The 60,948-nt window shown below is 41.1% G+C and overlaps 6 protein-coding genes across 12 annotated transcripts; 4 read left to right on the forward strand and 2 right to left on the reverse strand.

Moving 5' to 3' along the window:
* The first annotated feature begins 19,775 nt into the window (after positions 1 to 19,775).
* On the forward strand, positions 19,776 to 26,369 carry syf2 (SYF2 pre-mRNA-splicing factor). The gene is made up of 7 exons (XM_030392415.1): positions 19,776 to 19,868; positions 20,183 to 20,281; positions 20,556 to 20,681; positions 22,929 to 23,046; positions 23,838 to 23,928; positions 24,488 to 24,586; positions 25,882 to 26,369. The coding sequence occupies exons 1-7, from the start codon at positions 19,851 to 19,853 to the stop codon at positions 26,045 to 26,047; spliced, it is 717 nt and encodes a 238-aa protein (XP_030248275.1). The 5' UTR covers positions 19,776 to 19,850; the 3' UTR covers positions 26,048 to 26,369.
* A 2,879-nt stretch (positions 26,370 to 29,248) lies between these two features.
* rsrp1 (arginine/serine-rich protein 1) lies at positions 29,249 to 32,717 on the reverse strand. 4 transcript variants are annotated; one of them, XR_003980925.1, is made up of 5 exons: positions 32,465 to 32,717; positions 31,414 to 31,966; positions 30,559 to 31,275; positions 29,713 to 30,292; positions 29,249 to 29,600 (listed from the first exon to the last, which is right to left on the reverse strand). XR_003980925.1 is itself a non-coding variant. In XM_030391552.1 (5 exons), the coding sequence occupies exons 2-5, from the start codon at positions 31,943 to 31,945 to the stop codon at positions 29,451 to 29,453; spliced, it is 936 nt and encodes a 311-aa protein (XP_030247412.1). In that variant the 5' UTR covers positions 31,946 to 31,966; positions 32,465 to 32,716; the 3' UTR covers positions 29,249 to 29,450. The 4 variants fall into 4 exon arrangements, 1 of the variants encoding a protein (XP_030247412.1); XR_003980924.1 differs by having other exon boundaries at positions 29,713 to 30,295; XR_003980923.1 differs by having other exon boundaries at positions 29,713 to 30,319.
* Positions 32,718 to 33,936: 1,219 nt separating this feature from the next.
* mgst3b (microsomal glutathione S-transferase 3b) lies at positions 33,937 to 35,926 on the forward strand. Its single transcript, XM_030391687.1, has 4 exons — positions 33,937 to 34,196; positions 34,343 to 34,465; positions 34,750 to 34,822; positions 35,594 to 35,926. The coding sequence occupies exons 1-4, from the start codon at positions 34,071 to 34,073 to the stop codon at positions 35,692 to 35,694; spliced, it is 423 nt and encodes a 140-aa protein (XP_030247547.1). The 5' UTR covers positions 33,937 to 34,070; the 3' UTR covers positions 35,695 to 35,926.
* Positions 35,927 to 37,427: 1,501 nt separating this feature from the next.
* On the forward strand, positions 37,428 to 41,852 carry tmem50a (transmembrane protein 50A). Its single transcript, XM_030391686.1, has 7 exons — positions 37,428 to 37,579; positions 38,135 to 38,240; positions 38,588 to 38,700; positions 39,928 to 39,995; positions 40,260 to 40,352; positions 40,919 to 40,979; positions 41,090 to 41,852. The coding sequence occupies exons 2-7, from the start codon at positions 38,139 to 38,141 to the stop codon at positions 41,133 to 41,135; spliced, it is 483 nt and encodes a 160-aa protein (XP_030247546.1). The 5' UTR covers positions 37,428 to 37,579; positions 38,135 to 38,138; the 3' UTR covers positions 41,136 to 41,852.
* Positions 41,529 to 45,939, reverse strand: rhd (Rh blood group, D antigen). 3 transcript variants are annotated; one of them, XM_030391680.1, is made up of 10 exons: positions 45,658 to 45,939; positions 45,098 to 45,284; positions 44,371 to 44,521; positions 43,523 to 43,667; positions 43,240 to 43,412; positions 42,949 to 43,086; positions 42,740 to 42,867; positions 42,583 to 42,662; positions 42,246 to 42,319; positions 41,529 to 42,063 (listed from the first exon to the last, which is right to left on the reverse strand). In XM_030391680.1, the coding sequence occupies exons 1-10, from the start codon at positions 45,809 to 45,811 to the stop codon at positions 42,037 to 42,039; spliced, it is 1,257 nt and encodes a 418-aa protein (XP_030247540.1). In that variant the 5' UTR covers positions 45,812 to 45,939; the 3' UTR covers positions 41,529 to 42,036. The 3 variants fall into 3 exon arrangements, with proteins under 3 accessions (XP_030247540.1, XP_030247539.1, XP_030247541.1); XM_030391679.1 differs by lacking the exon at positions 41,529 to 42,063 and having other exon boundaries at positions 42,071 to 42,319; XM_030391681.1 differs by lacking the exon at positions 41,529 to 42,063 and having other exon boundaries at positions 42,071 to 42,319; positions 45,098 to 45,388; positions 45,658 to 45,857.
* A 1,112-nt stretch (positions 45,940 to 47,051) lies between these two features.
* maco1b (macoilin 1b) lies at positions 47,052 to 59,250 on the forward strand. Of its 2 annotated transcripts, none has more exons than XM_030391678.1 (11): positions 47,052 to 47,472; positions 48,773 to 48,914; positions 50,123 to 50,249; positions 51,142 to 51,265; positions 52,010 to 52,188; positions 52,971 to 53,526; positions 54,284 to 54,442; positions 54,865 to 55,047; positions 55,184 to 55,304; positions 56,707 to 56,881; positions 57,002 to 57,454. In XM_030391678.1, the coding sequence occupies exons 1-11, from the start codon at positions 47,393 to 47,395 to the stop codon at positions 57,202 to 57,204; spliced, it is 2,049 nt and encodes a 682-aa protein (XP_030247538.1). In that variant the 5' UTR covers positions 47,052 to 47,392; the 3' UTR covers positions 57,205 to 57,454. The 2 variants fall into 2 exon arrangements, with proteins under 2 accessions (XP_030247538.1, XP_030247537.1); XM_030391677.1 differs by having other exon boundaries at positions 47,053 to 47,472; positions 52,968 to 53,526; positions 57,002 to 59,250.
* The last annotated feature ends 1,698 nt before the right edge of the window (positions 59,251 to 60,948 follow it).

Genomic DNA, 60,948 nt, shown 5'->3' on the forward strand with positions numbered 1-60,948 from the left:
TGGAACATTCAAGCATGTAAACCTATTCTGATAGTAACCCAAAATAAAAATTCTGAACCTGAAAATGAGTAAATATGTCGTCTTTAACATACTTTGTCAAGGGATTGTTGGTAAAGAAAAAAAAGTGTTTTCCTTTCCCTTTTTTTTTTACCCACAAATTGGAGGTTATGAAACCATAAATCTCTCCACGCCCTCGAATATTGTTGAGTGTAGATAGACGGAGCATCATTACATCGTCACGCTGCATGATAAGGCCTTGTTTACTATTGAATATCAAACAGCTTGATTCATCCACATGCCTTCGTATGTGGAAGGACTCCCAGGCCTGCAATCATACCTCTGGTTAACCATTATCTAACATCAGGTTTAGCATGCTAGGCCGCAACCCAGATCAGGCCTGAAATGGGCGGTTGATGAAGAGTGTGTGGGGGGGCGCGAGCGTTAGCGGCGTTAGCTGCAGCGGCAGCAGCAATAGTCCTGCTTGGGGTATTTTTAACTGTCGGCACTAAAAGCCTCATTCAGCCCCGCCATACCCCCCCACCCACCTCGTAACCTCAGCCAGAATACCTTCACTTCTGTTTACACAGCACCACAGGCAGGCTTGCCAGCTGTTTACACATGTGCACACACACTCAGACGCACACACACACATACACACTTGCACGTACTTTAAAAAAAACGCAAATATGCCGCATGCTTTCTCTGCTACACACACTCAGGCACAGAACACATCTATATAAACTCAGCCTCCATGAAAACATATTCATATTTGTAGACACACAAATAGACTCGTCCCCTCATGCTGTACGCACACACACCATGTGATTTGGCCTGGGCCTGTCCCGTCTGTTGGTGTGTTAGAGGAATGGAATGTGTAAGAAACGGTGCCCACACATCGAGCTGCCGCCCAACGCTCGAGTTGGCATCGCACACACAGCGGAGAAGTGTACTGAGTGAACAGCAGGAGAGGAATGCAGACAAATAACTTGTCATTACTGGACAATACTGGTGCAATTAAACATGCTCTTTCTCACCTTCTGTCTCACTCTCTCTATAATAATGTCGGGAGATAATGGGTGGCACTATGTGACGAGACGATGGTTATCTCTGAGATCCAGCCCGAGGGCAATCAATCATTTTGGTTAGACAGCTTTATGACTTCTAATGAATTTCTCCCACGCCACCACCAACGCTAGATATTCAGCCGCAGCCAGAAGAAGTTTTTGACTCCAGGCTGAAATCTGAAGGCATTTATCTGAAGTTGCGTTCTTCTGGCAAAGGAGTCTGAGCATCTTCTTGGATGTGAATGAGATCTGAAGTTGTCTGGCGGTAGACAGACATTGTGTTTTCCACACCTACTGTTCGGGATGTTTCAAAGTTGCATCACCCCGTGTGCACAGTGGTCTCCTGGGCCCCTGCCTTTCTTTCCCTCTGTTAGCTCCTAAGTCTGGTCAGTGCTAATGAATGAATGAGCGGAGCTGTGGCTAAGACTCTCTGTATTTTAAGGGCTGTGAGCCTGCGGTCTATGCGGCCTGTCCCATTCAGAGGAGCCATGGGGGGATATTTTTGGCCACGGGCTGAGTTGAGTCCAGGCCCACACAGAATCGCTGACAGACGCAGGCAAGGAGGAAAGAGGGATGTTTTCCTATTGGGAGGAAACCAGACCTGATTATGGAGGGGAGAGAGAAACCAAGAGAAAAGGCAGATGACTGTGTTTGACTGTGCGTGTGTGCGTGTGTGCATGTGTGCGCGCGCGCGTGTGTGTGTGTGTTTCGGTGTTTTTTGTGGAGCAGAGATGAGAAGAGATTAAAGATAATTTTTCTGATTTTCACACCCATCCTCTTTGACATTTAGGTTTAGCGAAGAAAACATTATTAGTTTCACACACACACACACACACACACAAAGGTCAAAGCAACCGTACAGCATGCTCACATGCAAATTAAAACAAAATAATGATAATTACAGTTATTGTTCCCCAGTTTTATATTGTTTTATCCGTCCACAGTTGGTTTAGTTGATATTAATGCTATTAAAGATACCCATAGTCTTATTTATACAGCTCTCCAGATGCTATTTCAGTTGGCTCACTGATTGGAGCGATTTGCATGCTCCATGTAATGTGGATACAGCTCTCAGGCTATGATTCCCCATATTAATATTTAATTGCCATCAAAGTGTGTTTTCAAAGTATAGGGTGACGCTCCGGTCTCTCAGCCCAGTCACGACAGAGCTGATTCCGGAGCGGGGTGAGGAGCGTAGTGCGGTTCCAAAGAGACGGGTTTTCGGTCATCTTATCCCTCCCTTCTAATGCGCTGGCACCTGTAGCGCCTCTCCAGCAACAGTAAATCACATGACCATTTCCTCGCAAAGAAATCCTAGTCCTCGTGCCAGATCCGTTCAGCTGCCTCGGCCCAAGACATGTTGAAACCCGAGGCGACGGCATTAAGAATTAAAAACGCTAGAAAGTGGTCCCCGTGCGCGCCTTGTTTTGTCATCAATGTTCCATTAGTGTCACTTTATTCCGCGACTCCCCTCCTTCTTTCCTCGGCGTGTTTGAGTCAATATCGGGAAAGCAGGCCCCTTTCTGCCCAAATGGTTACAATACACCTTCTTCGCGCCTTACGAGCTGACAAAGGTTATTAGGCTGATCCGCTCTCTGAGCAGCAAACAAAGCCAAGCGGGTGAATCAGAGATGCTAAAGATATGTAATCTCGAGCCCTGGGAATTCGCTTGGAGAGAGAAAGTGTGAGGGGGACATGAGCTTGATGAAGTCCATTAATTATTGCGAGGCAGCAAATTGAAACCATCATAAACTCTAGAATAAGAGACACATTTCTCAGTCGTTCCTTTCCCCCGTAGCTAACCTTTAATGTCTTGGTTTCAGAGCGGGGTACCGGACTTCCTGGACAGTGGCCTTGGTGTTTAGAGGGCTGTCCTCCTGCAGGAAGCCTCATGGATATAATACCTATGTGTGGCTCCAGCCAGTGGCCAGTGTGGTGATGTTGAAACAGAAGCAGACCCGACACACAGCTGTTGTTTATGATGTGGCTAGCCCAGGTGGATGGGCCACAGCCACAAGCGAGCCTAACCTCGAATCCACAGATCTATAGTCCCAAGCACAGCTGTTTTAGTCTTTGGGGGGAAAGACAGTTTGATCCGTCCAAGCAGGCCTGAGGTGCAATTCTGACAGCTTTTTAGCAAGTACAGGCCAAGTCTGATCACAAACAAGTTACAAATCAGGCTTTAGTGGATTTCAGCATTTCCTCTTTAAATCTCTTTATTTGCTTGAAAACAAGTCCCCAAAATGTGTATATGTTCTACCAATGTATAAAAAGAAAGAAGTAGTGTTCAAACTGAACTTGCTCAATCAATAAAGTTGCTTGTTCAAGCGAAATTCTATCAATCCAGAAAATTGTGTGTGACTATCAAGACATGTTAGGCCGAATTCCACTTTCCATTTTCTAATTTAATTTCAAGAAAGGAGCATCTTTGTAGCTAGTAATTTAGTGAGACGTTTCCTGAAACCATTATTATATATTTATTATATTTAAAAAAATAAGAAGTGCTTGAAGCACAGTCAGTGAAGGCCGCCCAGTTAGCTTTCTACAAAAAAAGTCCAGTAATTATATAGTATTACATAAAAATGGAAAAAGTCAGTTTGATCATAAGAAACTATTCATGTCTAAAAATAATTTCCTGGAAATAACTGTCCAGAAACTGGGTTCATTGGAAAAAATGAGGCAGAGATCCATTGGGTAAGTGAATGAAGTTTATTTAAATGTTGTAGCACCTTCCTTGAAGGAGCCTCACAGGTCATTAATTAAATAAATAAGCAAATTACCATTTTTAGACACAAAAACATCCGTGAGGGGCCAGTCTGTGCAAGTGAGGGTTTTCAGAGGCTGTTCTAAAAACAGACCAGGCTGCTGTACAAAGTCTATAGAAAGGCTGTTCCAGCAAATGGAAGCCACAATGGGAAAAGCTTTGTCACCCTCACCGTTGAATTGACCACGCAACTGGTCCAAAGTCATCTACTGTCTGTCTGTCTGTCTGTCTGTCCTTAAAGGAGTCTGGATGAATGGTGAGACATGTCAGGTCAGCTTTTGGTTTCTATTCTGCAGTGAGAACTGGAGGTGCAAGTGGCCTAAATTTATATATAGTCTAAGTTTTTCGTCTGCTTTCCAAAATAGAGCGCTGCAAGGACGATTCATTTTTTTGTAGGCTAACCCAGAAAACAGCATCGCCCTGGTACCCTCTACAAAAAGCCTGTGGGGTTTTTGAATTTGGGATTACTGGCAAAAAAGCTCTGTGGCAAAAAACCAGTTTATGATAAGATGTTTAGACTGGCAAGATCATCTTCACAGAGGAACACCAATTGTTTGGCTTTTGAAGAAAATTGAATAAAGACTGTTAGGCTATAAATGAACTAAATTGCATTTGCATGATTTATACGTCACCAGTATTAAGCATCCTAATATACGTACTATACACAGTTACCTATTATCTAATTGATCAATCTACATTTGTAAAGTTAGAGTTAGAATAGTTTAGACACTTGAATGCTCAATAATTTAAACGTGGGGTATTTACCGGTGGATCTTATGTGGTGTCTTTGAATATTTTTTTTTATATGTCTTAAGCTTTTGTCAACCACAGACCTTATTCAGATATTTACTGAAAACCCATGAAAAAAAAACAGGACTTCGAGACAGGGGACCTGGAAGTGCAAAAATGCCAACTAATTTCAGTGTTTTAGGACTCATTCCTGTTGCCTGTATGATTGCATGGGAATGACATTAGAAATCACAGTCTCTCATAAAATCTCCTAATCAAACTGCTTACAATTTCTGTGTAACTGTGTTCTTTTTTGCTCTATCGATGGTGATATGTTGTGGTTTCTTTCTTGTGACAAATCTACTTATTGTAGGTCTCTTTGGACAAAAGCGTCTGCTAAATGCCCTAAATGTACCTGAAACCAATGTTTGATTTCCTGTTTTCTAGAAACTCCATGCTGTATTGACCAAATGTGCCTGCTGTGATTCTTCTGTTCACTTGTAAATGGCGCATTATTACAGGAAATATTCACAAGGCACCACCATGTGCAAATAAAGTTCTTTCTGTGCTGTTATTAGGAAACAAAAGGAACTCAAAGAAAATGCTAATCTATTCTTTAGGGACAGACAAGGATATTTCACTCTGAGATGCTTTCAGTGTTTATCTGATAAGGAAAATACATGCTTTATAGGATTTTTTTATCTCATGATATATAAAATTGGTTAACCCATAAGTGGCAAACATCCCTAAACATTGTTAAAGCCCAGAGGCTTTGTGCGCTGCTTGCGTTGAGTAGTACTGATATGCATCTACACACACAAACACAAAGGCAGTAACAAAACTCTCTGCTCCCTGTCCTCCGAGTCATCTCACTACATCAATAAATACAGCAAAATAGCATTAGCAATAACTTCAACTATATGACCAGGCTCTAATATGATAGAATTAGTATCAGTGTTTTAAGGTTTGGCCATTTAGGTGAAATCCTAAGCCGGGCAGGGAGTAATTTGGACACAGGGAAAATTGATTTTGACCATCAGCACTTTCTCATTTTCAAACAGCGCCTGCGGCTAAATGGGTTAGCCTGTTAAGCACATTACACAGGTAGCTTCTCCTTTCCTCCCCAATGATTATGTGTCCGCCTTGAGCAATTGATATTTCTTGCAAATAAGAAAATTATCATATTCCATGACTGGAAAGAGAAATTAGGGCCTGCTGTTATGGTGTGGAGTCTCAGGACTAAAAGAGAAGGAGGCCGAGGAATATTTTTCTTTTCTTTTTTTGTTTTGAAGGGTGGGTCGTGTATCAAATGTCCCAAGCTATATTGGAATTGGGGCGCTGTCAGGCCTCATCAATAAAAATACACAATGATAGACTGTAAGTGGTGGAGGGGGGACAAGGAGACTAAAGGACGGGCTTTTATTCTGTGCTGAGGCGGAAAGAGCTGGGAACATACTGTAGGGTGTGTCATAAGAAAGCTGTAATTTCATCACCAAATTGTGCATTGGTCTCATAAATCATAACTCTAACAAAATTTCTCCTCTGAATTTTGTTTTGCTGCTGCGCCTTACTAAAGTTAAAGATACATTTCAGCCAAATTATCCGTAGGTTTTATTATTTCATTGATATATTAATCTAAAAAAAAAAAAAAAAACAACAACCAGATTCCCTCTCTTTGACCTATCTTATCCCACCAAGTAAGCAAAGACACCCTGTAATGATCAGTGGCCAGAAACACATTTACTCGGGGCAGTCAGGCACCAAAGACGCCGTGAGGCACCGGTTGCAAGCAATGAGGTGTGCGCCATGATGTGAGTTATTGAGCTTGCTGCATATGCAGTCGGTGGGGCCTTCCCCCTGCACCGCACCCGCCCTGTGGCCTGAGAGGCTGTCTGCAGACTGTAGCTGGAGCCCCTGGTGGTCTAAGTGGAACCACATGGGGGAACCTGATAGTGGCGCTTGGCCAGAGGAGAAGTTAACCTGGGCAGTGCGGCAGGCTGTTTCGGGCTTGTGAGATGGATGGTCACTGCTGCAGGGCCTGACCCTTCGGCGTATACACTCAAACACTAATACACAGTATTATCACATACATGCTTTATGTACGTTAAATGGCATGCCTGAACAGACACTTTCCCTCATTCCCCCCCCCCCCCCCCCCCCCCGCAGTGTACACAGCTCATTCATCCTCCATCCTCTCAGGGGTTTTCTGTGGCTGAAGTGCCCTCAGGAGTGGCCAACCGATAAGGAGCATTTACCGTAGGGCCAGTCGGCATGTGAACAACACCAAACACACTAATGGGAGGGAGACAAAGCCACAGGCCACAGACATCCAGTAAACAGCAGACCACAGTCCATGAGATGTATGCTCTCTCCTCCATTTGACCACACAGGTATACCGAGGCACCGACCAGAGTTGTGACTTCCTCAAGTCTTTTGTGTGTTACCACTTGCTGTGTGGCCAGTGTAACTCGAGTAACTGTCCACAGTAGCATGTATATACCAGCAAATGGCCAGCTACTGTGGGATAACATAGTCATGAGGTTGGTTGCTGTCTTACACCCTGGAAGGATCTTTAATTGGTGGGTCAGTTGTGAGGAATAATCCGTCTCTGCCTCTATCTAATGTGCTCTGCAGCCATGTGCTTCCAGTTAAGTTGGCGCTCAGCGCTGAGCAGAGGTTAAGTGAAACTACCTGCTCCTCTGTGTCTGGCGATTATTTGCTTTGTCCGCGGCGCTGCCAGATCATAAAACATTTGCATCCACTTTCCCCCTGCGCTCAAAGTCCCCGAGGTTCATTATTGTTACGCCTGGACGTGTGGCTGTACAAGGCTGCCTTTTTAATGTCGTACTGTGACAGCCCACTGAGGGTTTCCCTAACATCATGTGCCACAGGCCAATATTTCAACAGCAAACTATAATGCACTTCAAGCCTTTTCCAAAAAAGGTTTCGCCCCCTCCCCCCGCTTCATTTACACAAAATTGATGATCATCAGTCTGGAAGTGATACAGTAAATAATGAAAAATGAGGTTTCTGCAGGCAAATGGGATGAGACATGAAAGCAGGTTGGAGTGCTGGCTCTGGTTTCCTGTCTGAATGGCTGTTAATTAATGGAGCAGACGAAGGCCATAATTCTTCACCAGCCCAAGACTGCCACAGTGCCAGGCCACTCAGTGATCACAATTGTCCACATGCTGCTGGCCTCCTGCTTACATTGTTTTGCTTTTTTTTTTTTTTTCAATTTGAAAGAATCAACGTCTATTCGTCTTCTGAGAAATCCAAGCCACTCACTCTCTCTCTATTTCTTTTTTTTTTTTTTACCACACACACATTCGGAGAGAGAGAAAAGACTCTGAGGGAATCTGTGGCAGCAGATCTGTCAAAGATCAAACCTTTTTTACCCCCTATCAGTTTGGAAAGTCAGTCCGTTCTAAATGATTTCCAAAACCGCAGGTGATTCGTCTCTGTCTCTCCCCTTGACATCGTTTGCAGGATTCGAAGATCAAAAGGGCACGCAGCTCGTCTGAGATGAGCTCTAATCGCTTGAACTCCAACGCAGTCATTAAATACAGTAGTGTGGATGTCTCTGCCCGCGTGCCAGCTAAAAAAACGACCCGCTCTGAATTTCTGCTCCCTTTAGCAGACGCCACTCATGGGGAAACATTGGCGCCTCCCATAGACTGTGATTAAAGTAAATGAATGAAACAAGATACAAGGAAAATGAAATGATTAGTTTTTATAGTAACCACGACGACTGGCAAGGCCCCTCTGCTCCAGAACAGGACCGACTGAGCCAATAAAGCCATTGCATTCAACTGTAAACCAGGGGGGCGGGCAGGCAGGCGAGGCGGGTCAAAGCGCATTAAAGCAGAGTAAGACAAAAATTACGTTGGTTATGTATTCCAACCCACGGATCTCTCTATGAAATATGGGCGGCTTTCATACATGGCTGAATTTCAGAGGTGGAGTCAGATATCCCCTAAACATTGCCTGGTTTCCATCACTGACAGGCACTGATGTTTCTGTCAAACACGTGACTTCCATCAAAACATCACTTGAACATCAGTTTTACTCCTCTAATTGCACCGTTGTTATGGAATGTGCACATTGTAAAACTGCAGTAACTCGGTTACTTTGGCCACTTGTGGAAGCAGGAACAAGCTAAACAGGACATCAGCCTATTATCACCTTTTATGCAGCCTCACATCAAATTCCTTGCATTGAAATGGCTAAATCCCTGCACACGAAAATGCAGGGCTGCCAGCTTGTTTTCATACTGTTAGCGACCGGGTTACTTGCCATTTTCAGTGTGCAGGTTGCTGGGACGTCGGTGGACATTGTTCGTTGCCTAGGTCGGAGGTGGACATTGTGGATGTTATCAGAGGTGGACGTTGAGGTGGACGTTGTGTCGGAGGTGTACGCAGTGACCGGGGTTTTGAAAACCCTACATGCACATCGCAGGATGGAGGGCAATGCTATCTGGAAAAGGCGCCCAGTGGCACTAACCCAAATATATCAGGCCACTTACAAACTCTGTTCTCATCCTCCTTCTCTGCTTTGTTCCCCTTCCCATGGATTATGTCGTCTTTGTTTTGTTGTTCTTTGTTTTGTTGCTGTTCTTTGTTGAGCATCTTTGAGTTTTCAGAAAAGCAATATGTAGGTCCAATTTATCATCACGATTTTTAGCTAAACACACTATGATCACTTGCTTGTTGCTGACTGTGTGTCTTTTCGTACTAGGCAGGCAGGATAAAGTCAGTTGTCATTCCTATTATCTAGAAACTTTTGCTTTATAAACAGCCAAAAACAGAGGGCGAACAAAAACACTAAACTTGAGGGCCGAAAAACAGAGACAGTAAGCTGAAAGATGCTATGAAGTTCTGAATATTTGCTGAAAATCGCAGAGTTTGGAGAAAATTCTAACCATAAACGACCCATAAACGACCCCTTCGATGTCCATGTGGCCAAGTGGTGCATTAAAAAACAGTCTTTATTAAGGCTGCTTTAATGTTTGAATTGCAACAAAAGTTCAGGCTAAAATTACACTACAGCTTCACCTTTGACCTCGAGTATAATTCATAAACGAGATTCCTCTAAATTCATCTCCACCATAATGAGTACCCAGTCACTCTCATAATCCATTCCCACAGTATAATGTATGTCTCTTTTTATAGACTTAATTCATACATATTTTATTCATGCCGTTTGTTTGGGTCCTCACTTCGTGACCTTGTTTTGCAGTGTCAGCTTCACTCTTGGCCGTATTTCTTTTTTATTTTGGTGTTTTTACACCTCGTTCTCCTTTGCGGGGTCTGTAGGCGTGGGTGTTAAAAGGGACCGCATTCCCAAAGGGGACAGTTTAAGTCCCTCGCAAGGGGAAGCAATCATAACCAAACCTCCAAATGACGAGTGTCGTCTTCTTCCCTCCTCATCCGGCTGGAGCCTGTGAGCGGTGGTTGGTTTGTCCCATCGTCACAACCACTTCTGGGCTGGGGTTCCCCACTGAGAACCCACACGCCTGAGCTGGAAGGGCTCGGATAATGAGACACTATGTGGACAACAAAGGCATCTGCCCCTGCTCTTAGTCACATTGAAAGTATTTATGTGAAATTCCCAACCTCAAATACAGTATGTAGAATCAGAGTTTGGACAGTGATGCCGTTGACTGGCAAATTACAGACATGGTCGTGGTGAAAAAGTAGTATATTTCAGAGAATATGCTTGGCTAGTGCACATGGAGTAGCAATTTAATACATCACATTAAATTATTGGGCCTTTCAGCTAAACAATAAACAGTATGGTATCTTTTTTCAGTTGAATTCTGTCTGTCGTATTGCTTGGTATCAGAGAAGGAAATGAAACACAGCGTCTAACATTTAATGAGTGGGTCATTAATGGCCTCAGTAATATTTGTAAACCAGAAATGGGCGGGGGAGGCTGCAGTAATTAACCACATATGAATTAAAACCGTCCACTCAATTGGCTACTCCTCACACTCATCTCATAACCGACAACCCCCACCACCGTCACCCTCTACTGCCTCTATACTGTTTGATCCCGGGCCTGTCGACCCACCAGCCCCCTGGTGCCCTCTTTCATCCCACACCCACCTGGCGCAAGAAGAAAGGCTCCCTCTAAACACAGCGCACAGTGGGCCGGCCCCAGCGGGCATCATGCCATGCGTACATTTCCACATTCTCTCATCGCCTGTGCTGTGTTTCCTCTCCAGAAGCCATACATCAGCGACCGCTGGGCCTGAGCCTCGCCCTGCTCCGCTCCTTTCCGCCTCGCAACACGACTACAAAGCCATTGGGTAAATGACAGGAGTGGAGACGCTGTACAGCATGACTGGAAAAGAAGAGGAGGGGGGAAGTATTAAAGTCTGCACAGATATAGGGGCATAGTCAAAAGCCCTCTGGTGTATTAAAACATTCAACTGCATCACTGATTCTCTCATTGTGGAAGTGGGTGAGGGTGTAGATGTCATGGCCGCTTGCCAGGTTGGAAGCTTCGGGGCTTCCTAGAAGGGCACAAATTGTCGCATGCACCAGTGGCCAAACCCAAACCACCATGACCAAGGGTGGAAGTGACATCATTCCCTAAGGCTTGGCAGGCGGGGGTGATGGCATTATAATAGTGATGGCTTCGCAATTGGAGTTACGGGCCAAGAATTGGTTAACCGCCGAGAAAAAGACATGGGGGTGCAATGAATGACAAGAAAGGAAAGGGGGGATTTGTCTCGCTTGTCAGGTGAAGGTTAATTTCTGTGGCATGTGCCATCTAGTGGTATCCTCCAGGAACATGCATAGTACACAGGCCAATGTGAACAAATACGTTGACAGCGCAACCGGTTGTCTTCGTGATTGGTTGAAAAGCAAGTATATCTCTGGCCTTATTGTTGTTCACAAATACAGAGTAAAATATATATTACACGTGATAGAAAAATATCCAAATATCTAACAGTTTTTTTTAGGGGGGGGGGGGTTAGGGTTAGACAGCTAAAACAGGTGCTTTGAGTCGGTTCATTCACTGTTGGCACCGTGGCCGAGAAGGATTCCTTTATTCCTGAGTGCATTAAAAAACAAAACCACTCACCTTGAACTTACTCTTAAAGAGGAAATAGAATAGATGCTTTAAAATGGAACTCACCGGCTGCTTCCCCTTCTGCCATCGTAGCAGTTGGGTCAGTCCAGTGCATTCTTATGAAACAGCTCCCCGCAGACAGCTTTACAGCAGCCTCATCAAGGGGCACCGTTTCAACACCTATGTACGGATATGCTCACAGGACGCTGAGGCTCCAGGCTCAGCGCTGGGGCTTTCAAACGACTGATACTCCCGAAGCATCCTGAATGTGTGTTTATAAACAACACTCAATATTATTGTGATGTCTGAGCTGAATTCGATAGATTCCTCCTCTGTCAGTTGTGCTTCCGCTGCAATACGATCCGAAATTACATTCAACAGCAACAGGAGACGGGCATGGCTCATTCGCTCTCTGGGCTGTAGCGCTCCTGCAGCCTCTCTAACTTCATCATGGGGGCTCAGCGGGACTCGCGAGGGGCCAAGGGAGTCTGAAAACACCCTGGTCCATTACTCAGAGTGGGAGGCTAACCTGGAGTTAGAGTGTCTTGGCTACCTCCATCAGAGTCCCATGTCTGGCTAGAGGCGTTCCCTCAGAGACTTTTGGCTTTAATGGACTCTGCTAAACGCATTCTCTCTGTATATTACCTTTAGCATTGGCCATATCTGGTTTCTATATACTCTGTTTACACGTGGTTCAAGCTTGTTCACCCTAACGCTCTCCTTTTCTTTCCTTCCCATTGCTCCATTTCTGCATTTATTCCTTTTTACTCTTGTTTCTACATTTTTTTGTTTGCTCTCAGTCGGCGGAATTTCTGTTTTCCCCGTGCGCGCACAACGTTTAAAAATGGACCTCCAGTCTGAATTTCTTTTCCACAGCACTCCTCCTGATCCTCCCAAGAGGGTCAGATTATACCCCACATTAGGGCAAACACCTCATTCATTCACACACATAACCCTACATCACTGCAGATTGTCCGGCTGAGACAGTTCATTGACTCTGGAATATCCGTCATTGTTTTCCCTGTCCTGTTCAATGCTCCCACGTGCACGTCTGGTTTTAATGACTGCGAGTCACCCACAGGCACGTAATAACTTGACGGACCGAATAGTGCCAATACCACACTGGAAATTTTTACACTTTAAAAAAGTGCTTTTCAGCGGCAATTACTTTTGTCATTAATTGTATTTGGTTGTCATGGTTTGGTTGCATGCCATGGCTCCGTCCCCCTATCTTTCCTTTTCTGCCTCGAGGTCTGATTCATCACCTCAGCCCTCTCACCTTCTTGCAGCTCCTCATCAACAACCAGTCCTGCTGTTTTTAAAGGGAAGCAGAGACAATATTTGCAAGGATGTCACCGTCACTTAACTTTTGAATGTTTGGTTCTGCTCTGTCTGGCTGACACTGTTCTGTTGACCATCTGCCTGCCTTTAATAAGTGCCTGTCTAAGGTAACGGTAACATCGAAAGTGGCACAGCAAAAAGATTTTGTGCATGAATAAGCTGTTGCTGGATGCTTGCAGGTTCTGCAGTCCAGCGAATGTGATATCTTTATCTGCTTTGGATAAGATAGCCATTGGCCTGAAATGTACATGTCAAGTTCACCGAAAGTCAAAAATAATAATCATTTTCAGTGCAAATACAGAAAATAAAAAAATACAGAGAAGTGGCAGCACATTTTCATAGTCATAAGAGTGGAAATATATACTTCCTATTACATTTTCTTCTTTGTATGAATTAAAGAATGAGTTCAAATGTCAGAAATATAGTTACGTATCATTAGTCCCTTCCACATGTCCATCAGTAATTTTAACCGTCCAACAAATTCTGGACATGGCTTTTTCTCCCTCCTCCAGTGGTGGAGAGCACTCCTCAATGGTGCCAAGAATACCTGCCAATGCAAGTCTAAATTCTTGTTGGCTATATTGTTTCTTTTACACTTCCTGTTAATAATCGTAAATGAGTCTCATTTTATGAGGTTTAAGCGGTGTAAAGAATGATCCTCTGTATGATTTTGTAGTTTGTAATGATCTGCACTTCACACATTTTGCTCATGTATTAATGATTGCTTTTTTTTTTTTTTTTTTTGCAGAATGTCAGCCTACCTTTTAACCTTTGACTTTATAACAGCCGTTTTGTAAAACACCTGCCTTGTTTCCTAAAACAAATGAGTGGTAAAAAAAAAAACACACAAAAAAAAAGCAATTCCATGATTTACAGCACTGTATTAAAGTATTACTTGTTCAAACTATAAACTAAATTCGACTTTGACATCATTCCCAGGGGAAAACTCTGCACCTTGAAAAAATGACTAAATGTAAAATTTTCTGCCTCACAAAATCAGTTTGTTCATGAATATAAAAGATCTCTTCAGGCCCTAAATAGTTCAAAGAATAAACCTTACTGACCATGAAGAAAGGGCTCATTTATCACTCGGCAGTTCACAGAGTGTTGTTGTTGACACTTGTTTTAGATATTTGGCACTGGCTTGCTCATCATCAGATTTGGAATTAGATCATCGGCGCCTTGAACTGGAGATGAAAGGAGCCACTACAGTTTTTGCACTAAGCAGATTGTTAGTTCTCAGAGCCCCAAATTGGGTGGGAATGGGATTCACTTTTTGTGCGTGATTGTGTGCTCCCACATGCATTTTGACACGTGTGTGTGTGTCTTTGTGAGGTTACTTGATGTTGCAACTGATTTTGCGTGTGAGGCTGAGGACAGATAGGGGAGGCCTTTCGCCTACACAGCTGCATGTCCGGAGGCTGTTGACTGGCCACCTCTTATCGGAGCCCTCGACAACAGCGTATTGTTAAGCCAAATAAGAACTTTACTCTCTCATTAAAGTCACTGGGTAAAAGGATGGGAACTCAGTAGCGGAAACCCATGACACTTTTGGACCCCGCTTAAGGGAAATACACTTGCGTTGAACTTGCATGTGGGTGGTGGTGAATGGATGCTTCACAGCAGATATGAATCTCAGTGCTTTCATCTGTGGTGAGAACTCAGAGCTGTTGGTGATTGTGGCTGTGGTAAACAGAGACGCAATTGCATTAGTGAAATCAAACTTGAAAATGTGGCCATTTTTATTTAATATTCCATCTCAGATTTAATAGGACTGCTCATTTCTGGTAAAACATCAGGGAAATGCCTCCCTCTTGTGGTAAATGTGAGTTTATTGGACTGTTGTGGGTTCAGTCACTGCTTATCATCACTTCAGTACGCCTTTCTCCTCAGGATGAATATTTCACAAACACTTACCTCTGATAGTCCCACTCGGCCCCGTTTGCCGGAATCGCTCAAACTTCTTTTTTATCGCGCCCTCTGAGTTTATGTTGTTGTTGCACTTTAATTTTGATCAGTAATTGTGATCATAAAGTTTGTGGATCAGTCTGAGTTCCTTTGGATGACAACACAGGAGACATCTGTGTGCCCGCAATGTACGGCCCGTGGAGCTGCTCTCCCTGTGGTTGCTGCGAGTGGAAAACCCATAATGGCCTTTAATTGGGACTTTAATTGTGTGTGGTGGAGCAAAAGCATTGACTACAAAACTGGTGGTATTTGAGTGCATGCATGCAGCTTTTGTGTAAGTATATGTGTTGCTCACCAAATCCTCTTCCTCTCTTGGCCTGTGAACGGCTTCAGTTGGAATCAGAGCACCGTGTCAAATCACACAAGTCTTGACTTATATGATAATTATTTGGCCTTGCAGGGAAGATAGTAATTCAGTCAGTCAAGCTCTGTAAAGACATACATACACTGGCGTTTGTGCTGACACAAAGATGCTTTTGCTGTGAGACGTTTCCTGTCCAAAAGGCTCTATATTCACTCTATTCATCGATGCCCTTTGGATATGTTTAACACCAGAAGCAGCTGCTTTCAAATCAATGGGAAGCATTTTGAAGACAGACGGCTGATAATGACGCGCTGTGGGGAATGTTTCAGCTGAAAAATTGCTTGATAACATATGACCTTGTGAGTGATTGTAATTTCTCTCCCAGAACATGTATAGCTGGAAAATGACAGGCTTGCCGAATAGTCCAAAGTCATCACCCTATTTTTTTTTTATGTTAATCAGCATACCACAATGTGGACTAGATAGCATTGAGAGGCATTAATAAAATGAGGTAGTGAATTAATGGATTGGAAGGGTTGTACAAGTGTGGTGGAGATAAAGGTGGCAGCGCATGTGTTGTACACACAGACAAGCAGCAAGAGAACAAGAGCAGGAGTGAGGAGGGGAGGAGGAAGCAGAGAGATGACACGGCACGGGTTGTGTCTGTCATGATTACACTGGCACCAGCAGGAACATTTGGATGAGATGGAAAACAAGACGCCATCTTGTGTTCCATTCATGTCTGCAGTGCCTTGGCTTGGCTGTTCCTACACACACACACACACACACACACACACACACACGAAAACAGTCACACACACACACACTGGCAGAGCGAGGCAGAAGCTTGTGGTTCCAGTCCAGTGACAGCGGCCTGTAGTCAGGGTGGCGACGCTTCAGGAGCCGCTCCTCATATTGGAGAAGCATGTTTGTGTTGGCCCTGAATTAATAACTTTTCATTTAGTGCGGAAATGACAGGAATAGTAATTAAGGAAATGGAATGATTTTATTGGCCATGATGTTTATATTAAGTTCCAGATGTGAAGCAGCTGCTTGCGCAGCAAGAGGCCCTGCCCCCCATGTGCTATCTGGAGGAACTCTTATTAAGATCAAGATAACAGCGCTAGTTAAATGTATCTCTCTGTGTACAAGAGCATAGTATCTCATTCACAGCATGTAGCAAACTGAATTAATATCATGTCCGGGACACGGTCATGAAGTAAACTGAGTTCTACCCTGTAAAATGTATGTACCTTTAAAGTGCAATTTATTTGCAGATATAATGTTACTCTATTTCAGGCCTGATTTGCCTGACTGGAAAAGTTAATATTGAGGAATGGCTGTTCAGCATTTTTGGGTGGCCCCACCACATGGGAGATCCACATAGTACTGCACTACAAAGTTCAGTATTGTTAAAATGGCAATGACAGCATGTATAGATCCTGACATTGCCTATCGGAAAGCAGGTTTGGATGTCAAACTTGGATTCAACCAATCTCTATGACAACTAAGGAAGCAAAGGAATGAACAAAAAGACGCCAGAGGGTAACGCCACCAATTTTACGCATTAAAATATGTTTACGGGTTTTGGGTAGCAAGACTGCATATGTGAAAAAGTAGTATAAAGTATTTTGTGTCTTCAGAGGAATCTGTGTAATCTGATAATTTGCCTCCAGTTATGTCACTCCGTGGCTGTATTGCATTGGCGTGATATAATCGCCAGCTTTTAAAGCTTATAAAGCTTATAAAGAAGAATGTGTGGAATAATACATGTGATATCTCTGGTTCTGCTCTTTCAGTTTTGAGCATTTTGTTTTCAAACTGTCCATAATGAGTCCAACAGTGTTATAGGAGTGCAACGAGTACATACAGACTGCCTTTCAAAATCTGGTGCCAGCATCAAGTCAAGTCAAGTCAAGAAATCTTTATTGTCCCCGGGGGGCAATTTGCGGTGCAGCCAGCAGCAAAAACAACAGTAAAGATACACAATAAGAAGAGTGACGATGGAGTACACACGACATGGGACAACGACACGGGACAACAATTAACATCAATTCAACAACCAAACAAAGTGCAACAGTGCCATACTGGATACGACGATGTTGACTCACAATGCAACTTTATACTACTTTTTCACGTTGGGCAGCCTTGCTCCCCAAAGTTACACTGTGGGTCATGTAGGCACCAGCTTCCTCTGGAGCCACAATACTGTGATTCTGTATGACTATACTACTTTTTTCACATATGCAGTAGCACTCCCCAAGACCTGTAAACACATCTTAATATGTAAAATTGGTGGAGTTACCCTTTAACCAAATCTATATTATTGTTACAATGTGTACCTTTCTGTGCTCTTGACTGATTCATATCACCTAATGTATGTCCTGTGTAGTTTTTTGTTTTTATTTTGAATAACTGTTGCTAAGCCACCCTGGGTTTATACAGGACAATAACATTAAACATGAAGGTGCAGTTGTACATACATAAGATCTTGCTATCCAGCTCTCTGTGCAAACAACTCATGTCAGTGCTTCCAGGACAATGAGTGAAAGCACCATGAGGGGAGTTTAGTTAACACATGAGAATACTTGAGGACTGTAAAGGATGTGTGGATGACATTAACAAAGAGATTAGCAGTGATTGAAGTAACACACCCATCAGACACATTGTAAACTCTCACGCTCGTTTTGTGCTGGAAATTAAAAGTCATGCAGACAACTCTGAAACTGTTCTGCACTCTGCCATTACATTTGAATGAAATACAGCGGAAATGCAAGTTAGTCTCATTCTCTTTTTTCCAGTTAATTTCCAGTGTCTCTGTCTTACTCATTTTGAGAGTCATTTATTATGAAGATGTTTTCTATTTTGCATGGCAGTAGTAGGGCCCAGCCCATTACTGTAGCTTATGATGTTTTGTTCTGTTGTGATGTGCTCCCATCTGGTTTCCAGTGAAAATGCATCACTCCATTAACATTGCCTGTGATCTAGAGGATGCTTTAATCTAAGACTATAAACTCCACTTAATTACATCCTCCGAAAGAGCTCTATTAGTATAATGCAATCAAACAGGGAGCACATCCATTTTGGCAAGTCAAACATGCTTAAATGGCTCTTGAAAGTGTTTACTTTCGTCTTCTGATCAGATTGTGCAATCATATTTGCAGGTCCTAGGTTACGTTCCAAAGCCTTGATTGATGCTTGTGTTTTTTATGGACAAAAATAAGATGCACTGGTAAAACGAATGAGATTCCATTTCTCTGCAGCAAAATGGCCATAACAGTTGAGTTTTGTGGAGTCTAAACAGACTCTCTGTGTGGCACACTGATGACTTTATGCTTGACCTTTCATGCCTCTCACTTTATTACCTCCGGTCATATTCATAATCACTATCTGTGCACGTCATGCCATTTTCCATTAGTAATTTAAACTTCAAAAGGCTGTGAGATGGCCTGGTTTAAAATCATACACAAAGACATTACTGTAAAACAGAAGTTGCCTTGCAATTTCTTTTGCCACAGGGCCATGATAAAAACATCTAAAGTGCACACAACTGATGCAACATTATTGGAAATAATTATTCATTTTCTGTGGTTATAAAACAGGTTTGACGTGGTATAAAATAAATTGACACTGATGACATTAAACTCCATGAGAGACACCTCTAAGCAACATTACAATATCATCTGTTCAACAAGGGATAACCTGCTTTTTGAGAGAGTTCGTTCGTTCGTTTTCTTCTGCTTTATCCATGCGGGTCGCGGGTGATGTTACCGCTTTTTGTACCACCCTTTTCAAGGTGGAGCGGGGATACTGGGGCCAAATCCAGTGGCTCTATGGGCGAAGGCCAGGGTACTCCCTGGATGAGACGCCAGCTCATCGCAGGGCCCTTACTGATGGCAGTGGCTGCCACGAAGGTGCCAACTGCACATCAGGAGCAGTGTTGGGGTTCAGCATCTTGCTCAAGGATGCTTCGGCTTGTAGCTCAGTCCCACCCAGGGGAGCCAGGGATTTGAACCAGTGACCTTCCGGTCACTAGTCCTCAGCTCTACCCACTGAGCCACAGCCGCCCCGCTTTTTGAGAGAGGATTTTTTAATTTATTTTTTTAACCCTTTTTATTTTGCATATGTAGCTTCATTGTCATTATGGCGTTTTTCATGTGGTGTCACTTCGGTCCTCTTCTGCAGTTTCTAATTGAGAGTGAGACATAAAATGCAAGCTCTGAACTATGTACATTGTGATAAAAAATAGAAAAAAAGTCAGAAATTCTTATATATGATGGAGGAGAGTAAATAATTGGAGATTAAATGTATTTGTGTGTGATTCTTCAGTTCCAGTTATGTATTTCTGAAATTTAAAGAAAGGAATAGTAGGCAAGATTAGAAAATTTATTATTATTATTATTATTATTATTATCATTATTATCATTATTATCATTATTATTATTATTATTATTATTATATGTTTCAAGAACATCCATAACAGAGTCCTTAATGACCTCATAAAAGAAAAAATCTACATGGTGAAGTGATTCTTCTGCGTAATATCCGGTCTGAACATCACACTTCCTGTCTTCTTCCTTCTTGTAACGCTAGCACAACAATGGCGTCCTGTAGTGAGGTCAGTACTTTCCTGGATTTATTTAATGTCAAATAAGGTAGTTGGTGTTGCGGCAGATTACTGTCTGTTAATTGAATGCCATGACCGCGATGACTTTATTTTGCCGGCGGTGAACGTGTTTCTGTCTCCTGCTGGTTGTTTACAATCTCGTGTTGTTGTGCTAAGCTAACCGACGTTAGATATTGCTATGTTAGCTCGGGGCATCGCTTTCCTTCCCTTTGCTGTCTGTTTCTGGCAGATACATCTTACTTTCTTGTCTGTGTTATACTTAAATCGTATTTCATGGTGGTAATGTTAACTGACGGTATTTTCAGGAGTCTGTTACAGCCACCGAAGAGGAACCAACGGAAACGGCAACGTCCGAGAAGAGAGAGGCGAGACTGCGGAAATTTCGAGAGTTACATTTCAAACGGGTAAGTCGTTTCATATTTTCGTTATAGAGAGAAAATGGTGTATTCTAGTGTCATTACTAAGACTTTTCTCTGTGTCGTGGTGTCAAGGGTTGCGCAGCTGTGAAACACACCTTTTGATACAAGCAGCAGTTCAAGAAATACATGTTTTGATTCAGAGAAATAATCATGCCCACACACACTGTCTGGCCCAAGTAATAAGGTGTGGATTTCTGTTCGACCCACTCGCATCCAGTTGCTCGTTCAGTATGTCAACCTGTGCTATTTTCTACTGCAGAATGAAGCACGCAAACTCAATCACCAGGAGGTTGTGGAGGAGGACAAGAGACTGAAACTCCCTTCCAACTGGGAGGCTAAGAAAGCCAGGCTGGAGTGGGAGCTTGCTGAAGATCAGAAGAAAAAGGTATTTGAGCATAATATCCATGAACTCTATGATACTGTGCATATTCAGCATGATGAGAACATGTCGCTGATCTGATTGCGAGAATACAGAAGCAGTATTTCTTTTTTTTGACTGATAACAAACTGCCTTTCATGGCCAGTACTGATCAGATAGACCAATACATTCACATTTGTATTTTAACCTGCCATTTATGCACACCGGAGGGTCAGGAAAGCTAAGATGTAGTAGACTTATTCCCTCCTCTCTGAAACCCTTGCAGAACATGTCTTACAAATTGCAAAAGCATTGTGTTGGTTCTGTAGCCTGCACTGGGTTGCTTTACACTGGTACAACAGTTTGATTGCGACAACTGTGCGATGTCCGTGTTCTTCCTCTACTACTTATTTTCAGCTCTATTTATCAGATATAACATCATCATCATTATATTTCTCTCGCTCTCATCTGTCTATCAATATAAATTAGGGGTGTAACGATTTTAACAACAATTCGATTCGTATCATGATTCGTGGTTGCCGATTCAAGGATGATCTTGGTTCATTTAAAACGATACGATCCAGTACGATTCAGTGACTTGAAATCGATTCAGTAACTTTTTAGCCAAAAAAATTACCCAGTGTGACTGTGAAATAAATACCTGGATACAGGACAGTACAGGTGAAGTTTCCTAGATCCCTGTTGTTTCTTCTAAGGGAATCAGGTTTAAATTAATAATGGATATAAACAAGTCAACAACAATTAATGGCAAATGTATTAACCTTTAATTTGAAGGAAGTGCAACCAGAAGGTTAACCTTTTCTGCTCTTATTTTCAATATAAAAAGAGTACAGTAAGTGCAACCAACATTTCTTCGGGTTGAAGTGACAGTAGGTGTACCTGCTACTTCTGCTGTTTACAACATAAAAAGAGTACATTAGTAATACCAAAAACAGAGTGCAACCGACATTCTGCAGAGCTGACGTTACCTTGCACTGCTGCAGCAGTAACGCTGCATGAGGGGCCTGGATGGTCTGCGTTGTGTGAAATCCCATGTAGAAGGTGGTTGGAGAGATAAGTCGTGTTGCCGTGTTTTTTTACTTGGCTTTTACATATTCTACAAACAGCAAGCGACTTAATTAGGACATCTCCGTCTTTGCAAAAGCCAGAGTGTTTCCACACACGCTCGCCGTCTCCTCTGCCATCCGCCATGCTGCGCTTTGTTGTTGTTCTAAGATTTGCGCTGCTGCCGGCGCGTGCTGATGACGTCATAGACAGGCAGGCAGAACTGAGTAACGTTTACCGTGTCTTTATCGTTAAAAGTACAAAAAAACCACACATCCTTAAAGTTTGCCATGCTTAAATCCAATGTGCAATTTCCTAGTATCGATAGAATCAATTCTTTACCATTTCAAAAGATTTTTAATCGATATATGTCGCCTGGAAGGCCAATTTGCCGAGCACAGATCGATGTAGTTGGATCGTAGGAATATAAATTGATTCATCAGTGTAGTAGATGAATCGTTACACCCCTAATATAAATGGATAAATGAATAAATAGAATAAAATAAAATCAGGCCTATCCCTCATGCCTGTCAGATGTCAGGATTTACGGTTACTTAAAGCAGAGATCAGACAGTGTTTCAGTGTCATTATTAACTAGCATGTCTGTAGACTTTGTCGTCTTGACATATTTGTCTCTAATATAACTTGTGTCCCAAATTGACATTCTTGTGTCGAAGCTGAAGTACCATAAAATGATTATATTATAATGATTAGATCAATTAAACGTTTGCTCAAGCTTATAGGCATTTAGGGGAAATAGTTGTTTTGATTAAGTAATACTGCACTCACTAATGAAAGTGTTGTATTGGTTTACTGATTCCCCGCGTGAAATATTTAGTTCAGGATTTGGCTTTAGTCTAGTTTAGTTAAGAGCATGACTAGTGGATCACCAAACTACTTCACAGTGCATCAACCTCCATGTGGCTGGGATTTGTTTGACCCCTCCTGCACTGTGTAATTGCCTTATACCTGTGGCTCTCTGGTACCTATATACACTAGCCTAGATGTTATGTTAGTGCTCCCTTTTAGAGAATGATGATAGTGATTCAGTGGGGGCTCCTGGAGAACCTAAATATATCCACCATTACATCTTGAATTTTCCCACTAACTCAGCCCAGGGAAAGTTTACTCATGAAATATCAAATGAACGAGTCTGATGCATTGAGGTCTCTTCTGTGTTTATTAACAAAACAAACATTTGACTTTTAGGCTTGTGCTGACAGAGGGGAGGACTATGACAGAGTGAAACTGTTGGAAATCACTGCTGACGATGCAGAGCGGTGGGAGAGGAAGAAGAAGAAGAAGAATCCAGACACAGGATTCGCAGGTTGGTGACAGACAGACATAGATCGTTGCAGTGTACCCGTTGGTTGCTTTTGGTTCACAGGGTGTGAGACATGCCAAGTTGGAATTAATTGGTTAATAATGTATCGTTCAAGTTGAGCTGTTCCCTTGTTTCTTTAAGGTTTTTTTGGTCTAAGGCACCGTCCACTCATAATCCTGTATTTCTTGACATTTTAACACTAACACGTAACAATCTCCAAACTCCATTGTCAGTGTTAATGTAAGGAGCGGCATGAATTGATGTCTGGAAATGATGTCATAGATAGCCACATATATCATTGTTTGCATCATTGGCAAGTATGAACTTGAACTTGAGCCTGGACATCAACAAAACGAATGTTACAGTGCATTCAGAAAGGATTCAGACCCCTTCACTTTTTTTATGTTGCAATGACTATCCAATCATTTGTATTATTTTTCCCCCTATACAACACACACACACACACACACACACGTTGTATAGAGCTGGTTGCATGTAAGAACCCCTTGGGATATTAATCATCCCAATTTGTATTACCGACGACAAGACTTGCTGTGTCTCCTAAATATGGCTGCCATGTGTTGCATCAAAACCTCGTCTGAATTAAAACCTCTGGGCAGAAAATTATCACCAGAGGGGCTTCAAGAGAGGAAGGGAGGAAGAGAGCTGCCTCTTCATCCCCCTCTTAACCAGCCGCAGGTTGTGTTGCTGAGCCTCGTGCCTGCTTGGTGTTTGTTCCGGTAATTATAACTCAGTCAGAAAAAATTCTCTCTGTCTCACACAATGAACTGCAGGTTATGCAGAGGCCCAATTGCGACAGTACCAAAGGCTCACCAAGCAAATCAGACCAGACATGGAGAGCTATGAGAAGCAGAGGGAAGAATGGTGAGTAAAGCTGCTCTCCCATCTTTCTTTTCTGTGTCTGTACTGTACAGAGAGACAACTCATCATAAGCAGTTTTTTGGTGCATTTCCATTTACAGAGCCATTATACATCAGGATGTCTCTGCTGTTAAAAGTGTAACTGTGACATTTTTAGTCAAGTAAAATAAATTGCAACAATTTGTTTGGCATAATCATCATAGGATTCAGCCATCACATGTGCACAAAGCATTTTCTATATGATGACTTGTAACCTCGTCATTTGCCCAGGGGTTAGTGTTGACATATAGCTGCCAACTCCTAGAATAAATCAGAGATTATATAGTGCCTGCACGCTAAGGCAGACAAAAAGTTCACCGCCTGCAGGTTTTTTTTTTTGCCCTTAAAGGCTGACGCATGCAGAACCGTGAAGGATGCACCGGCACATTTTGCCCTGAAACCAAATCCTCGCTCATTAGGGGAACCATAATCACAATGATGGAATAGAAAAGTCAGTATAAGCATGTTGAAACGCTTGTTATCTGTGGTTATGCATTCATAATTCCTTTGCTGGTGCTTCACAGCGGTGAGGACTTCCACCCCACATCCAATAGTCTGATCCATGGCACCCATGTCCCTACAAAGGAGGGCATTGACCGCATGGTGGAAGATGTTGAGAAACAGTAAGTCCCACTCACAAACACGCAGGAGAAGAATGATGCCATACCCTGTCCTGACTGTCCATTGATGTATCTTGCTTTCATCAGCACTAGCGCACCAGAAACGTACTGTTCAAATGTGTTTGGTCATATGACACTATCTCAGATTTGACAAATTATGTACGGATGAGTTTGTGACCTTTTTTGCCCATTTGAAGTGGGGGGAGTTTTGTGTGAACCAGGGTGTGTATGATCTGACTAAATGTGTCAGTCTAAATGTTTGTCTCAAATAAAGTGGTACATAAAAAGTACATTTGAAAAAGTTCAAAGCAATGTCTCTTTCTAGAAATCATGACCAGGTTAGTCGAGATGATCCACAGACCTTGTTGTGAGCAATTTAATGGAGGCGCTATCGTCTTTCCTCGGAACTACACCAACCAACCGCGTCACTGAAAATGATGAGATCAGTGAGGAGATGCACATGTCCTTCTGTGTGGTGGTATGGTTTCTGGTTGTATTTTAGTAGAAAGAAAATAATTCCTATAGGACACTACTCACAGAAAAAGTCTGTAGATTATCTTGATTAACCAGATCATGATTTGTGGATAAAGACATCACTGTTGAGTTTTTTGGGGGGTTTTTTTGCAAGTGCCATCTGGTACCATGACATTGGAGAGAAGGTTTGTCGATATCTCAAAAAAAAACATTAAAAAAGCCCTCCAGGTAAGAAGAAGAATGTGTATTTTTGATTTTGGGGTTTAACTGTAATATTTCTCAGGGTCCTGGTCAGACAATGGCAATGACTGTGCCAATGACCATAGAATAAATAGTCCATATCATATTTGCGAGTCTGGATAAATGGTCAGCAAAGCTTTATAAACGCCTAAAAAGAGGCGATTATAAAGACAAAACGGGGATCAAGTGGTACCTTTTTAGTTTCCCATACATTTAAAAGACTGCTTCTTCAAAGAGTGCAGTGCTGATGTCCCTCACACCTGTGATTTCCCTGGTCTTTCCCTGAACTGTTCTATATTTAAAACAGTCTAAGACTTGTGTTAGAGATGCAACTGTGGGGCATTAGACAAGGATTCAGCTGCCAGGGTATGACGCACAACAATGCTTTGAAGACTCAGTGAATCAAAGACTGGGAGCTCACAAATTGACAGTATTTTCCTCAGAGTATGTATGTCTGTGTTGGGTTTTCCATCGCGCCCCAAAATTATTGCCTGTAGCCAATTATTGTTATTGGATATGCCATGGATAGAGGCCATACTGGTTTATGAAATCCTCCCTAAGCTGCTTTTATTTGCGATTGTCAGGATCGAGAAGCGGGCCAAGTACAGCAGACGCAGGGCCTACAATGACGACGCAGACATCGACTACATTAACGAGAGGAACGCCAAGTTCAACAAGAAGGCAGAGCGTTTCTACGGAAAATACACAGCAGAGATCAAACAAAACTTGGAGAGAGGCACAGCAGTCTAGTGGATCCATTCACCTCAGCAGACATGTTCGCTGTTTGAGCTTTTTGTCTTTATTGAGGAGTCTTGGATGCATCTTTTTCTTCTCTGGACTTGCTGCATACCAAGAGTGTTGGCATTCTGAAATGAGCTTTTGTAATAAAAAGGCAGTGTTGTTTTGTTTAGTTTTTTTTTCATATATCATGCTGAGGTTTGAAAGATAATTAAATTTTCTGTAAAATATGTAACCCGTGGTGTTCTTTGTACAGTATTAGACATAAAAACAACACTGTTATGATTCTTCTTATTCTTTATTTTTAAATAAACCACTCACAATTACCCAGTTATCTTGCACGCTTGTCGGTTTCTCTGTTGGTTTACTGCGTGTGGTCTCATGACGGAGGGGTTGTGAGCGTGAGAATGAGCCACCATCAAAACCATCAAACCCTCGGGGCATGTCTGGCAGTAGATGCCAGCCAAAAGAATGTTGGAGTGTAGGTGCACACAAGAGATAAGGACCAACAATTGAGCAATTGAATTTATTTATTATTATCACCGGCATCTCACTTTAACCAATTAGCCCCAGGGCTGCGACACAAGCAGGAGAGCCTTGTGACCGGAGAAGATGTGAAAATGGGTTCCCATGTCTCCTGTTACTGAGCTCACCATGGGGGTGTTGCTCCCTCAACAGGGCATTGTTTTATGTAGGCAAAGGCTGACCAGCATTGAGTTGACTTCAAGTTCATTATTATATTGTGTTGTACCGGTGAACCACGCAGACTTAATTTTTAGGGGAAGTACTCTACAGATGGTGTGCAGAGACGAGTTGTTTATGTCTTGCTGATGAATGGTAGGAGAGGGCTTTGATAGCCGACTCCGGGTGGATTAAGTGCTCGGGTTTATGATTGTGATATTTTTGTAGTCTTATCTGATTAGCTTGAGGTTATTGACTTGGAACAACACGCCATAAATCCACTGTGACATCTTTAATTCTTTCACGGCCAACTGCCAGTTAGCGACTTCCCTGTGAAGCAAAACAGGCTCATCTTAAGCCCAGTCAAGAAGAAAGTTGAAGGATAAATAAAAATGAATGTCAGCAGTCGAGATTTTCCACAGAAGCAAGAAGCCTGAAAGTGACTAATTGGTGACAACTCTTTAAAAATCCTAAAATTATTAACAAAGCATACACGCATGTGATGGCTCCACAAGATGAACCTGCCTGTCGTCTATGATTTGTAACTGTGCATGTTATTATATATCAAGTGAACAGTGCTTTTTTCCTTGCTGTCATATCTCTCTTGATCTAACCTCACTGCGTTAGGTATTTTAATGTTTTATCTTCTAACAGGGTAATGAATCAGGATTACAGGCCAGTTTACAGCCAGAGACATGCTGTCTGCCACTCAGACATGTTCGGAACTGTGATGTGAGCTTTCTTTATTACAACAGATTGCAACATATATCTTAATATCAGCCTGAAAGGTCTTCGGGGCGGACTGAAATTTATCACCTCAACAGATAGGTATCTCATCCCATAGAGGTTACCGTCTGGCAAGAATTCAACAGTAGTCTTAACATATGCCAAGAGGCCGGGAAGATGAAAAAACCCGCCAGCTTTAGGGTAAGAAGCTCAGCCGACACAACAGCAGGATACATCAAGATACTCAAGAAGGGGCATGTTTAAATCCTGTGTAAGCAGACAGCCGATGGTGATGGATGGTTGGTGATAATCTGACTTCAAGTGGCAAAAAAAGAGTTGTTTGTGTGGCTGTGAATCCAAGATAATGACTGATACAATATTACAGGTGTTTTACACAGAAGACACCTCGACTTCTCATTGTGGGAAAAGCGGGATTGTTGATAAACACATTTACGTGGCCCTGTTCCATTCAGGTGTCTCAATAAGCACAGTTATGCACTAACCAGGACCTTGAAGCTAAAGGAAATTCAGCCATTTCTTGTTTTTTTTTATACACCAGTTCTTTCTCTGCTGTTCGATGTCAAAATTCCCTTCATGAAATGGCTGACGCTCATGCCGAGAGAACTACAAATAGTGAACAACAGTGTGGCTCTGCTGTGGAATTGTGATTGAAAAGTATGTTTTTGAAAACACTTCTGAACTGTAATACAGCAGTATTGCATCTACTTTTAGAACACCGTCGTCAACTAGCTGGTTATCTATGTGAATTTCTTTTTTTTTTGTTTATCACTGTAACCACATTAAAGTCACCAAGCACATGTTGGAGGTGATTATGAGGTCTGAAACCAGCCAACCTGTCCTAAAAATCTCCCAAAAGAAATATTACCCATGTACAGACATTAAGTCATATAATACTGACACCTTGTGGTCATTATATGAAATTGCATGACTTGTAATAATTTTTCATGTTTACTTGATCATCCATGTGCTTGTCAGATGCAACATCCTGGAAAGTACACATCCTGTACTACAGACTTATTCAATTGGCAGACATTCGATCATCAACTTCAGTTATGTCTGTTGGTAAGCACCAAAACCCTCCAATGTGATTACAAAGTTTTAACTTGGGCTGGTAAAGCAGAGGGCATCTCCAAAATCAAATTGCCAGCCTTCTTTTACATTAACATGGTGCTTTTTTCCTCCCAGTGCTTTTGTATTATTGTTTATTACAGATTTGAACGCTGAGCTTCACAGGTCAGACATGGGGAATGCAAACATCCGGCTGTTGGACATGACCCTTAAACAGAAGATAATCTTTTACAGTGCAATAGTTGTTACCAATATACTCACTACTGTGGCTATTTACTCATCACCAGTGTTGTTTGCCCTTATTCCAAATACAAATATTGCATCGCAAAAGGTTTGATTTTGGTTGGCACTACCATACACCCCTGTAAATGTTTTACTTCAGTAATGAGTATGGAGTTATCATTTCTCATGCATTCAGTTGCAGAGTTGTGCATTTATTCTCCATCATTTGTGTACCCTGTATGATAACAGCATTAGGTTGCACTAAAAAGTACTGAAAGGGAATTCGTGTAGGAATAATTTACATTGATATTGCAAGTCAAAACTTTGTCTACATGGGTAATTGCAGTCATTATTGGAAGCTCTGAAACCTTCTAATTTGATAACCGTAACTCCCAATCAAAGCTTCTTCCTGAACACCTTTTCAAGGCCCAATATGGAGTCACTGAGTGCATCAGTACTTTACAAGACTAGTTACAAAAACAGAGAAACAATCACTTTTTTATTAAATAAATATCTTTATTGAATCAATGAACAGCACCATACAAAAGGGAAAAAAAGAATCCCACCTGAACGAATTCTCCACTTTCGTGTCACTTAAAACTCTTTAACATCTGAAAGAAAACGGCCATGAAAAAAAAATATGTGATATGTACAAAATATTTACAGTATCAACAGTGTCCATGTATTCTGCCACACACTATAGTATGGCGAGTGTGCGTTTGCGTGAGTTATGGCCTGTTTTGACTGGAACCCAGTGGCCATAGGGCTTCCTGCTTTCATAGATGTCCACTCTTGGTGTTACCTTAGCAGAAGATGGAGCGGCTGCCGTTGGTTTGGCCACAGAATTCTGATAGGACAAGATTAGGAGAGAAAAACAGATGTTAGAGCACATCAATATATGTTCAGGTTAATTAAAGCAGTGTTCGAGGGAAAAAGAATGTTAAATTTAAGTCTCTTACATTGATGCTGAAAGAGATTATTTTCCTTGTTGGGGACATCTTTGGGCTGGTCATATCATCAGGCTCCACCTCATCGCTCTGTTTCAAAAAGACAAGAATATCAGACAGTTAGAGATGTTCATAACACTCATTGTTCATTTATAAAAAGGTGAGCTTTGACAGTTTGTGAAGTTCATATAGATGGTATATAGCTTCCACTGCCAATATATATAAATATGTATCAAGAGTACATCTATTGCATAATAAAGTATTAGCTTCAACAAACTGCAGCACACCCCCCCCCCCCCTCCCCACATACTACTGTCAAAGGCTAGGCTCCATTACATGAGTGCTTCAAGAAACAGGCCTTGAAAGAATAAGACAAAAATAAAGCCAACAAAATGAAGTAAAAAGGATGTCTTCTCTGTCTAAAGTGGCAGAATGATGGTGACGTAGGTTTCCCAGCCCCTCAGCACACCGCCCGTGTACCAACTTATCTTTGGCAAAAGGAGAGGAGTTCTTCATCTGTTTTTAGCTCTCGACAGGAATAGTCACTACAACGCAGTCCACACGCCTGCGCTCCATCAGCGAGTGGCAGACTCTGCTAAATAACAACGACCCATTTCAACTGCAAGCATAAATACATTTGTCATGTAAAAATTCTATAAGCCTATATGAATTGGGAGTCACTGCAATAGAACATCTGAATGGCTTGATCATTATGTGTGATATTAGCATTTGTATGAACTGTGTGCATCATGTCTAAATGCAATTCATCTACATATGTGTGGTTTTACTTGCAATACTGGTTGATAAACTAAACATTGTCAATATTACAAGAGTTGTCAATTAAACTTCAACGCATACACATATTGTCGTCACCCAAGTCACATGACAGCCCTTTAATCCCAGGTGCCGATGAGTGAAGAAGACCACTGTCATGTTATCTATGAAGACAGGAATAAATACAGAGAGTATGTGTCTTCCCTCAGGGGTCCAAAGGTTAACACAAGACAGGAGATTCAACACAACACAGACCTCAGGCATAAAAATAGACTTTGCTGGATATACAGTGTATTTGATGACACTTATTGATAAAATAGTCCAACAATTGGGATTAAATTTTATATAAAATAATGTTCTTCCTGTATAGCAAAAGATGTGAAAGTCCATTACCCCATGTCTTGAAAAAGAATATAGCTATAATCTGTGCATAACTACGTAAAGGTGGTATGGAAAATATTTTAGCCATCCCCAACATGCTCAACACCTCTTGCCTTGTCTTCGCATCTAGTCCAAGATAGAAAAATTTATATTTCTAGGCCTTTATTTTGAATTCCTGACAAAGTCTTATCTTTAGTGTGCAATGTGTCCAATGTGAAACTGACAGCCATTCCCAAACACCCACCTTTGATGGAGTCCTTTCATCAGCGTCATGTCTCACCCATGTATCTGGTGAACTCTGTCTGGACTCCTCTGACTGCTCTGACAGGATCGGTTTCACACTCTCCAGGAGTTCCAGCTTCTCCTTTTCTGGGATCTTCACAGCCTTGACCTTTGCAGCGTTGAGGAATTCCATTTTATCTGGGGAACACAACCAAGTTTTGAGAGAAGATTTAACATTTGCAGAACAACATTTCAGTCAACTTCGAAGTCTGCCTCCCTCGGCAATAAATACAATTACATTAAATACCATTCCCTTATTTTATCCAATCAACTTACCATCTAAACTCAAACTGACAGAGTGTGTTGAGGCTCTGGACTTTGAGCGGCTCCTGTTGGCTCTGGATGAAGAACGGGACGATCTGTATCTTAAACTGCTCACATCTCTCCCGTGCCTGGTCTGGCGACTGGACCTGGAGCGTGACCTGTACTGTCTGTGACTTGAGTATCTGTCTGGTGAGGCTGACCGGCTCAAAGAGCGGGAGTGGGCTCTGTACTGGCCACGACCATATCTGTGATGGTTGTCACAGCGACAGCGGGAGGACCGTCTGTGGCACCGGGGGTGAGAGCGGGACCTGGAGTGAGAGGAGGACCTGCTGCACGAAGATGATGAAGACCTGTAACGTCTCCTGTAGCTACCACGTCCTCTGTGGCGACCGGAACCAGAGGAGCGGCTGCTGACACCGGGGCTTCTAGAGCGGGAGTGGGAACGGGAGGAGGAGGAAGAGCTCTCCTGATCAAAGATTACATTGATGCCATCACTCTGGCGAGCTTGGGCCATTTCAGAGTGTGAATCCTTCACCTTGGCCATTGTCTTGTTTTCTGCTAAAAGCTGAAATGAGACAAACAAAAGTCTGTGTAAATATTTCAGAGATTAACTTTATACAGTTGACAGTAATCCTTAAATTAGCGGACCCCTTGCAGTCAAATTGGCAATCAAATGCGTCATAAATGCTTTTAGAGAGAAGCCTTGATGATATGAGCCATTGTTTGTGGCTTTGTGTAAGCCTGTTGCATAACACTGCTCTCAGTGCTGCCCCTAGCGAGCAAAGCAACGTCACTGCAACAGCTGTCTGGAAAGGACTGGAAATTTCCACGATGACGCATGCTAACAATAGCTTAACTAGCTTGAGCTAACGCTTTGTAGCAATGAAAGACTTCGTATCCAATTCCTTCGCCTATGTTTAGGACTAATGTTGACATAATTATACTGTTACATGAACAACGCATCAGTATTTACAAATAACGATCAATAGAAAAGCAGTCGTTTAAATACGTGTTAAAATAGACTGACAAACACATTTGCAGTAATGGCCGATGAATTCCTTACCAGCTCAACTGTAGCTTGAAACCTTTGTTCTGATAACGTCGATGAAAACGATGTAGAAAGTCTGGTCGAAAAACTTAGAAATGACAGTTTAGAAACTGTAACTCAAAACACTCAAATTTCGTGGTTTGAAGTAAAATCTTTTACGAAACTGCAAGCGCTTCTTCCCCGAAGTTGGGCGTTCAGCCGTTGTCACTAGAACGAATCCGTAAATGGTGGACTAACTGGTTTTGACTCGTTTCTGCAACGTTTCAGTCACGTGTTCCACTGAACGATCTGATTCTTTTGAATGACTCACTGTCCGAGTGGCTCTGTTCGGTACAAATGAGAGGAATCGATTCGATCTGGGCGAGACATTTTACTTTATTTAAACTTCCACGATTCTCCAAAGTGACATTGCCGCATGTGCCATTATCTGATAATGTGTGGAGCTGGATTTGGGAGTAAATAAAGCCGATTCAACACCAAGTCGTTGACATTATGTCGAAGCTGTTCAAAAGATTCATTAATTCAGTCCGATTGGCAAACCAGCAGAAAACTAAATGTTTGGATCCACGACGATCCACTTCTGTTCTAAATGCATATTTTGCGACATCAAGCTCCACCCTGGTGTCTGATTGCATGCAACAACAACACATACACAGTAATTGTTCATGGATGTTTATGATAGAGATTAGATTGTTCTACCTTTAAAACGAGTGCCCTCTATGTGTGACTATACGCGGACAAGAGTGTACACTACACTGTGACACATACACAGACATCAGAACCCAGATATATACTAAAATCACAGGTACAACCCCAGACTTCCCCAAACTGTCAGACCAAGAAAAATTACAACATTTACTGGAGAAAAAAAACCTGCCACTGCTGTAGATGCAGCGAGATATGTGAGTGCCTGCCACAGGAGAAGAGACGAGCTGCACAACAACACCTGACATGATTTCCTCCTCATGAACCAGTTCATCCTGACTGGGTTCTTACCTGCACACTGATATACTGTTTATTAATGTTGTTATTATTGCTATTATTATTATTATTATTATTATTATTATTATTATTATTATTATTATTATTATTATTAACAACATATTTGTCTGTAATCCTGTATGCTTTGGCAATATTGTGAACCAGTCATGCCAATAAAGCTTGCTGAAATTGAAATTGAAAATTGAGTGAGATAATCTAAGGAAGCACAATCTGCGTTTTAAGAATCCAATTATTATGATCAAATGCAAGCCAACTTTGTGGGAGATGAGATACATTTCAGAGAGCCTCCTTCAATTAGTCTTTTAAGAGAAATGCTTTTAGAATCTCATTATTTTGAGGGTACAAAAAATCAATTATAAAAATGAAAAAACGAATGATCTTGGTGATGATTCTTACTCTTGTTGAGGGTTTAAGGGGCGGAAACTGAAAACAGAATGTGGACTGAAGTTGGTGGTGTTTCCCTTTAAATATAACCTCACCAGTCACGTAATCTCGCGATCTTTTATGCAACGTCGAATCTGTTTACCTTGTTGCTTCCTGCCTTTTTGCTTGGCTATAAAGTCGCATACCGTGTAGTCTGCACGCTGTCCTTTGGTAGCCTGCAAAATATCGAGCAGAGATGGACATTCTGACTGTGCTGCCGTCCAACTTTGGATATGTCATATTTACTTACCTGTACAGCTGGATAATGCTGGGGTACTTAGCAGTCAAGGTTGGGGGTGCCAGGAAGAAGTACGATGTTAAGGTAACGTCCGTTGAAATGAGTGGAAATATTGGACAAAACGTTTGAGTAAAGTTAATACTGGACGCTCAAAGCTGTTTAGAATGTGTTTTTTCATTCAGTGTCTCTGGCTTATTTAACCTACATTTGAACTGTATTTTACTCTACAGTATCCCGCTATGTACAGTGACAAAGACCAGGTATTCAACTGTATCCAGAGAGCACATCAGAACACCCTCGAGGTGTACCCTCAGTGGCTGGTTTTCCAGACCATTGCAGCTCTTGTCTACCCGGTATGTATCATCTGTACACGCTTAATCATACACCGCCAGGAACTTCTTTGTGTGCTTTTGTCTGTACGCCTTCATCGTTGGATTTAGAAACCTTTGCCACACATAATGTTTCACGTGTGGGTGCGGCAAGCAGTCCTGATGATCTTTGCCATAGACCCTGCGGATAACGGAGTCCTGCTCAAAATGACAGTGTCACAGTGATTCAGCATATTTTCATCAAACTGTGTTTCTCCAATGTTTTCCAGCTATTGGCTAATTCTCTCTGTTTTTGCTAATAATTCCAGTTATCAGCATCTGTGCTGGGGGCTATTTGGGTTACCAGCAGGTTGTCCTATGCCTGGGGCTACTACACAGGAGGTAAGGACAACATTACTAGGATAATTTGCTCTTTTTATCACTCTATAAAAGAATAAAGAAACATTTCTAGGTTGACAGGATAACGTTTTATATACAGACCACCTAATGGTGATTATAATATAATAGTATATGGGTCAAAGTGTAAGGGCCCTTAAGGAATAACACAACAAGTATGATCATTTCTGATTTCATTGTAATGATCACTGAATAAGATAAGTCATCCACCTTCTTATCTATTACTGCACTGCCAGTAATTAGGTAGGTCACAAAATTACTGCAGTACCAACCAGTGTAATTTGATCCACCAGCCTTGTCAGACTCTCAATAAATCGTCTCAGAATTGCACAAAATAATAATAATGCTATGATATCATATTGTCACATTAATTGTAAAGGCTGCGGTCCAGGTGTCAAAGAGGTGACAGTCTAATGACTGCCCCAGCACTTTTATTGCTCCTCACCCTTTTTTGTTGAATCATTTACAGAAGATAGCATATAAGCCCAAGATAATGACAGTGATGCAAGTCATACATCTGACATCTAAATTATGGGAATTGTTTAGCTGCGTTGGTTTCAGAGCAAGTAATGAATTTAATTCAATCATTACTTCAATTTAATTTAAATTGATGTGTTATCTGTATAATATAAGGTGCTAAGAATATCAAAATCAGACCAAAGAAAACCCAATCATTTTATGTTATTATATGCATTGTATTCATTTAATACTTCTTTGCTGAAAGTTTGTCTTAGCCTGTTTTACGTTTTGTTCCAGATCCAGCCAAGAGGATGAATGGCGCCTACGGCTACATTGGATACTTCGGTGTCATCATTCTGTCCATATGTGTCGCCTTGCAGCTGCTTGGAGTCTTTTAAGACGACTGTCATCTTGTCTACTCATTTATACTGGCTTAGAGGTCATTTTCAAGTGTATCAACTCTAAAAAACTGAACAGTTCCACAAATGCTGAAGTGAAATTATGATGCAAACATATTTTTATGGACCACTAACTTGATATCTTTATATTCCAATATTGTTAGGAATGTCTCAACCATGTAATCATAAACAATAAAGTATATGCTGACTGATGCTACAGCACCAAATATTTGCCCAGCAGTACTCTCTTCAGCGCTGCAGGAATTTCCGTTTTTGAATAATCAAAGGGTCAGCAGTAGGCATGACAGCCCCATGTGACTCACACATGATGTCTCGGGAACGAATCTCCCATCAGAGCACACAGCAAATGGCTTGAAGAAGATTTACTGGTCATCGTAACAAAATAATAATACATATCAGAAAATGTTTTGTTGATTGCCTAGAAAGTTGTTTCCTCTGAGATAACCAAAACGTTTCTCCTGTTATTTTATGAACAGCGTAATTAAACATTTATTTAACTGCTTGGCACTTGCACTACCAAACCAACACAGTCAAGTGCAATGAGGCCTATATTCAAGAAAACACACATATGTCCATTATGTAATAAACCTTCTTTCATATTTACAGTGCCTATAAAAAAGTATTGACCCACCCCAAATTGCTTTCACATTTTATTGCTTTTTTGTTTTTTTTAAAAGTCCAGTCAATGGTTTATCAGTATTCCCTGTCTACGATTACACCAGGAAGACAAAAGAAACTCCAAGCAATTATGTGAAAAGGCTCTGGAAGGCTTGTAAAGGTAGAGGGTAAAATTAGTGCTGCAAAATATATGGAAATCCTGGAGGACAACCTGATTCAGTCTACATGAGAACTACGACTTGGGAGAGGATTTTTTTTTCCAGCAAGACAGTTACCATGTCTTAAAGACTACAGTGTGAATGTGCTGGATTGGCCAAGTCAAAGACCTCAGTCCAATAATGATTTTAATGAAAAGAGCTGTACTGAGACCTATCCACACAGACTCAGTGCTGTGATTGAATTAAGGTGCATCGACTAATGAGGGACTTGGAGGGGGTTAATAGTTATGCAATCACTTGTTATACATTATATATTTTTGATTAATAATATTACTGTAAAAATCTGATTTCACCTTGACATTACTTTTTGTGTAAATAATTTGTTTCGAATGTTATTATTTTTTATATTGACCATGATTTCATTTGATCCCAGCGTTAATACGTGTTAATTAAGTAGCGTCTCGTGTGTTATTGTCATGATCGAGTCCAACACGTCTTTCAACCTACAAAAGTAAATGTGAAACTGTTGTACACTTGCTCTATAAAATAATCCATTGTGCTACTTTAAGGAACTAGTGCTCAGCTCGTACTTCCAACGTATCGACCCCTAAATAGCACTTGTGTACGGAAACTTAAGCATTTTCTTTGGAAAGGATGAAGGCAAGAGTTAGAAAGTACACTATATATAGTTTGATGGGTGATTGTTAGATAGGTATCACATATATTCAGCACTTTACACTATACTACATTGAACAATGTGTTGTATAGTATGGTATCGTGTGAACTATGTTGCACTATGTTGATTTATATTTAATTTCTTTTAGTATGAACTTGTTACGAGGTGGACCTGCCCACATCAATACGCATACTTATACGTCATACTTTACCTTATTTTGAGTGGATTGTGCGCTTCTAATGTAGAACAATTTCCTATTTTGTCCAGAACACCTGAAGGCAACATTACCAACAGCGTCAGAGGTTCCCTCATCAAACGGGTGTGGATCAACTGCGCATGTGCACGATCGAGCTCAGTTGGAAGCTAAGTCGGATTTATCCAGGGGGTCCACATCAAAAACCAAAAATAAAAGGTAAGAATTGCTTTGAAAATGAAATTACATTGCACCAATGCTGCCAGGGAGGGTGTTACTGCTCGGTACGTCCGTTGTCGTCAGAGTTTTTGTAATATTTTAGCGACTTCGGTGCTAGCAGAAAGCTTCAAGGAAATGTTTGCTAGTGCCAAAGCAATGAACAAAAGAAACCGACGACACTCCCGTGTTGTTAAATGTTCTGTTTGAATAAACTCTATATTTTAACAGCTATAAAGTTGACACATCGATAGAATTGTTGTGGAATAGTTGTTAACGAGCTTTAGCGTGAGAAATCAGGAGTTGGGGATTGTAGGAGCTTGGTGTGAAAGCTTTGGAGTTGAGCATCATACTTCCTACAGTACTTAAAACGACTGCGCACTAACATTTAGCTTACATTGTATCTTAAAGTTGTTCTGATTTCAGTTTGTAGAGTATTAGAATTTGGCTTGTAATCATAATGAACATCCGTGTTGTCGAGATGACTGAGTATTTCTCTGAAGTTATTGATGTTGTGATCACTCTAACGCCTTGTTGGATCTAACGCCCTTTTCCCAGAGTCATGTCTGGTTTTCTGGACGGAATCCGGTGCGGAGACTGCGAGTGCAATGTGGACTGGGGAGAGAGAAGAAACACCATCGCATCTATAGCTGCTGGAGTTCTGGTATTTTACAGATTGTTCTCAGTTAAAGACAAAGCGACTGAGGAGAAATGTAGCCTTGTTTATAGTTACATGTTCATATTGTAAAATATTATGTTTACACGAGTCTATTCAATTTCTTGCCTTTTATTATATTGCTTTTTTTTTTTTTTACTGTTATTGTTTATTGTATTAGTGTCCTTTGGCTGCTGTGACAAATACATTTCCCCATTTGTTACAAATTATTTGTGTATGCATAGCTGAGGATTCCTATTTTAAAAGACTGGCATTCAGATTTATTACACACTTGAATGGCATGTTCAGACTTGTCATCAAAGCACTCAGGCTAACTGCGGATCTTGTTCTTGCAGTTCTTCACTGGTTGGTGGATCATCATCGATGCAGCAGTGAAGTATCCTGATGAGGGGACGTTTCATCATGCCTATCACACCTGTGGGGTCATCGCTACAGTGGCCTTTCTCATGTAAGACACACTTTGCAGATTGTCTCTGTCACAGGAAATGTCAGATTCTTCATCACAGGGTTTGGTTATTTGTTGTTGCTTAATTTTAACCCCCCCCCCCCATCTTCAGGCCTTTCTCAGCATATGGAGTTTCTCATTTGTCATGGATAACAAACTGTTGTTGTCATGTGACTTAAGTATAGGGTCTTAGTCATGTGATAACCAGTGGTTGTCTTATTGGGAAGGTGGTGTGGTGTTGTTACCCCCGCTAGTGCTCGGTGAAGGTCTCCGGTGACAGATGTGGGCAGCCTCCTTCAAATTTCACTGGCTGTCCACTGACTCCTGATTGATGACTCAGTGTAGGTAAACAATGCTGTGAACTATTTCAGACTAGTGTTCAAAGACAGCTGCTATCACGTGATTGAAATTTTATATTTAGGTCACATAATAACAACTAACCCATCTCCATGACAACTTTGCAACGCCATCTGCTAAGTAGAGCCATGACTTGGGGCTAAAAGCTTCTGATACACCAAGAAATTGGACCATGTAATGGTAAATTCTTTGTCATTTTGCTATTTCTGAGCTTGTTCGATCCTTCAGTTTTAATTAATGTAAAACCTTTATTCAAACTGTCTGCAGGTCCTTTCAAAAGTCTCAGAATGTCTTACATTTAATTTAATAAAATTTAAGTATTTATAAGTCATTAAATAGTTTTAGATTCATTTTGTGATGTCTTATTTGCCACAAACAATTATTCGAATTTAATTGGTCCTGGTTTTAATTTATTTTTGTCAAAAAGAAGCAAGCTCTTCAGTGTGAAAGTCCATGTTTCTGATGTTACAAATTCTATGACCTACCACTAAACCTAATACTGTCTTTTAATTCTTACTTCTGCTTACCTGTTGGCATAAAGAAGCTGAACATAACTGATTCCAATAACCGTATTCCAATACAATACTTACCTTTTTTCATATTTACCTGCAATGCTTGAAAAGAGATGATTATTGGTCCAAAAAGCAGTCCTCAATTTGATTTAGAAATATCTGAAAAAGGTCTTAAGACACATTACATTTAAGTTACTGTTACCTCATGACACCATGTGTAAGTCTTTCAGTCTAAGGGACATGCATACTCGCATCTTATTGTTAATATGGCATCTGTGAACATTAGCACTAAGGTAAATGTAACCTACTAAGGAGCTTCTGATTTATTTGTAATCATATTTGTATCATTTGACTCATCTAGGATAAATGCTGTTTCAAACGGCCAAGTGAGAGGAGACAGCTACAGTGAAGGCTGCATTGGACAGACAGGTGTGTATAGCAGGATATGATGATCTACTCTCTTTTCTGAATATATCTCCCTACCAACACTCAAATGTCTTTATTTACCATTTACAATGATGTCAAATCGACTGGATATTTTATAACCCTCACCCCTTGCTGCAATACTTGTGACCTATTTGCAAACAGTTTATTTTATTACTATTACAACATGCATGCAATAAACACAAACCCTAAAAAGAAGTGCTGCATGCAGTCACTCAGTGACCCACCCTGTCTTATCTATGTTTGCAGGCGCTAGAGTATGGCTCTTCCTTGGCTTCATGCTGGCCTTTGGCTCCCTCATCGCCTCCATGTGGATTCTGTTTGGAGGGTTCGTTGTGCCTCGTAAGTCCTGTTTGTCAGCTTGCACAGACTGTTAAGTGAGCAGCTTTGAGGCGTGACATTGAGAGGCATGTTACAGTATGTAGCTACTCAGAAGTGTGTTTTGAACATTTTCTTGTAGAGAGGCCAGTATGATGCAGTTACTTATTATAAATGTTACAACTCTGCTCATAAGAGACAGAGAAGCAATATAAAACAATATGTTTTGTGAAAGTAAAGTTATTTACAGGGAGACAAGAATTGTTAAAAATGAAAATAGGTGAGGCCAACTACAAAGGGAAAAAGTTAGTGGATGCTGTTTAATAATCAAAAGAGGAGTGTTAAAGAGATTTTTGCACTTTTAAAAAATAAGAATCTAAAACCAAGTCTGGTCCAGTTCCCAGGTAGTTAAACTGGTGTCTCAAATACTAGTTCACAAATTATCAACATAGCAGTACCTTCAGTACTAAGAATAAATATGAATAGACATTAGTGGTACTGGAATTTCTAACTTTGATATGATACAAAATCAATGATATACAATACAAAATTGAAACACCATTGAGGGTATAATCTTCTCTCTTTTGCAGAAAAGCCTGTTGTGTATCCTGGTATTGCCGTTTTCTTCCAAAATGCATTCATTTTCTTCGGGTAAGCAAATTTTCCTCAGTGGCAAACTCACTTCAAACCAGTGCTAAAAGTTCAGCACAGGTATTTTGTGGAGCTATTTTTCTTATACTGTCTTCTTTTCTTCTGATCAGGGGGCTGGTCTTCAAGTTTGGACGTACAGAGGATCTGTGGCAGTGATGGACTCTTGTGTGTCTTTATGTCCACTGTTTATACACTCTGCTTTCTATATTGTATGACACAATATGCTTTAGCGGTTATTCACTTTATATATCAACTTTTTTAGCTTTCCAATTAACATATTTAATTTATATCATTTGCTGTATAATGGCTAAATCATAACTAAGCACAAATTTTCATAATCCTTGAAAGTTGCATATTTTCAAGTGTGGCACATCCTTAAATGTGTCTGTTTGCACTCAGACTGTGTAGCCATGGTGTTAAAATGGTTTACAACTGTATAAAAAAAAAAAAAACAACAACTGTATTTTGGGAGCTTAACTGTCAACATTTCCTTTTGGTATACTTACTTTTATGACATCCTTTAATTTCAACTGTCTCTTAAGTGAAAACATAAATTATTATAGTACAAATTATCATTGAGGGCAATATTTCATAATACTGTACACATTTACTGAATGTAACCATATGGGGTTGTTTTAATTTTCCTGAATTAGCATCAGCTCTGCAACTTTGCAGTTTTTCAGATTTATTGTTGACAGATAAGAAGCTCATACTGTTGACCTGAAGTCAACAAAGGGTTTCACAACTGTTAGTTGTTGTATGTGTACTGGAGATTTGTCTTTGACTGCATCACTTATCCACTTACTTGTGTAACATCCAAACCATGAGGTCATTTTCTGACAACCATGGCAGCATTAAACAGAAACAAACTGAGCAGTAAATCCCTCTTACGTTCTTGCTTCTTCTATTTTTTTTCTTGCAGAGTTCCAGCTTTGAAGTTTATTCATCCAAGTCTTGCACACACAAAAACATCTATCTACTTTCCACAAAAGTAAAAAAAAACAATTAAATTATGTACAGCATAAAAAGTTGTTCAAGGGCAGACTCCTCTGTGGTCTTACTTGCGTACTGCAAGACGGGGAAACTGCAAAACATGAAAATGTGGTGTTTTATGAATCAAGTTTGCTATGGTATAGCACAACCAAAGCGTCAAGTGCATTCACTTCAGCTAATTAGAATCGATGATATCTTCAGTAGTGCAGATATAGAATTCTCTGCAGCTCATAATGTGTTTGCTTGTGAGAAGATAAAAACTTGATCGCCTACCTCCCAGAAAGCCTGATCATCAAAACACTTTCTGTCTTGGGATGGTCTCCAGATGTTCCACTTAAGTAGGAGTCCTTTAAACAATGACATGTAGAAGTAATTTAGAGAGATCCACAATTGGAAGATATGACATATAATACAAACTATTTCGTAGTGTATTTTTGCCAGGCACAGCGCATATATAACAGACAACAGGTGGGACAATATAAAAGGGCATAGACATTTCAAGGTGGTACAAAATAAGGGGAGAGCATAGTGCCATAATTAACGACGGCATCCAAAATTGACTTTTTGTCTTTTCTGAATGTACCAGGATGTTGACAGAGAGAGGACTTACCAGTAATAATGCCCATGGCCACACTTAGAGAAATGGTGAAGAGGACAGTACAAATGTGAACCACAGCAAATCGGATTGCCCTACAAGAAAAGGTTCAGTTACTTTGGGTGTCACACCTGTTAAGTGTGTATTTGTATCATGACAGTTGCATTCTTACATTGTGTGATTATCACAATCTCTTATCTGTAGGAGGAGCTGTGCTAGCCATCCCAGTAGACCAGGGAGTCCATGTGTGCTCAGGATAGCACAGGTGTCGTGGCATTGAAACGCACGCAGCATGTGGTTCTGGAAAATAAGAGTTTATGAGAAATTGTGATGAACAGATTATTTAATCAACAGGGTAAGCGTGCATGTGGTGATCGGAACCTTGAGATATCGGAAGCCAATGGTTGATACGACAGCAGCAGTGAATCCAATTGCCATGGCTTCCCAAGGTTGATGAACCCCTGAAATGGAAACCCCAACAGCAACTCCGCCGGCAAGGATGCATGAGTGCATATGGATCTGAGAGAGGAGTAGAGATAGATCTCACTGGTAGTAAGAGTATTGATTGATTCAAATTTTTACATAAACAGGTGAAAGTCCTTTCACTCCAGCAAACAGTGACTCTGCGAAAGGGCTTAATCATGATTTAACATATCAGGTGTCATATCATACCAGGTTGACTTTTCCCTTGGGACTCGAGAGCACAGACAAAGCAGCCGCTGTTACAGCACTGACAGCCAGGGCCAGGTAGGTGCTGCAGACAGCATCCAGCTTCCTCCCAGGTGTATGAGCATCCACAAGAACTGAATTAAAACTGGGCCAAAACATCCAGAGAAATATAGACCCTGGAGAAAAGAGGGTTTCCATTCAGATTCTGCTTTGCTAATTCATGGTTTGATAATCCTCCTACTTGAATCACCAGGCGCACTTCAAGGAAAACACGGACAATACTCACCCAACATGGAAAATAATCCTGTTTTGCGGCCGAATTTCTCTTTTTCAAATTGCTGTTTGGATCCATCCCGATGCAGGATCCAGGTTAGCATGAGTCCAAAGAAGGCCCCAAAGATGTGAAGCCGCATGTCCTTCAAAGGCCTGACCTAGAGTAAGAAAACACCATTATAAGCACATAAGGCAGCAAGCCTAGTTAACACCCCCAGACAAAACTGGCTGATGTTGTCTTCCATCTCTAGCCATCCCCTTGCAAAGGCCACAGTCCCAACCTGCTTTAAAACTACCACCATCACCCCGGTCCCCAGAAAGAGCCCATTCACGTGTGTGAATGACTACAGGGCAGTTGTAGCTTCTACAGCTACATTATAGAGAGCTGCAGGAGTACCACTGTAATGGACTGCAAACGGCTGCAGTGTGGGAGTGGTAAAGACTGCTGAGAAGATCTTCGGGGCATCCTGAGAGTCCACAGCAGCATCATCAAGGACTCAACCCACCTCCAACACAGGTTTTTCACCCATTAACCCTCTGGCAGGAAGTACAGACATGTGGAATGTGGGACCTCTATACTGTAGCCCCTAACCAAACTCAACATATAGGAAGCTTCCCTTTGCTGCCTGACCCCAGTCCACGCACACAGATACACACACATACACGCGTGTCTGTGTGTATGTATATGTATATTTTTACTACATTTTCACATTTTTACATGTTCCTTTTAGTTAGAGTTTCATTGTAAAACAGCGTTCAGGGTAGAGTGCAAAGGAAGACTTTTGATTGTAAAGGGAGACTTGTTACCGTGCATATGACAATGAACACTTTGACTTTGACTTGCAGATAGGAATCGCTCACCTTCAGCAGAGTATGGAGGAGCCATTCATTCAGGACAAACCCCGAGACCTCCAGCAGGGCCATGAGGACGAGTTGGACAGGGTTGGTCTTCCCCAGCACAGCTCCGATTGAAATGAGGGCAGAGGCCGCGCACATCTCTGCATCTACTAGGCTATAATAAACATTATAACCATTGACTTAAAATAACAGAGCAGTAAATTAAAAAAAATCTGTATATTGTGTTTGAAATGTTTCAGAAGATTGTTGCTGCTATTTGATACGTTTCAATTAAACAATGTTTTATATTGCTATACTGTAGGTAGGGCTGGGCGATGTGGCCTTGAAAATTATATTGCAATACTTCCAGGTTGTATTGCAATACATGATGTATAGCTCGATATTTTGGGAAACTCTTCAAAAGCACTTCATAAATGCTAGGACTAGGCTACAAAATCAAATGTCAGCATATTTTTAAACATGTGGATATAATGAATAGGTAGGTAAAGCCAAGTTTTAGAACAAATAGAATAGTGGCAAATTCTGAAAAGTACATCACTTTACTGTATTCAGTCTCTAAGAGCAGGAAAAGACATATCATAACACTGTAAAATGATATCCAAAAATAAGAAAATAGAGTTTCATATTGTCGATACAATATTATATCGAAATATTACACAGGTCGAGCTGTCGTAACTGTATAAGCACAAATAGCGGTGATAGTAGTAGTAGTGATTCAATAGTAACCCACCTCCTCAAATTTATCCTGATCTTTCCTCTATAATACCAGGAATCAATTCCATTAAGTATGACAGCACACTGAGTGGCCACAACAGCCACAAGGAGGTTGAACCCAGCGCCACTGAAACCATATCGCACAAGAAAAGTCCACAAGAAGCCAAAACCAAGTATCACCATCACATTTACATCCTGGAACTCTGCAAGAGAAAAGTAGTGAAAAGCTTTAAAAACAGAACATTCCTGTACAACACATAACTGCTGATGGGTTGAATTTTTAGGAGACAGCTGACGTCATCTGCCCCTGAAAAAAAAACAGCAAGTGTATAACTGTATGCGCTTATCAATGCCCAGCAGTAATAACTGTCGTCTCTCCCACATACTCGTGGATTCAAGTCAGATATCAAGCTTGTAAACGAATGACGCAGCTTTAAATGTTTGTTTAAAAAAAAAAATATATATATACATTATTGTGTTATACAAATATATCTTTATTATTTATTATCTATATTTATCCTTTTCACATTATCTCACCCTTCGACCCACCCACCCTCTTCCAAACCCACCACTTACCTGGGTAAAAGTTGCTGAAGGTGTTCCCATCCCTCTCTTTCACATATCCTTCGATGTCAGTGTAAAAGGCGTATATGACAATGAAGCCTGTCTGCAGAAAAAGCAACAAAGGTGGCAGACGGGAGCGCAGACTGGGTGCGTACTGAGGAGCCATTAGTTCCCTGAGCACCTTTCTTCACAACTGACGCATGTGAAGCCGCGACGGTTTGAGCAGGAGGCAGCCCGAAACTGACAACGTGGTTTTTATCAGCTGCTGGACTTGTCTGATTCGTCTGGTTTGACATGAGCCTGTCTTGAATTGCAAATGATGAGAAAGCAAAACACTGATACTTATGCCAAAACCTTGTATTCGTTTCAACCACACAGCAACTCATCAATACTATGTAAATGTAAAGTCATTAGAGTTGTCTATAGATCCTCTCTAAGGAGAAACTGAACAAAATTTCAAATTATTCGCCTATAACTCCACCACATTTAAACAACTACACTGTAAACTAATTAGGCTAATAAACACCCTAAGTGGCATAAGTCAAAAATAATTTACAGACTGCCCAACGAGTATTGTATGGAAGGTCATTTCTGCCAGTTAAAGAGAAATCATCATGATAAATCATGGGCTATTTATTAGATAGAAAGTCATAAATGTGAGATTAAAAATCCCTCATAATCACATAATGATGATTATAAACTCATAATTCAACAAAACTAAACCTTTTCTTTAATAATTTTGGTATTTACTTTGGTTTTATTTATCTCATGGCATGGACATTGTATCTCATAATTCCATAAAAAAAAAAAAAAAAATCTTATCAAGGCTGAATTATCCATATTTAGCAGAAACGGGCTTCCATACATTTACAGTAGGACATAAATCATAGGTCACTGCAGAATTGGCCACCTTTTCAGTCTTTATCTTTAATACGCCACTTTTTTAGGGTCCGAAAGACTATGATAAACAAAATGCCATCTGTGAAGAGCATCATATCATAAATGACTGCAACACATACTTTTTAATCAAATGCACGCACGCGCGCGTACACTATGCCCACGTACATTATGCCCATATTTTAACCTGGTAACAAAACACAATTGCCATACAAGGCCTTGAGCCAAATCTGTCCACGAACACACACAAAGGCCTTGATATAAATAACCCCCGTATGCTGAAATGGATGTTTTGTGTCGGGCACAAAGGGAATGTTGTCCCAAAGACTGCATGTTTCCTGCTCATAATAAACCAAAGGAGGAAAAAAAGCTCGAAGAAAAGAACCCGCCTCCTGAATCATTTCATTGGTCGATCAGCGATGCCCAATTTGTCCACAAAAATCTGATTGGTTCAACGGTGAGAGCTTCCACACGCAGCCGCCCTCGCCCCCTCGCTCTCCCCTGTTGTGTTTGGCGGAGAAGCGCTGAGCGACCGGCCACGGTAAAACGTCAGTGGTCCATCTCTGTATCCGTCACTGAGAAAGGCCTCGGCGGATAGATTGATTGGATGTACCAGCCGTCTGACAAGTGGACGTAAGATACAGCGCGGTTTGGACTTATTGAGTCTGCGCTAACAGAAAAGAGGAGGTTCCCGAATAGAGTCCTTTATTTATTTCTTTGTTTCCAGTGGGGAAAAATAATAACAGCGACGTATACCACCGTCACTTCATTTATTATCATTGTCCGTATACACAAGAAAACTGGATAAGATTACAGTTGTTACTCGTAGGCCAAAGCCAAGGGGAGGAGGATGAAGCGGCGCAATGCGGACTGCAGCAAACTCCGACGGCCGTTAAAACGGAACCGAATCACTGAGGGTATATACGGCAGGTAACTTATATGGAGCCTGACAAGAGGGTCTTCCTCACGACAATAATGGGGGCCACTGAATGGAGACGTTTGCGGCTTGATAGCTGCAGCACGCAAAACCTCACCACGTTACCACTGATGTCAATGAACTGCCACTGTTAGCTACCTTATTAACCTAGCTAGCTGCTAGTAATAGCATACACTAGCAGTATGTTTTCGCTTTACATTAGCAAGTAACGTTAGCTGGTAAGCTAGCTGCAGCGCAAGGCCCCGAAACAGCCTGTTTTGAACCATGTCACAATGGTTAGTCCACAGCAGTGTTAAAGTTTATAGTAAGTTGTAGTGGATTCTTGGATAATATTTAACCCTGACTATCTACAGTGTGCCCACACCAGTCGTCATCTGTTTGCAGTGTCAAAATTAGCCGCTTCACTGCTAGCTAAGGTACTTCTGTTAGCTAGCACCGCAGCAGCTTTGTCTACTCATTGCCAACTTCTCCACACTTATTCAGTGATACTGTATATTAACACTTGCTCTAAGCATGATTTGATAAGACACAGTCAGTTAGTCTGACCTCTGAGGAGCCTGTGTTGCATTATTCAATTCTTTTGACTTGGAGATGCTTAGTTGTCCTTCCCAGCTCTACCTGACAGGTCCTACCTGTATGCGACTTTCTATGTTGCTGATTAACCAAACGTTTAAGGCCACTGGTTTACACACGTGGCATCGAGACTTAGAGATGTGAGGCACCTCTTAAATTATAGAACAGGTGTCCCCTGCACAACACAGTCATGTTTTGAGATCACAGAACACCCTTACCATGTCTTTTTTCTGGGTCTCAGTGCTGTAGCAACAAAACATCAGCTATCTTTGTAAACTGTGGCACAAGGAAAGAGTCAGCAACTAATTGCAATGTTCTATGTGTAAACCTAATTCCACAACGGAATATACTGTATTTTGGCAGGCATACCCCTCTTCCAGGTTGCCTTCAAAAGTCTCTGAAATTACGCTGTAGCCTACTTGTTCTGTATACACCCACTTGCATTTTATAATGCAAGCTGCTTAGAATAAGTACATTGCATACTGGGATTTAAATTGCCAAACCGCACTAGGCTCCAGACATATGTCTTACACTTGATTCCCCTCTGGTACACACACAAACACACACACAAGCTGAATCTCTTTGATGTAATGACTTAATGTTTATTTGCTATATACTCACGTGTAAAGGTCAGATGAATATCAGGATAAGAAACACTGTTGTGGCATATTTGTCATACAATTTATCTTTTTTTTTTTTTTTTTTTTTTTTTTTTTTTAGTACCTTCTTGTACCTGAAGTTCCTGGTGGTGTGGGCACTGGTGCTACTTGCAGACTTTGTGCTGGAGTTCAGGTTTGAGTACCTCTGGCCATTCTGGCTCTTCATCCGGAGTGTGTACGACTCCTTTAGATACCAGGGGCTGGTAAGTGAATTTTTCCTGAATATTTATTATGCTTTCATAAAGGTGGAGACAGACCACAGTTTATATAGGTTGCAGTAACATAAGGGTGTAAGGTTTTAGATTATCATCCTGTATGGATTTTCTTGTTTCAGGGTGGCATTTTAAAGGTCTCTTGCTGTAACAGTCACTGCTATTGCATGTAAAATTATATTACCTGTTTTTTGGGGGTGTTTCTGCAGTAACCAGATTTATTGAATGTCATGTGCAGTAGCAAGCAAAAATTACAGAAATCAAGATAGATTTCTGTATTTGAAATACAACTTGTTAGCCATATAGCGTACGTATATGCTCAACTGGGCTTCTAACAAGGTTTGTGCAACAGAAATGTTCAGATATATTCAGAACAACAACAATGGTGCTTTGATATCAGTGTGTGTCTTTTTATTCAAAGTAATTCAATCCAAAATCAGATTAAACCTGAAACACAGTTACAAAGAAAAAGTCTAAATGCTGTTTGTAAGTAATTTTCCACCACTGAACTGCTTGTGATTATTTGACACATACCCAAAGTACCAAAGTCAGAGAGGGGAAAAGTAATCGTGTTGAGTAAAGAGCCTGGTGATGTGATTTGTCACAATTATAAAAGAACCCTCGAGATGGTAACACTGATTCTGAGAATGCAGAACCCCAAACAAAAAGAGAGACTACTTGAGAACTTCTGCAGGTATTCAATGACTATCAGATTATAAACATGGCTATCCTTGTCTAATCTGAATTTTCAGTTACATTTAATTGAGTTGTACTACATTCTCTTACAGACCTATGACCAAAACTATGATACATTTTAATGTTTATTTTTCTGTGGGTCTGTTTTTGATGCTGGACAGCTTGTTCTTATTGAAATGCATTGTGGAGGTGTGTGTTTCTGTCTCAGAGGAAATCCAAAAATGGACAATCTGTATTACCATTTACAGTGTAATTTTTCATCAATGAAACACTGAGTTTAATCACCAAGGACCAGATCACTTCAAATAGAAAGGATTAAGATTTGGCAACCAAACCTTCTGCAAAATGGCATCCAACATTTTAAGGCTGGCTGCTAGTGTGAAAACAGTGTTTCTTTCTTATTTTTTTAAGGAAATGGTTTATGGTTTTTAACATTAAATACTAACTGTGACAAACTGCATTTGTGGCTGGTTTATCATAACCACCTCTCTTCTACCCAACAGGCCTTCTCAGTATTCTTTGTGTGTGTTGCGTTTACCTCGGACATCATTTGCCTCCTCTTCATCCCAGTGCAATGGCTATTCTTCGCTGCCAGTACCTATGTGTGGGTGCAGTATGTTTGGCACACAGGTAAAAGATTTCAATGTATTGTTGTCATGATATTTGTTAGTATAAATACTGCATATTAGAAAATTGATAAATTTCCGTGTTTAACGTCATTGAGGTTTTGCAAAAGGCTTTGTCTGTAAAAGAGTCACACAAGCTACAGCCATTCTTTCTACATCAGTTCTATTTAAAAATGCAGATAAAGAAATGGAAGAAGCTTTCGGTGAAATCCCATGTTGGGCCATTAAAGTAATTTCTTTTAAATTACAGACCACATTATTTCTTAGAAGTTGGACTGTTTTTTTCCATGTAGTGCTTCAGGGAAAGCAGGTGTAAAAAGCATTACACATGCACATTGTGTTATCTTCTTTACAAATAGTTGGCCTGCTTCTTAGAATTTTGCCCGTCGTGTGTAAGTGAGCTGCGCACTGCGGATTAGTTGTCAGTCTGATTTAGCGGTATCCCCCTGTGTTGACCAAAGGCCAGGTGTCGGATTGAAATCCTAGTGCCAGTTGGGGGAGGGAGAATAACTGAGTGGTCCCCAGTAGCTTTTCTGTGCTCCTCAACTCACCAGTGACATTCACATCCATACGATTTTTACTGGTGTATTAAAGTCTCTTACCACACAACAACCTGGTTGTGTAAGTGGTTGAATTAATTGCAGCCAAGGAACAAACATCTATGTATTTGGACCATTCACTATCAAAATGCATTTTGTTAACAAGCAAGGAAGGGCTTTAACAGCAGGGGGATAACAGGAGGTCATAATGACCCTGCCAATGTTCAGATTCTAAAAAAATAGTTTGGGACGGTCCGAATTGTGGTTATTTTCTCATACTTATTGCTGCAGACAAAATTCAGTTGGTAGTCAGTACTGATCCCCATTTATATCATGTTTGTCTTGCCTTTTTTTCAGAGCGAGGAGTCTGTCTGCCCACTGTGTCTCTATGGATACTCTTTGTGTACATAGAGGCAGCCATCAGATTCAAAGACCTGAAGAACTTCCATGTGGACCTATGTCGTCCTTTTGCTGCACACTGGTGAGCCACTGTTCTCTTTCGACTCTGTCCTTGACTGACTTGCTATGACTGAAAGGCATGTCTAGGTTTAGTGCCAGCTATGTCCACATGCTGCAGAGGGATGATGAGAAGTAAAGACAGCATTATCTGGACTAATCTAAATTTTCACACCAACTAATTTATTCTGACATACAACATAAAGTCAATAATGTCACATGATGGATCTTGTGGTGGGCCAAATGCCCTTTTCCCTTTTACTTTGCTTGTTCATGATGAATCAGTATATGGTTTTATTCCCTGAAAGTTTTGAAGAATAGAGCCGCTTCAATATTCTTTTTTTTCTGAAAGTTGGAACCATAAAATTGAGCAATATGCAGTGTTGAGACAATTACTGTGCCATGCAGGTTTGTGCGACACTGAATTTGTTATGTTAGACATTAGCTCTCAGAGAACTGTATGTTTACCATCCATGTCTTGAATTTACCTTAAGACTATTTTTATGGTTACATCATATTTATACAAATCGTGAAAGAGGCTTAAAGTAGCACCTCTACAGTGCGAGAGGGTATACTGTGTAAGTCATGGAGAGATCTGCAATTTGATAAGCCCTTCGAGCTAGATCTTATGCTGTGAATGTTGGCTGTTACCATACTATAATGAAGACTTGTAACATATTGAGCGCAATTTTTAGCGCATCATTTCCTTGTTTGGTCAGTTTTTTCACCAAAGAACTTATGAGTGTACTTCTTGTGTCCATCTCTCTAGCATTGGCTACCCAGTGGTCACACTGGGCTTTGGCTTCAAGAGCTACGTAAGCTATAAGATGCGCCTCCGGAAGCAGAAAGAGGTGCAGAAGGAGAATGAGTTTTACATGCAGCTCCTGCAGCAGGCTCTGCCTCCAGAGCAACAGATGCTTCAAAGGCAAGAGCGAGAAGCAGAAGAAGGTAAGATTCAAACACACATATATGCTTACTGTGTGCACAAAGGAAGTACCTGTTTCAGGACATTTAAACATCGCATACAACATGTACAAGGACTGATCAGTATAATCATATTGGTTAGATATTTAAGTAGGCATATTATGTTATGTTCTTTGTCTGGTTAGCTGGTTCACTTCCTTGAGTCAGTGATGACACATCCATGGATTGGGTAGTTGAAAGATCTTCAGCGATCCCTCGCTCAGTCACTCAGTCATTCAAGAGTGTTGATGGAGATGAAGAAGGAGGCAGTAATACCTGTCTGATGCAGTAGTGTTTCTGTCCAGTAAAGTTCTCTCTCAAGCAATGAAAAGTTTGTGCTCTTCTGCAGTGCTGAATCTGTTTTATCAAACATGCTAACATTACGCCAATGAACATCAGCATGTGCAGAATTTCCCTCTCCATTCTCTATTCAAAATCTATGGTTGCACACACACCTGCCTCATAGTTTAAACAAACACACCAAGCACACAATGATCATCAAAGGCTGTGGTTAGTCAAAGATTCTAATGGAGATTTAAATTTCTCAAAGAACAAAAAAATTGTAAAATCATAGTCAATTTTAGCTAGCAATAGCAATACATGTAGTTATGTTGCTCACTGTTATGTAAAATCTGGTTATTACACACAAGTAACACTTAAGCAGCACATGCGAATCCTGTGTCACTGTTCACGCCAGTTACATAATGTCATGACAGTTTGTCATATATATTTCATGTGTATCCCCTCCCCCTCAATTCATGCAGCAGCAGCAGCAGCTAAAGGAATATCTGAAGTGGATACACCTCCAGTGTCACAGAATGGTGCCCCAGCCAATAAAAAGACAACGGCACTGCCTGAGTTAGAGTATAGAGAAAAAGGGAAAGAGGGAAGGGGCGGCGGGGACGCTAAAAAACAGCACAACAGCAACAGCATCCTGCCGTCAGTGGACTCTAAACTCCAGGAGATGGAGTATATGGAGAACCATATGAACAACAAGAGACTAACCACAGAGCTGGGCAGCACAGAGAACCTGTTGCTTAAAGAGGACAACAATTCCTCCTGCTCATCCTCATCCTCATCCTCCTCCAAAAACTACAAAAATGCTAGCAGCAATGCCGCCACACTCAACTCCTCGCCCCGTGGCCATAGCGCTACCAACGGCAGCGTGCCCTCCTCTGCACCATCCTCCTCCTCATCCACAGGGAAGAACGAAAAGAAGCACAAGTTAGCGGTGGGGAAGGGGACATCGGGTGGCTCCCACAGGGATCCCACAGACAACTGCATCCCCAACAACCAGCTGAGCAAGCCAGAAGCACTTGTTAGGTAAGAAGGTCTTGAGACACGTGCAGACTATACCACGCTGCTAGGCCTCACTAACAAATAAACAATACTGACAAAAACATTGTGGCCTTTTAAGTTTAAGACAACATATCTCTGGACAACATGCTGTCTCCAGTGTGAACAGAATCTGGAATCAAACCTTTCATTTAATAGCAGAACTTTCAAAGATGTAGTATTATGTATAGTTTGTATAGATTGAATATGAATGTATCTTGGCTGCAGTAAGAATAATTACATGTGGATACATGTATCCACACTAAGGTATAACATTTAAGAATATACAATACACAAGGGGCCATCGGCTGTGGGCCCATAATGAAATTGTAGTCAACAAATAGAAACCAATAATACAAAGCCAATTTGCTTTTATTCTCTTAACAAGTGCAGCTTCTGTGCACAATACAGTAGGTGGTGGTCTGATCCTTTTTAAGGTTGGATTGAAAAGGAAAGGTCTGTGACCTATGGAACATTAAATCCTCCATCTTTGTGCACTACATCTAAGCCTTTCTTACCCTTAGATTTTCATAAACTACAGGTTAGGAACTCTAAAAAAAAATAAAAATAAACTTTTATCGGTTATTAGTACATGCTGAAATAAATCCATATTGTGCATCTTTAATAACATCACTTGGAATCAGAAGGTGCACTTTTTAAGTATTTGTTTAACTCATGTTGACTGTCATAATGTAAGCAGTATGTGAATGTGTCTCTCCTCTGTTCACTCACCCACCTGGGACAGATTGGAGCAGGATGTTAAGAAGTTGAAGGCAGACCTGCAGGCAAGTCGGCAGGTTGAGCAGGACTTGCGCAGCCAGATTGGCTCACTGGGCAGCGCTGAGCGCTCCATCCGCACTGAGCTGGGCCAACTCCGCCAGGAGAACGAGCTGCTGCAGAACAAGTGAGTGGGGCGACTAACTGGATCAAAGCACGGTCACACTTGTGATGCTTTTGGTTTTTGGTCATTACTAAATGGGGCACTGGGGTGTTTATTGTCATGCTTAAGAATAAATTAACCCTGTAGGGGAAAAAGCAGTTGTCAGCAGAAAAATCATCACAGGTTTGCATTCACAAGCTAACTTCTAATTGGGTAATGACTGCAGAGGTCCCTCCGGTTGCAGACTACAGTCGAGTTTCACGAGGACAACAAGAAAAAAAAAAAAATACTGAACAATGTGGATGGGCTGTTCCAGTATATTCTATACCTATGATTCAGACACATTGACAATTCAAACAGTGATAGATACAAGTAAGAAATGCTGATCTTGCTATGCTGTATCTGTTTTTGAATGTGCTCTTCTATATGTGTGCGTGCACATGTAGGCTCCATAATGCTGTGCAGGCAAAGCAAAAGGACAAACAGGCAGTGGGCCAGCTGGAGAAGAGGCTCAAAGCAGAGCAGGAGGCTCGAGCCACCGCAGAAAAACAACTCGCAGATGAAAAGAAACGAAAGAAGTTAGAGGAGGCGACAGCAGCCAGAGCAGTAGCATTAGCAGCAGCATCCAGGTAAATATACAGCTGACATCCGAAATTTGGTTTCCAACACCGATTAAACTTTTGTCTTGTTGCTTGTTTATTGCTCGTTAGAATTTATCATAAGCACTGATATAAACTAATCACTTTTTTCCCTCTAATTGTTCAGAGGGGAGTGTACAGACACGCTGCGGCGGCGAATCACTGAATTAGAAACGGAGTGTAAGAAATTAACAATGGACATCAAACTAAAGGAGGATCAGATCAGAGAGCTTGAATTGAAAGTTCAGGTAAGGATTTATTACGTATTTATGAGAATTGTGACCATAATATTCAGATGCAAATGATCTATGTCCCTTTGTTCATTCATTTGTGTGAAATGCCAGTCCTTCCAGAAAAACACAGTTTTTTTGTGATTGTTGTGGGCAAAAATCCTTGATTATGCGGCACGTTTTCTTAAAAAATGCGATGGAATATGTGGGATATTTATGCAATTTTATGCGTTGAAATTGCGGGAACTTGCAAAAACTGCGGTTTGATGAAAAAGAGAAAAAAAAGTGATTCCCCCAACACCCTGTTCTCACTAGGCTACTACCTTAATGCAAAGAGTCATTTCTTATTACTTCCTATGATAAGCAGCATACTACATCACAGAAAGCGCTGGGAATATTTAAGTTCTCATCTTGTTTTATTTCAGACCTTAATAAACACATGGCTCAAACTTACAAAACATTGATGAGTCAAACAAGTTCTGTAGCTTTACAAAAGGAATATGCTACAACTTCTGTTAAAAATGAATAGATAAAATATATTTAAAAAAATGTGCTCCCTGTTTTACAGAGGTAGGTATACCAAACAGGCATCTTCTGTTAAAATAAGTGCTTCGAATGAACAAAGTGCAATCTCTTACTGTAACGTAGATTTACATACTACTGATATACTTACAACTGTAAGGTTTTTGAAACTAGAATGATTTTTTGTTGGCAAATGAGACTGATTTGCGGGCTTCATCTTGGTTTCATCACGGGGTTTGCGGCTTTTCGACGATGTTCACGTCGTGTGATTACGTCTCTTCATAACGTTCCCATGGCAGCAGGGGAAAATGGCTGCTCTTGTGTGAAGTAAACGCAACATTTTTCAACTTTCTGTTAAGATATATGTGACTTTTTTGCAATGAAAATGCGGGGATTATGAAATCATTCAAGCCCTGCATATTTTGCGTGGAAATCGGCAATTTATGCGCCAAAAGTGCGGTGTATTTGAAAAAAATGCAGCCCTCGCATGAATATGCGGACTTTGCCTGATTATGCATTGAATTATGCAATCGCATAATCGCGTTTTTCTGGAGGGACTGAAATGCTTTTTGCCAGGCACAGTAAAGGTGTTCAGTGTGAAATTTAAAAACAGGTGGGGTTATTGAATTGGGTCTGCTTGCTTTGACACATTGCAGTGATACAGACCTACCTCTAACTTACATTCTAGATCAGAATGAATTTCTATATACATGAGTTACCAAAGTTATGAAAATGAGTACACTTTGCACTATCCCATTCCTTCTGTGCCTACCCTAGCATCTAGCAGTCTAAACATTTTAGAAAAGCAAACAGCAGCCAAACAGATATTCAATCACCAGTGTGTTTAAGTGAACCCCTGACTGAACCCCAGCTGTACCTCCTCTTCTTCTTCTCCCAGGAGCTTCATAAATATAAAGAGAATGAAAAAGACACAGAGGTGCTGATGTCAGCGCTGTCAGCCATGCAGGACAAGACCCAGCACCTGGAGAACAGTCTGAGTGCAGAGACCAGGATCAAACTGGACCTCTTCTCTGCATTGGGAGACGCCAAAAGACAGCTGGAGATTGCACAAGGTCAGCCTGATTGCCTTAAACAACATTTATTCATTACTCTGTGTGAACACACCTACAAATGTTTGTGGTATTGAACAATATTCTCAAAACCATCTTGTGTTTGGACTGACATGTTTACAGGTCAGATCCTGCAGAAGGACCAGGAGATCAAAGATCTGAAGCAGAAGATAGCCGAAGTGATGGCTGTCATGCCTAGCATCTCCTACACAGCCGACACCAGCAGCATGACCCCCGTGGCCCCCCACTACTCCTCCAAGTTCATGGACACCAATTCCTCCGGCCTCGACCCCAACGCCTCTGTTTACCAGCCACTCAAAAAGTGAAAGCTTCGTCTCGCCTCTCGCCTCCTTCCATCCTCCCATCATTTTTTTTTCCTGCAGGCCCTTCACCTTCCAATCTGCTCGGCATGTCTGCAGCTGAGAACATTGTTTTTTCTTGGGTTTTTATTTTCCTCCTCGCCAGGTCAGAAGGATGTTGTATTGTGTGACTGTATTTGTTGTAGTTAAAACAAAAGACAAAAAAAACTTAAAAACGGACATCACATGTCGACTAGGAAGTCCCAGGTTTTTTTTTCTCTGAAGTGTCTAGTGAAACCTCACAGAATCGGGTATGTATCTTCATCTCAAGGGTGTTGCTCTCCCTTTCCCACCGCCAACCATCTTCAAGCAGTTACCTGTTCTTTGGTCCTGGGGAGTAGCTGCTTGTTATTTTCAGTTGATTTTTCCCTCCTAAAAATTGAAAAAGTTCTTCTTTATCATACTGTCATACAGCCTTACTTATCCCAATTTATTTGACAGATTGTTTTTTCCCAAGGTATTAAGGCAACATCTTTACAACCAGAGGAATGTAGTGCAAAGTTGGCACAGACTCTCCCCCTGTTATGTTTCAGTAATTTAAGACGCCAAATCAACCCTGCTTTCAGCTGCTTTGTGATTTGGTGGTAAATAGTTTTTAAAGTGTATCACATGGTTCTATTTGTTCACTTTATTAGATTTAAGTGTTTCAACAGCCGGATGTATTAGTTGCAACAAGTTGGAAGAGATCTTGTGTTGAAAATGAAACAAACCCAAGCAGCTCGTAATGAGTTTGAGTTGAAGAGTGCAGTAAGCGAAGAACTCTGTGTGCAAGTGTGCCAGCTTCTCTTCAGGTCTTTCATCAGTTCTCATGATCACAGTGCCTTGAGTCGAGGACATAGGGAGTTTGATTATGAGGTTCGGCCCGATCCTTCTGAATTTGCGGGGAAGCATCTGGCTAAGCTGAAACGGCTACAAATTTGACCTTACACAGTGACGTGGGACAGAGTTTCTTTCAGATGCTGATTTGGTTTGTGGAATCCCTACTGATTTTCCAACTGGTGGGGAAGCTGATCCAATGTGTCCACTCCAGCGCAGCTTGTCTCTCGCTTTAATCACATTCAACAGATTCAATGGACAGCACCATTTCCAGTACTTTTTATTATACTCCTATTTGCGTATTCACATGAAGTCTACTGCACACAGGTCTCCGGCTTTTTCACATGTCCACGCACAGAAGTTCTTCTCTGCTGCTATTAAACCCCCAAATCCTTCAGTTTTTTTCTTCAGCCACTGCCCCGCTCGATTTCCAATTTGAAGTTGCATTGTAGAAAACAGAAAACGTGCTGTTTTGAAAGGGAAAAAATTTAAAAGATGGACCGTGCAATGTAAACAAAGCTTTAGAATTGCCAATTTTAATAAAGCAATTAAATAATTTTATTTAATTAATCCTCCACTTCGGTTCGTGTGCCAAGACTGGAATGCTTGTTTCTCTAGTTATGTGTAAGAATGTACTGCAGATACATTGGCTGACATGTTAGTCAGATATCCAGCTGAATATCACTTCATGAAAGTTTCAGTTAAGCAGGTAGAGAAAGTGGTCACCTGTTTGTAGTAGACCGTGTAGTTAAAAGTAAGGGACTAGAAGAGTTTATTTTTGTGAATGTTTCAGTATTTGCAGCTGTTTGGGCCGGTGGGTGTTAAAATCAGTTTTCCGTTCTCCTGTTTTCTGGTATTCATGTTTTCCTGCAGGGAGAAAGTCGCTCGAGTCCGATGGGGTTTCACCGTCATCTGAAATGGTCATTGTTGTGCGTGTGGTTTTCAACTACTGTAAATGCAGAAGCTTTTATTTTCGCTCCGATGGCTGACATTGGGTCCTGGAAAAAAATGTTGTGAAAAATTACAGTTTAGTCAGTTGTTTGGTCAACTGATTGTTGGAAGCATAGAGAAGTGTTTTGTTTGTTTTTTGTTTTCTATGCCCACAGTCACTGCTCTGTTTATCCCCAGGTCTGACCTTGGCTATGCTCTCGCTCTGTGAGGTTTACAAGGAATAAACATTTTTTTCTTGCAATTTCACTTTTCTCTGCTTGTTACTCCAACAGTTTGTGTAAATATGTCAAAACAGCTTATCAACTTTGACTGTGAGTTTGCATTATAGACAGATTTTAAACAGTAATTCCAGTCTATTTGCTTTCCAAACTCTGTTATCAGGGTGAGTCTCAGAAACTGAAGTTGTGGGGTTTAATGTAAGTGAGAATGCAGGAGGCAGGGGAATCTAATGACACACTACTGCATTTTGGGTAGGATAGGTAGTGTTTTTAGAGACAAAGCCAGGATACCTCAGCATCGGTTACCACTCTCTTAATTAATCTGTCTCTTATAAATTGAAATTCTGTGGAAGTGAAACGCATAAAGGTTTAGTATTCAGAAACCTTAATTATGCCATCCCAAACATCAGTTCCTTTTGTCGTAATTTAAAGGAAAATTGCATTCTTCTTATAGAACAGGTAGTCTAATGATCGACGTCAAGCACAGCTGAAGTAGAAAAATATATTAACTATTTATTTTCAAACAGTTCATAAAATAGTCCATGTGGTATTTGTTACTAGCTGCACTGTCATTTCATTGCCACAGGGAGGCAGTGTCCGTCTTTTTAAATGAGCTGAAAGGAGCTAATCTGTCCACACAGACTCTGGTTATTAACTCTGTCAAGACCTGCTAATTCCTTCTTTTCAAGCCCAGAAATCCCATTTAGCTCTGACAAAAGGACTTTATGAATAATCTATTCGTGCTTTTTTACAAATCACAGCTCGTCAAAACATGGTGACCACTGGCGCTCCCATGAAGCGATCCAGCAGCATTGGGCTGGTAGGTAAATGAAGCTGGGAGTGTGCGCCATTTAAATACTGCCAGAGGGGAATGCCAGACTTTGATGTTAAAACTCAGCATTTAAGCACACCTTTCCACGCTCTCCTCCTTGTCTGCATTGCAAATTCAGAAATAATCACCGTCAGGGACTTTTCTGGGCTCCGATGACCTCGGGACTCGAGATTTCAGTCAGTGAAGGAGCCATGCAAGGGAGCAAATTACGGGCTGCCACATGTTTTGATTTCAGAGATAATTCATTCATCTAAAGCACTTTTTGGGAGGGAGATAAAGAATCCCTTTGCCAAGGACACTGGATTTCAATGCATGAAAGAAGCCCACTGCTCAGCATTCTGTTGCACGCTAGGCTTCCCCAAATACGCTTGATTAACCTGTGCAGCGAGACAAATGTTGGTAAAGCGCCTTGCTCCTTTCCTCAGCGTTAACCAGTGCCTAGGTCAGGCATACATTTGTTTTACACTCAATCCTCTGTATTTTATTACTGTTCTCGTTGCAATTTGGCACCACATTGTTTGGCAGAGTCAAGCATGTGGATTTAACAGATTATGATATGTTCTCTAGCAGTTTGCATCTGGCACAGCTGTATCCGCAACAGCATTAGGGCCTAAAATAATCTACAGCAAATCCAGCTGTTTGAGGAGAAATTTCTCAAACAGGAAACTATACTGTAGCTTTCCTGTTTCTCTTGACCCACTCAATTAACAAAGTCCATGAGTATTTTCATGGTGGAAATGCACTTTCCACCCCCTGATGCTGCACTTATTCCTCTGGGAAACAAAGAAAATTGTGAGAGAGATACACCGTTTCAGACTGAAGAATCATCTCTATTTAATGTTGGGCAACCAGCTCATGTGACCCCCACCCCCCTTTAGGTCAGTTGAACCCCTT

Source organism: Sparus aurata, chromosome 16, assembly GCF_900880675.1.
Source record: "Sparus aurata chromosome 16, fSpaAur1.1, whole genome shotgun sequence".
Lineage (NCBI taxonomy): Eukaryota > Metazoa > Chordata > Actinopteri > Spariformes > Sparidae > Sparus > Sparus aurata.

Excerpts from the sequence above, each read along its gene's own strand:
- maco1b (XM_030391677.1), top strand. The coding sequence starts at position 47,393 with ATGAAGCGGCGCAATGCGGACTGCAGCAAACTCCGACGGCCGTTAAAA. Across the intron at positions 47,473-48,772 it reads ACTGAGGGTATATACGGCAG|TACCTTCTTGTACCTGAAGT; the intron begins GTAACTTATATG and ends TTTTTTTTTTAG. Across the intron at positions 51,266-52,009 it reads CGTCCTTTTGCTGCACACTG|CATTGGCTACCCAGTGGTCA; the intron begins GTGAGCCACTGT and ends CCATCTCTCTAG.
- syf2 (XM_030392415.1), top strand. Across the intron at positions 23,929-24,487 it reads GAGAAGCAGAGGGAAGAATG|CGGTGAGGACTTCCACCCCA; the intron begins GTGAGTAAAGCT and ends GGTGCTTCACAG. Across the intron at positions 24,587-25,881 it reads GTGGAAGATGTTGAGAAACA|GATCGAGAAGCGGGCCAAGT; the intron begins GTAAGTCCCACT and ends TGCGATTGTCAG.
- tmem50a (XM_030391686.1), top strand. The coding sequence starts at position 38,139 with ATGTCTGGTTTTCTGGACGGAATCCGGTGCGGAGACTGCGAGTGCAAT. Across the intron at positions 39,996-40,259 it reads AGGCTGCATTGGACAGACAG|GCGCTAGAGTATGGCTCTTC; the intron begins GTGTGTATAGCA and ends CTATGTTTGCAG. Across the intron at positions 40,980-41,089 it reads AATGCATTCATTTTCTTCGG|GGGGCTGGTCTTCAAGTTTG; the intron begins GTAAGCAAATTT and ends TCTTCTGATCAG.
- rsrp1 (XM_030391552.1), bottom strand. The coding sequence starts at position 31,945 with ATGGCCAAGGTGAAGGATTCACACTCTGAAATGGCCCAAGCTCGCCAG. Across the intron at positions 31,276-31,413 it reads TGTCAGTTTGAGTTTAGATG|ATAAAATGGAATTCCTCAAC; the intron begins GTAAGTTGATTG and ends TGTGTTCCCCAG. Across the intron at positions 29,791-31,099 it reads ATGAAAGGACTCCATCAAAG|AGCGATGAGGTGGAGCCTGA; the intron begins GTGGGTGTTTGG and ends TTTTTGAAACAG.
- rhd (XM_030391679.1), bottom strand. The coding sequence starts at position 45,811 with ATGGCTCCTCAGTACGCACCCAGTCTGCGCTCCCGTCTGCCACCTTTG. Across the intron at positions 44,522-45,097 it reads ATCAGGATAAATTTGAGGAG|CCTAGTAGATGCAGAGATGT; the intron begins GTGGGTTACTAT and ends TGTTTATTATAG. Across the intron at positions 43,087-43,239 it reads CCAAGGGAAAAGTCAACCTG|ATCCATATGCACTCATGCAT; the intron begins GTATGATATGAC and ends CTCCTCTCTCAG.
- mgst3b (XM_030391687.1), top strand. The coding sequence starts at position 34,071 with ATGGACATTCTGACTGTGCTGCCGTCCAACTTTGGATATGTCATATTT. Across the intron at positions 34,466-34,749 it reads TTGCAGCTCTTGTCTACCCG|TTATCAGCATCTGTGCTGGG; the intron begins GTATGTATCATC and ends TAATAATTCCAG. Across the intron at positions 34,823-35,593 it reads CTGGGGCTACTACACAGGAG|ATCCAGCCAAGAGGATGAAT; the intron begins GTAAGGACAACA and ends GTTTTGTTCCAG.